Raw genomic sequence first — 72,089 nt, 5'->3', positions numbered from 1 at the left:
CAGAAGGAAGATTGTTGCTAGTTCAGAAGGAAGACTGTTGCTAGTTCAGAAGGAAGACTGTTGCTGGTTCAGGAGGAAGACTGCTGCTAGTTCAGAAGGAAGACTGTTGCTAGTTCAGAAGGAAGACTGTTGCTAGTTCAGAAGGAAGACTGTTGCTAGTTCAGAAGGAAGACTGTTGCTAGTTCAGAAGGAAGACTGTTGCTAGTTCAGAAGGAAGACTGGTGCTAGTTCAGAAGGAAGACTGGTGCTAGTTCAGAAGGAAGACTGTTGCTAGTTCAGAAGGAAGACTGTTGCTAGTTCAGAAGGAAGACTGGTGCTAGTTCAGAAGGAAGACTGTTGCTAGTTCAGAAGGAAGACTGGTGCTAGTTCAGAAGGAAGACTGTTGCTAGTTCAGAAGGAAGACTGTTGCTAGTTCAGAAGGAAGACTGTTGCTAGTTCAGAAGGAAGACTGTTGCTAGTTCAGAAGGAAGACTGTTGCTAGTTCAGAAGGAAGACTGTTGCTAGTTCAGAAGGAAGACTGGTGCTAGTTCAGAAGGATGTGGGAACCGACCTGTGAGATTTATATTTATTTAATTTATATACTTCGATAGCAATTTGTATAATGATAAGTGGACTGTATTTCTGCAATAATCTCATAATCTCACAAATCGATCCTCTACACATTAGGGGGGGGTTATTAAATTAATATATATGCAGCCAATCAAACTACAGAATTAACTACACATTATTAAACATTGAAGAGGTTCCTTATCTTATAGTACAGCAGGCTAGTCCACCAGGTATAACTAGGGTGTAGACACCAAATTATCCTCTTTGAGGTAGCTTCCATATCACCCAGTAACTGGTGCACAAATCTTGCTTCCTCGTCTTGACCTGTCAAAAGTGCGCTAGCTGTGAAGCCAGAAACCTATATATGACAAGTATTTCAGAGAAAACTGTACATGGAACATGAAGACCTGGCTTAATTACCTTTAGTTTGAGGCTTCCACGTGATCTAACCGGGTCACCCTATATCCTGACATTAATGGCCATAAATGAATGATAAATGGGTTTCGGATAGACACTTAACTTGAATTTGTAGACAGCGTGTTGACAATGGTACACCTTTGGTTTCCATAACACTACGTCCAAGTAAATTTAACAGGAGCCGAATTTGCTCCCGTGTGAGCCTCTGGTCTCAATATAAACAACAATGGCTGCCCTCCTTCCTCCACTCTGACGCCTGGCTTACATTGTCCAGATTTCAGAACGTGATAGAAGGGTCACATTTACTCTACTTTAATATTGATAATTAAGTTAATTTATATAAGATGTTTTTATGATGGTAAAGTCCAAAGACTAATGTATTTAAGAATAATTTCCAGCAGAATAGCTGGTCAATTTATAATGGTATGTGGTGATGATATCCCGTTTTCTTTAGACGGTAATTCCACTACAAGTTACGTTTTCTATGGGTAACTTGTTTATACAATACAGCTATTATCTGTATGATATTAAATAGTGTCGGATTTTCCGACATAATTCCCCAGGGGCTGCTCACGGGTCGAAGTCCTAATTAGAACAGACGAACACCGATACTCCTCCTTCGAATTATTAGATTAATTTGATGTTAGTAGTTAGTAATCACACATTTGTGTGTCTGTTCGTACAGGACGGATGTCCCGTACTAGAGTTGTAGGGGTTAGAAGTCTAATGCGATTTCATTTCCCTGTCAACTCTTGAAAGGCTAATATTCAAGCCTAATTACATATTATTTAACCCAGAAGACTGGATGTGATCAAGTACTACAGTCAAGTATGATTCAGGGACTGCAGTGAGATCAGTGACATAGATATAACTTGAAGTTTCTTCAGGTAACTGGTCACTGATATATAAACACTGAGGCCCATGGAATACATCTTGATTAAATAATAAATGTATCAAATCAGTCATCAGATTTATTGGGTTTTAATTTAGTTAATTGATTCAGAAGATTGAATAGCTCATCATTAAAGTAAAGTATGGTTCTGAGACTGCAGTGGATTCAGTGACATTGGTCGCAGTGACTTGTAGCTGTTTAAGCTACTGTTCACTGATTTGCCACTGAGGCCTCATGAACTCATCTCCAGCTTTAAATGATGATACTAACATCAACCTCTGTTACTATAGTCAGCTGTAATCTCCTTAGTATAATGCTACTGGAGAAATATAATCAGCTGACAAATTTAGATTTCTACTAGTATTGTTTATCTGCAGGCATAGGTCTCCTCAGGCTTGATACTGGGCCTGAGAGTAATTTACCTCCTGCAGAGTTTAACATGGTTATACCCTGATATTTAGTAGGGCTACCGATGAATCGATGACAATAGTCTGTCCCTACAAGGAGACCGAAGTCGGTGAGGTGATCAGACTTAATATTATCTGCCAATTTTATTCCTCTATTTCTCAGGAATTTGGCTGTTGCTCTCAGACCTTGAACTTGTAGGTCTACTGGTATTTTGTCCACCACAATGGCTTGTACTCGACAGATGTACCTGCCTAAACGTACTGATGGTTGTACCACCTGGTAGACTTGAGGTCCTGCATCTGTTACAAACCCCGAGATGTTGAATGACATCTGGGCTACAGGCCTTAATTGTAATTCATCTGCCAACTTTTTAGTGATATATGTTCTCTGGGATCCTTGGTCAAACAACCCACGGGTATGGACCTTGGCCCTCTTATTCAGGATGGTAATTTGGGCAGTAGGCAAAGTCGTATTACCTTTAGACTTTGCCGATTGGACACTCTTTGTTTGTTGCACCTTGCAGTACTGTACTGTGGTGGGAATGCTATCTTCCACCTTGGGGTTTGGAGACGTTGTTTTGGTGTCTCTGCACAATGCTGCATGGTGCTGACCTTTGTTACACCTATTACAGGTGTGTAATTGGGTATCACAATCCTTGATGTTATGTTTCCTGAGGCACCTCGTGCAATGTTGCAAATCTTTGAGTCGCTCAACACGGGCGTCACTATCAGGAAAATTAGGGCAGTGGTACATTGAATGTTTCTCATTGCAGAACAAACATGTTCCATAGCTTCCAGTACCCTTTGGTGTTACGTTCTTGGGTGACACAGTAACTATAGGCTTGGAGGGTCCCACTGCATATACGCCCACACTGCCACTGTTCCACTTTGGTGTTGAATTATATTGTCTAGATTGATTTGGAGTACCTTTGGTACTCTGTGGTTTACTATTATTGGTTTCTGAGGGTTTACTTGGTGGTTTTAATTTGTCATGTGTTCGTAATTGATGAACTACTGACTTTAAACCTTCAGATATTTCATTCATGGATAAGATACTTTTATTGTAATGAGCACTCATTTGTCTCAATATGTCCCTAGGTATTTTCTCCTGGACAATTATTTTCAAGACCCACTCAGCCCCGTTTGTATCTGCTGTCAGGCTGAGGGCATTGATCAATGATTCTACCTCCAGCTTGAAGACTTGGAGTGAATCTGCTGAAGCCTCCGGTGGGGGTAAATGCAACAGCTCATGAACTAAATGTGATGTTCTTACTTCTGGATCAGCATAATTATCCTTGAGGAGTTTTACTGCCAGATCATAGCCGTCATTAGTTAATCTCAGATGGGATACTACTGTTTTAGCCTCACCTGATAATTGGCCTTGCAAATAAGAGAATTTACTACTCTTTGGTAAAGATTGTTTTGAGTCTACAAGGTCAACGAATTTGTTCCAAAATTCATCCCAATCTTCCTCATTTTTTCCTGAGAAAGTGGGTAAATTAATTGGAGGGAGTCGAGCTTCTGCTTGACTCGTATTAGATGCAACTGTTGTTGTTGTTGCTGCCTTGTTCTGGGCAATTAATTTGACATAAGGCTGTAACGTGGCCTGAGTGTGATCTTCATAATTCGCAAGATCAACCATAATGTCGTCTATTTCTGTTTCTGATAAATTAGTGTTGGCAAGTTCAGCCACATATGTTGCTATTTGACATTTGATTTGCTCAAATTTACCTGCAGCTGCTTGATAATAGCTTTCCAGGTCAGCATAATCAACTTGAGATTGTTGTGACAAATCTTCACATTTCTTGATCTGTCTTGTTAAGTGGCCTTTAAGACCTGCAAGGGTTCTTTTCATTCTCCCTGCATTATCCATACTGGCTAGTTGGTGAAGCCTTGTGGGGCTTGTACTTGGGCTGCTCATAATACTGAACAAGCACTGATGGTAGCCTAGGGTAAAATGCACTCACTAGGCAATAATCCTACCTCTACTAGAGGTTAGCACTTAAAATTAATACACATTATATATATACAATCATACACACTAATGATTTGAGTGATAAACCAGTGTCACTGGAAGTACCTTTAGGTTAGCTCTTCTATATCACCCTAGGATGGTAGAGACACTAATTAATCACTCAAAGGTGTAATGATCATAAGTAAATTATTATATATACACAACTCAACTCGAGTTGATAAAAATTACACCCAAAATAGAGTCAGCACCATTCATTAATGGTGTTAGGTTGTTCAATATAGTACAACTGACTATGGTAATAATGGGACTAGGATGAACGATAATAGTTCAACTAGTCAATGGTTAATATCCTACCCTGTTGTGGGTTGGCAATTAGTAAATATTATACTGTGATCACTAGTGCAATATATATTAAATGATTCTCTATTTGGAGAAATAATATACACAATTATTGATAATAGCCTCTTAATTAGCCTCTATAAAACTTCTAATATTATCTAGAAGTATTAAATATTATTAGTGACCTCGCGAAATAAAGTCCACAAAATTCGTAGATAATCTCTCGCGAAATGTAACACCACGAAATCCGTGAACAATCACGCGACACCACAGCCACTACTTTGGCTGGCTTCAATATTAGCGCTGTCATTTCACGAAATAACACACCACCAAATATCTGTGGGTGTGCATGAAACCGCTGACGAAGCTGAACTCGGCTGAGGGAGGCTCCTGAGCTCCCACGAGGCTACGCTGCCGTCTTGACTGGCTTTGTTTAAATCACACTGCACTAGTATATTTAATGAATCCACTGGTTAACTGGTTCATCCGGTATTAAGATGACCAAATGTGGGTTCAAAGGATCAAATAATCCGTCATCCGGTTCGAAGGACCAAATAATGTGGGAACCGACCTGTGAGATTTATATTTATTTAATTTATATACTTCGATAGCAATTTGTATAATGATAAGTGGACTGTATTTCTGCAATAATCTCATAATCTCACAAATCGATCCTCTACACATTAGGGGGGGGTTATTAAATTAATATATATGCAGCCAATCAAACTACAGAATTAACTACACATTATTAAACATTGAAGAGGTTCCTTATCTTATAGTACAGCAGGCTAGTCCACCAGGTATAACTAGGGTGTAGACACCAAATTATCCTCTTTGAGGTAGCTTCCATATCACCCAGTAACTGGTGCACAAATCTTGCTTCCTCGTCTTGACCTGTCAAAAGTGCGCTAGCTGTGAAGCCAGAAACCTATATATGACAAGTATTTCAGAGAAAACTGTACATGGAACATGAAGACCTGGCTTAATTACCTTTAGTTTGAGGCTTCCACGTGATCTAACCGGGTCACCCTATATCCTGACATTAATGGCCATAAATGAATGATAAATGGGTTTCGGATAGACACTTAACTTGAATTTGTAGACAGCGTGTTGACAATGGTACACCTTTGGTTTCCATAACACTACGTCCAAGTAAATTTAACAGGAGCCGAATTTGCTCCCGTGTGAGCCTCTGGTCTCAATATAAACAACAATGGCTGCCCTCCTTCCTCCACTCTGACGCCTGGCTTACATTGTCCAGATTTCAGAACGTGATAGAAGGGTCACATTTACTCTACTTTAATATTGATAATTAAGTTAATTTATATAAGATGTTTTTATGATGGTAAAGTCCAAAGACTAATGTATTTAAGAATAATTCCCAGCAGAATAGCTGGTCAATTTATAATGGTATGTGGTGATGATATCCCGTTTTCTTTAGACGGTAATTCCACTACAAGTTACATTTTCTATGGGTAACTTGTTTATACAATACAGCTATTATCTGTATGATATTAAATAGTGTCGGATTTTCCGACAAAGGAAGACTGTTGCTAGTTCAGAAGGAAGACTGTTGCTAGTTCAGAAGGAAGACTGTTGCTAGTTCAGATGGAAGACTGGTGCTAGTTCAGAAGGAAGACTGTTGCTAGTTCAGAAGGAAGACTGGTGCTAGTTCAGAAGGAAGACTGGTGCTAGTTCAGAAGGAAGACTGTTGCTATTTCAGAAGGAAGACTGGTGCTAGTTCAGAAGGAAGACTGGTGCTAGTTCAGAAGGAAGACTGTTGCTAGTTCAGAAGGAAGACTGTTGCTAGTTCAGAAGGAAGACTGTTGCTAGTTCAGAAGGAAGACTGTTGCTAGTTCAGAAGGAAGACTGTTGCTAGTTCAGAAGGAAGACTGTTGCTAGTTCAGAAGGAAGACTGTTGCTAGTTCAGAAGGAAGACTGGTGCTAGTTCAGAAGGAAGACTGTTGCTAGTTCAGAAGGAAGACTGTTGCTAGTTCAGAAGGAAGACTGTTGCTAGTTCAGAAGGAAGACTGTTGCTAGTTCAGAAGGAAGACTGTTGCTAGTTCAGAAGGAAGACTGTTGCTAGTTCAGAAGGAAGACTGGTGCTAGTTCAGAAGGAAGACTGGTGCTAGTTCAGAAGGAAGACTGTTGCTAGTTCAGAAGGAAGACTGGTGCTAGTTCAGAAGGAAGACTGGTGCTAGTTCAGAAGGAAGACTGTTGCTAGTTCAGAAGGAAGACTGTTGCTAGTTCAGAAGGAAGACTGTTGCTAGTTCAGAAGGAAGACTGTTGCTAGTTCAGAAGGAAGACTGTTGCTAGTTCAGAAGGAAGACTGTTGCTAGTTCAGAAGGAAGACTTGCTAGTTCAGAAGGAAGACTGTTGCTAGTTCAGTAGGAAGACTGGTGCTAGTTCAGAAGGAAGACTGGTGCTAGTTCAGAAGGAAGACTGTTGCTAGTTCAGAAGGAAGACTGTTGCTAGTTCAGAAGGAAGACTGTTGCTAGTTCAGAAGGAAGACTGTTGCTAGTTCAGAAGGAAGACTGTTGCTAGTTCAGAAGGAAGACTGTTGCTAGTTCAGAAGGAAGACTGTTGCTAGTTCAGAAGGAAGACTGGTGCTAGTTCAGAAGGAAGACTGTTGCTAGTTCAGAAGGAAGACTGTTGCTAGTTCAGAAGGAAGACTGTTGCTAGTTCAGAAGGAAGACTGTTGCTAGTTCAGAAGGAAGACTGTTGCTAGTTCAGAAGGAAGACTGGTGCTAGTTCAGAAGGAAGACTGGTGCTAGTTCAGAAGGAAGACTGTTGCTAGTTCAGAAGGAAGACTGGTGCTAGTTCAGAAGGAAGACTGGTGCTAGTTCAGAAGGAAGACTGTTGCTAGTTCAGAAGGAAGACTGTTGCTAGTTCAGAAGGAAGACTGTTGCTAGTTCAGAAGGAAGACTGTTGCTAGTTCAGAAGGAAGACTGTTGCTAGTTCAGAAGGAAGACTGTTGCTAGTTCAGAAGGAAGACTGTTGCTAGTTCAGAAGGAAGACTGTTGCTAGTTCAGATGGAAGACTGGTGCTAGTTCAGAAGGAAGACTGTTGCTAGTTCAGAAGGAAGACTGGTGCTAGTTCAGAAGGAAGACTGGTGCTAGTTCAGAAGGAAGACTGTTGCTAGTTCAGAAGGAAGACTGGTGCTAGTTCAGAAGGAAGACTGTTGCTAGTTCAGAAGGAAGACTGTTGCTAGTTCAGAAGGAAGACTGTTGCTAGTTCAGAAGGAAGACTGTTGCTAGTTCAGAAGGAAGACTGTTGCTAGTTCAGAAGGAAGACTGTTGCTAGTTCAGAAGGAAGACTGTTGCTAGTTCAGATGGAAGACTGGTGCTAGTTCAGAAGGAAGACTGTTGCTAGTTCAGAAGGAAGACTGGTGCTAGTTCAGAAGGAAGACTGGTGCTAGTTCAGAAGGAAGACTGTTGCTAGTTCAGAAGGAAGACTGGTGCTAGTTCAGAAGGAAGACTGGTGCTAGTTCAGAAGGAAGACTGTTGCTAGTTCAGAAGGAAGACTGTTGCTAGTTCAGAAGGAAGACTGTTGCTAGTTCAGAAGGAAGACTGTTGCTAGTTCAGAAGGAAGACTGTTGCTAGTTCAGAAGGAAGACTGTTGCTAGTTCAGAAGGAAGACTGTTGCTAGTTCAGAAGGAAGACTGGTGCTAGTTCAGAAGGAAGACTGTTGCTAGTTCAGAAGGAAGACTGTTGCTAGTTCAGAAGGAAGACTGTTGCTAGTTCAGAAGGAAGACTGTTGCTAGTTCAGAAGGAAGACTGTTGCTAGTTCAGAAGGAAGACTGGTGCTAGTTCAGAAGGAAGACTGGTGCTAGTTCAGAAGGAAGACTGTTGCTAGTTCAGAAGGAAGACTGGTGCTAGTTCAGAAGGAAGACTGGTGCTAGTTCAGAAGGAAGACTGTTGCTAGTTCAGAAGGAAGACTGTTGCTAGTTCAGAAGGAAGACTGTTGCTAGTTCAGAAGGAAGACTGTTGCTAGTTCAGAAGGAAGACTGTTGCTAGTTCAGAAGGAAGACTGTTGCTAGTTCAGAAGGAAGACTGTTGCTAGTTCAGAAGGAAGACTGTTGCTAGTTCAGAAGGAAGACTGGTGCTAGTTCAGAAGGAAGACTGGTGCTAGTTCAGAAGGAAGACTGTTGCTAGTTCAGAAGGAAGACTGTTGCTAGTTCAGAAGGAAGACTGTTGCTAGTTCAGAAGGAAGACTGTTGCTAGTTCAGAAGGAAGACTGTTGCTAGTTCAGAAGGAAGACTGTTGCTAGTTCAGAAGGAAGACTGGTGCTAGTTCAGAAGGAAGACTGTTGCTAGTTCAGAAGGAAGACTGTTGCTAGTTCAGAAGGAAGACTGTTGCTAGTTCAGAAGGAAGACTGTTGCTAGTTCAGAAGGAAGACTGTTGCTAGTTCAGAAGGAAGACTGGTGCTAGTTCAGAAGGAAGACTGGTGCTAGTTCAGAAGGAAGACTGTTGCTAGTTCAGAAGGAAGACTGGTGCTAGTTCAGAAGGAAGACTGGTGCTAGTTCAGAAGGAAGACTGTTGCTAGTTCAGAAGGAAGACTGTTGCTAGTTCAGAAGGAAGACTGTTGCTAGTTCCGAAGGAAGACTGTTGCTAGTTCAGAAGGAAGACTGTTGCTAGTTCAGAAGGAAGACTGTTGCTAGTTCAGAAGGAAGACTGTTGCTAGTTCAGATGGAAGACTGGTGCTAGTTCAGAAGGAAGACTGTTGCTAGTTCAGAAGGAAGACTGGTGCTAGTTCAGAAGGAAGACTGGTGCTAGTTCAGAAGGAAGACTGTTGCTAGTTCAGAAGGAAGACTGGTGCTAGTTCAGAAGGAAGACTGTTGCTAGTTCAGAAGGAAGACTGTTGCTAGTTCAGAAGGAAGACTGTTGCTAGTTCAGAAGGAAGACTGTTGCTAGTTCAGAAGGAAGACTGTTGCTAGTTCAGAAGGAAGACTGTTGCTAGTTCAGAAGGAAAACTGTTGCTAGTTCAGATGGAAGACTGGTGCTAGTTCAGAAGGAAGACTGTTGCTAGTTCAGAAAGAAGACTGGTGCTAGTTCAGAAGGAAGACTGGTGCTAGTTCAGAAGGAAGACTGTTGCTAGTTCAGAAGGAAGACTGGTGCTAGTTCAGAAGGAAGACTGGTGCTAGTTCAGAAGGAAGACTGTTGCTAGTTCAGAAGGAAGACTGTTGCTAGTTCAGAAGGAAGACTGTTGCTAGTTCAGAAGGAAGACTGTTGCTAGTTCAGAAGGAAGACTGTTGCTAGTTCAGAAGGAGGACTGTTACTAGTTCAGAAGGAAGACTGTTGCTAGTTCAGAAGGAAGACTGGTGCTAGTTCAGAAGGAAGACTGTTGCTAGTTCAGAAGGAAGACTGTTGCTAGTTCAGAAGGAAGACTGTTGCTAGTTCAGAAGGAAGACTGTTGCTAGTTCAGAAGGAAGACTGTTGCTAGTTCAGAAGGAAGACTGGTGCTAGTTCAGAAGGAAGACTGGTGCTAGTTCAGAAGGAAGACTGTTGCTAGTTCAGAAGGAAGACTGGTGCTAGTTCAGAAGGAAGACTGGTGCTAGTTCAGAAGGAAGACTGTTGCTAGTTCAGAAGGAAGACTGTTGCTAGTTCAGAAGGAAGACTGTTGCTAGTTCAGAAGGAAGACTGTTGCTAGTTCAGAAGGAAGACTGTTGCTAGTTCAGAAGGAAGACTGTTGCTAGTTCAGAAGGAAGACTGTTGCTAGTTCAGAAGGAAGACTGTTGCTAGTTCAGAAGGAAGACTGGTGCTAGTTCAGAAGGAAGACTGGTGCTAGTTCAGAAGGAAGACTGTTGCTAGTTCAGAAGGAAGACTGTTGCTAGTTCAGAAGGAAGACTGTTGCTAGTTCAGAAGGAAGACTGTTGCTAGTTCAGAAGGAAGACTGTTGCTAGTTCAGAAGGAAGACTGTTGCTAATTCAGAAGGAAGACTGTTGCTAGTTCAGAAGGAAGACTGGTGCTAGTTCAGAAGGAAGACTGTTGCTAGTTCAGAAGGAAGACTGTTGCTAGTTCAGAAGGAAGACTGTTGCTAGTTCAGAAGGAAGACTGTTGCTAGTTCAGAAGGAAGACTGTTGCTAGTTCAGAAGGAAGACTGGTGCTAGTTCAGAAGGAAGACTGGTGCTAGTTCAGAAGGAAGACTGTTGCTAGTTCAGAAGGAAGACTGGTGCTAGTTCAGTAGGAAGACTGGTGCTAGTTCAGAAGGAAGACTGTTGCTAGTTCAGAAGGAAGACTGTTGCTAGTTCAGAAGGAAGACTGTTGCTAGTTCAGAAGGAAGACTGTTGCTAGTTCAGAAGGAAGACTGTTGCTAGTTCAGAAGGAAGACTGTTGCTAGTTCAGAAGGAAGACTGTTGCTAGTTCAGAAGGAAGACTGTTGCTAGTTCAGAAGGAAGAATGGTGCTAGTTCAGAAGGAAGACTGTTGCTAGTTCAGAAGGAAGACTGTTGCTAGTTCAGAAGGAAGACTGTTGCTAGTTCAGAAGGAAGACTGGTGCTAGTTCAGAAGGAAGACTGTTGCTAGTTCAGAAGGAAGACTGGTGCTAGTTCAGAAGGAAGACTGGTGCTAGTTCAGAAGGAAGACTGTTGCTAGTTCAGAAGGAAGACTGTTGCTAGTTCAGAAGGAAGACTGGTGCTAGTTCAGAAGGAAGACTGTTGCTAGTTCAGAAGGAAGACTGTTGCTAGTTCAGAAGGAAGACTGTTGCTAGTTCAGGAGGAAGACTGTTGCTAGTTCAGAAGGAAGACAGGTTATTCAAGTTACTTGAAAGACTGGAAGTTTCAGTTTAGTACATAAATATATTGAATAAAGGTAAGAGTATTCTGGGATATATTTCTAGATGTTGTAGCACCAATATATCTAATAGAATTGTTCACCTTGCTCCTGCCCTTGTTGAGCCCCAGTTGGATTATACTGTTCATTGTTGGTCTCTGTATTACAGAATGAACATAAGTTCACTTGATCTTGTTCAGAGAATAATAACAATCACTAACAGGAATTAGAAACCTCCTTTATGAAGAGAGATTAAGAAAAACTAAATTCACATTCTCTTATTCGTCCTTTATGTGCCTCTAGGCGGCCCTTTATGTGCCTCTAGGCGGCCCTTTATGTGCCTCTAGGCGGCCCCTTTATGTGCATCTAGGCGGCCCTTTATGTGCCTCTAGGCGGCCCTTTATGTGCATCTAGGCGGCCCTTTATGTGCCTCTAGGCGGCCTTTTTATGTGCCTCTAGGCGGCCCCTTTATGTGCCTCTAGGCGCCTCTTTATGTACCTTTAGGCGCCCCTTTATGTGCCTCTAGGCGCCCCTTTATGTGCTTCTAGGCTGCCCTTTGTGTGCCTCTAGGCGGCCCTTTATGTACCTCTAGGCGGCTCTTTATATAAGAACATAAGAACAAAGGCAACTGCAGAAGGCCTATTGGCCCATACGAGGCAGCTCCTATTTATAACCACCCAATCCCACTCATATACTTGTCCAACCCACGCTTGAAACAATCGAGGGACCCCACCTCCACCACGTTACGCGGTAATTGGTTCCACAAATCAACAACCCTGTTACTGAACCAGTATTTACCCAAGTCTTTCCTAAATCTAAACTTATCCAATTTATACCCAATGTTTCGTGTTCTGTCTTGTGTTGATACTTTTAATACCCTATTAATATCCCCTTTGTTATGACCATTCACCCACTTGTAAACCTCTGTCATGTCACCCCTAACTCTTCGCCTTTCCAGTGAATGCAACTTAAGCTTCGTTAATCTTTCTTCATATAAAAGATTTCTAATTTGGGGAATTAACTTAGTCATCCTACGCTGGACACGTTCAAGTGAATTTATATCCATTCTATAATATGGCGACCAAAACTGAACTGCATATTCTAAATGGGGCCTAACTAGAGCAAGATATAGCTTGAGAACCACACCAGGTGTCTTGTTACTAATGCTGCGATTAATAAATCCCAGTGTCCTATTTGCCTTATTACGAACATTTATGCATTGATCCTTTTGTTTTAAATTCTTACTAATCATAACTCCCAGATCCCTTTCGCAATTCGACTTCGCAATCTCAACACCATCTAGCTCGTATCTTGTAACCCTATCATCATTACCTAACCTCAGAACTTTACATTTATCAGCATTAAACTGCATCTGCCAATCCTTCGACCATTTCAAAACCCTATCTAGATCAACTTGAAGTGATAGTGAGTCCTCCTCCGAATTAATTTCCCTACCGATTTTCGTATCATCGGCAAATTTGCAAATGTTGCTACTCAAACCTGAACCTAAATCATTTGTATATATTATAAACAACAGAGGTCCCAGGACAGAGCCTTGAGGCACTCCACTTACAACATTTTCCCACTGTGACTTGATTCCATTTATACTAACTCTCTGTTTCCTTTGGTATAGCCATGCCCTAATCCAGCTTAATATAGCACCCCCAATACCATGAGCCTCTATCTTTTTAATTAGTCTTTCATGTGGCACTGTAGCAAAAGCTTTGCTAAAGTCAAGGTACACGACATCACAATCCTTACCACTATCAACTGCCTCAACTATGCTGGAATAAAAAGATAACAAATTTGTTAAACATGAACGGCCATTTATAAAACCATGTTGCGCCTCAATTATTAATTTATGTTTTTCAAGATGAAGACGAATTTTATTTGTTATTATAGATTCGAGTAACTTTCCCACAATAGACGTTAGGCTAATTGGTCGATAGTTAGACGCAAGTGATCTATCTCCTTTCTTAAAAACTGGTATCACATTAGCAACTTTCCAAAACTCTGGCACTCTGCCTGACTCTATTGATTTATTAATTATGGTTGACAGTGGGTCACAAAGCTCCTCTTTGCATTCTTTAAGCACCCTGGCAAACACTTCATCCGGCCCTGGGGATTTGTTTGGTTTGAGTTTACTATTTGTTTAAGAACATCCTCCCTGGTAACTGCTAAACTCGTCAACCTGTCCTCGTCCCCACCCACATAGACTTGTTCGGCTGAAGGCATATTGTTAAGTTCCTCTTTAGTAAATACAGATACAAAATATTTATTAAAAATACTACTCATCTCTTCATCACTATCTGTTATTTGACCTGTCTCAGTTTTTATTGGACCTATCCTTTCCCTAGTCTTAGTACGATATAACTGAAAAAACCCTTTAGGATTTGTCTTTGATTGCTCTGCTATGCGAACTTCATAGTTTCTTTTTGCTTTCCTTGTCTCTTTTTTAACATTTCTAACCAATTGTACGAATTCCTGTTCTAAAGTGACCTCCCCATTTTTAATCCTTTTGTACCAAGTTCTCTTTTTACCTATAAGGTTCTTCAAATTCTTTGTTATCCACTTAGGGTCATTAGTATTCGATCTATTCAATTTGTATGGTATACTACGTTCCTGTGCTTTGTTTAGAATATTCTTAAATAAATTATATATTGAATCCACATCGAAATCCCCATTTAAGTCACCTATTGCTGGGTTCATGTCTCGCTCCAAGACCGGCCCCCACCCCATACCCAAGACTTTCCAATCAATTTGACCCAAAAAAATTCTTAGGCTATTAAAATCAGCTTTTCGAAAATCTGGCATTTTAACAGAATTTTCTCCTACTGGTCTATTCCATTCTATGCTAAATCTGATTTCTTTGTGATCACTGTTCCCTAGCTCACTCCCTATTTCGATGTCATTAATTTGTGTTTCCCTGTTAGTTAACACTAAATCTAAAATATTATTTTCCCGTGTTGGTTCCTTAATGTGTTGCGTAAGAAAGCAATCGTCAATTAATTCTAGAAAATCTTCTGCTTCACTATTCCCTGTTTTGTTCACCCAGTTTATTCCGCTAAAATTAAAGTCACCAATGACATAAGAACATAAGAACAAAGGTAACTGCAGAAGGCCTATTGGCCCATACGAGGCAGCTCCTATCTATAACCACCCAATCCCACTCATATACTTGTCCAACCCGCGCTTGAAACAATCGAGGGACACCACCTCCACCACGTTACGCGGCAATTGGTTCCACAAATCAACAATCCTGTTACTGAACCAGTATTTACCCAAGTCTTTCCTAAATCTAAACTTATCCAATTTATACCCATTGTTTCGTGTTCTGTCTTGTGTTGATATTTTTAATACCCTATTAATATCCCCCCTATTATGTCCATTCATCCACTTGTAAACCTCTATCATGTCACCCCTAACTCTTCGCCTTTCCAGTGAATGCAACTTAAGCTTTGTTAATCTTTCTTCATATGAAAGATTTCTAATTTGGGGAATTAACTTAGTCATCCTACGTTGGACACGTTCAAGTGAATTTATATCCATTCTATAATACGCGACCAAAACTGAACTGCATAATCTAAATGGGGCCTAACCAGAGCAAGATATAGCTTAAGAACCACACCAGGTGTCTTGTTACTAACGCTTCGATTAATAAATCCCAGTGTCCTATTCGCCTTATTACGAACATTTATGCATTGATCATTTTGTTTTAAATTCTTACTAATCATAACTCCCAGATCCCTTTCGCAATCCGACTTCGCAATCTCAACGCCATCTAGCTCGTATCTTGTAACTCTATCATCATTACCTAGCCTCAGAACTTTACATTTATCAGCATTAAACTGCATTTGCCAATCATTTGACCATTTCAAAACCCTATCTAGATCAACTTGAAGTGATAGTGAGTCCTCCTCCGAATTAATTTCCCTACCGATTTTCGTATCATCGGCAAATTTGCAAATGTTGCTACTCAAACCTGAATCTAAATCATTTATATATATTATAAACAACAGAGGTCCCAGGACAGAGCCCTGAGGTACTCCACTAACAACATTATCCCACTCTGACTTAACCCCATTTATACTAATTCTCTGTTTCCTTTGGAATAGCCATGCCCTAATCCAAGTTAATATAGCACCACCAATACCATGAGCTTCTATTTTTTTAATTAGTCCTTCATGTGGCACTGTATCAAAAGCTTTGCTAAAGTCAAGGTACACAACATCACAATCCTTACTACTATCAACTGCCTCAACTATGCTGGAATAAAATGTTAGCAAATTTGTTAAACATGAACGGCCATTTGTAAAACCATGTTGCGACTCATTTATTAATTTATGTTTTTCAAGATGGAGACGAATTGTATTTGCAATTATTGATTCAAGTAACTTTCCCACAATAGACGTTAGGCTAATTGGCCGATAGTTTGACGCAAGTGATCTATCTCCTTTCTTAAAAATTGGTACCACATTAGCTACCTTCCATGACTCTGGCACTCTGCCTGACTCTATTGATTTATTAAATATGGTAGACAGTGGCTCGGAAAGCTCCTCTTAGCATTCTTTAAGCACCCTGGCAAACACTTCATCCGGCCCAGGGGATTTGTTAAGTTCTTCTTTAGTAAATACAGATATAAAATATTTGTTAAAAATACTACTCATCTCCTTGTCATTATCCGTTATTTGACCTGTCTTAGATTTTAATGGACCTATCCTTTCCCTAGTCTTAGTTCGATGTAACTGAAAAAACCCTTTAGGATTTGACTTTGCTTGCTCTGCTATGCGAACTTCATAGTTTCTTTTTGCTTTCCTAATCTCTTTTTTAACATTTCTAACCAGTTGTATAAATTCCTGTTCTAACCTGACTTCCCCATTCTTAATCCTTTTGTACCAAGCTCTCTTTTTACCTATAAGGTTCTTTAAATTATTTGTTATCCACTTTGGGTCATTAGTATTCGACCTATTCAATTTGTATGGTATACTACGTTCCTGTGCTTTGTTTAGAATATTCTTAAATAAGTTATACATCAAATCCACATCGATACTGTTAGATCTAGATGCTCTAGATATTTCATCCCATAGGTGCTTTGCTTCCATTCTGTCTAAATTTGGTGGCCTATATATAACTCCTATTATAATATTATTAGCTTTTTCGTTTAATTCTATCCAAATAGTTTCTGTGTGTGGCTCAGTTTTGATTCCCTCTTTGAGACTACATTTCAAATTGTCCCTAACATATATGGCTACTCCCCCTCCTCGTCTAATATATCTATCTGTGTGAAATAGTTTAAATCCATTTATTTGATATTCAGCTAATAGTTCTCTATTTTCTACATTCATCCACGTTTCGGTAAGTGCAATAATATTTATTTTTTCTGTGCAGACAAGAGCATTTAATTCGTTAATTTTATTTCTTAGACTTCTACTGTTAGTATAATATACCCTAAGTGAATTGTTATTTTGAGGCCCTTCTCTTTCCCTGATCATTTTCCCAATTCCTTTCTCCCACAAACACATACTTTTATTACCTCCTTCCTCCAAATCAATTCCCATACCTCTATCTACTAACAGTTTAAACCCAAACAAACACCTCTAACCACTTCTTCCAACGAGTTCGCAACAGCAACAACCCCAGCTCTCGATAGATGCACCCCATCACGAGCATACATATCATTTCTTTCATAGAAGTGTTCCCAGTTGTCTATGAAAGATATTGCATTTGATTTGCAATATCTTTCCAGCCGGCAATTGACACCAAGTGCCCTCGCTATCCATTCATTTCCCACTCCCTTTCTTGGAAGAATGCCACATATGATCGGGATTCCTCCCTTGCTCCTAACTAATTCTATGGCTGTTTTATACCTCTGAATCAGTTCCTCACTCCTAACTCGACCAAAATCATTTCCTCCCACGCTAATGCAAATAATGGGATTGTTCCCATTTTCAGCTATAATATCATTCATGTTGTTTATAATATCACCAATGCCAGCTCCGGGATAGCAAACCCTTAACCTGTTCCCCCTATCTCTAGCACAAAACGTTCTATCCAAATACCTTATCTGGGAATCTCCCACAACTAAGGTTTGCTTAGGTACTTCCTTTACTCTCTGAGAGGCCTGCGCTTCCTTGCTCTTCGTTGCTTTCCCTTTTGCGCGATCCGCAGGCATATAAATCCACGCGATTTATATGCCTCTAGGCGGCCCTTTATGTGCCTCTAGGCGGCCCTTTATGTGCCTCTAGGCGGCCCTTTATGTCCCTCTAGGCAACTCTGTATGTACCTCTAGGTGGCCCTTTATGTACCTCTAGGTGGCCCTTTATGTACCTCTAGGCGGCCCTTTATGTGCCTCAAGGCGGCCCTTTATGTACCTCTAGGCAACTCTGTATGTGCCTCTAGGTGGCCCTTTATGTACCTCTAGGCGGCCCTCTATGCGCCTCTAGGCAGCCCTTTATGTGCCTCTAGGCGGCCCTTTATGTGCCTCTAGGCGGCTCTTTATGTGCCTGTAGGCGGCCCTTTATGTGCCTCTAGGCGCCCTTTATGTGCCTCTAGGCGTCTCTTTATGTACCTCTAGGCGGCTCTGTATGTGCCTATAGGCGGCCCTTTATGTACCTCTAGGCGGCCCTTTATGTACCTCTAGGCGGCCCTCTATGTATCTCTAGGCGGCCCTTTATGGGCCTCTAGGCGGCCCTTTATGTACCTCTAGGCGGCCCTTTATGTACCGCTAGGCGGCCCTTTATGCTACTCTATGCTACTCTGTATGTGCCTGTATAACAGGAATTCATACAACTGGTTAGAAATGTTAAAAAAGAGATTAGGAAAGCAAAAAGAAACTATGAAGTTCGCATAGCAGTGCAAGCAAAGTCAAATCCTAAAAGGGTTTTTTCAGTTATATCGAACTAAGACTAGGGAAAGGATAGGTCCATTAAAATCTGAGACAGGTCAAATAATAGATAATGACAAGGAGATGAGTAGTATTTTTAACAAATATTTTATATCTGTATTTACTAAAGAAGAACTTAACAATATGCCTTCAGCCGAACAAGTCTGTGGGTGGGGATGAGGACAGGTTGACTAGTTTAGCAGTTACCAGGGAGGATGTAATTAAACAATTAGAAAAACTAAAACCAAACAAATCTCCAGGGCCGGATGAAGTGTTTGCCAGGGTGCTTAAAGAATGCAAAGAGGAGCTCTCCGAGCCACTGTCTACTATATTTAATAAATCAATAGAGTCAGGCAGAGTGCCAGAGTCATGGAAGGTAGCTAATGTGGTACCAATTTTTAAGAAAGGAGATAGATCACTTGCGTCAAACTATCGGCCAATTAGCCTAACGTCTAGTGTGGGAAAGTTACTTGAATCAATAATTGCAAATACAATTCGTCTCCATCTTGAAAAACATAAATTAATAAATGAGTCGCAACATGGTTTTACAAATGGCCGTTCATGTTTAACAAATTTGCTAACTTTTTATTCCAGCATAGTTGTGGCAGTTGATAGTGGTAAGGATTGTGATGTTGTGTACCTTGACTTTAGCAAAGCTTTTGATACAGTGCCACATGAAAGACTAATTAAAAAAATAGAAGCTCATGGTATTGGGGGTGCTATATTAAGTTGGATTAGGGCATGGCTATTCCAAAGGAAACAGAGAGTTAGTATAAATGGGGTTAAGTCAGAGTGGGATAATGTTGTTAGTGGAGTACCTCAGGGCTCTGTCCTGGGACCTCTGTTGTTTATAATATATATAAATGATTTAGATTCAGGTTTGAGTAGCAAAATTTGCCGATGATACGAAAATCGGTAGGGAAATTAATTCGGAGGAGGACTCACTATCACTTCAAGTTGATCTAGATAGGGTTTTGAAACAGTCAAAGGATAGGCAAATGCAGTTTAACGCTGATAAATGTAAAGTTCTGAGGCTAGGTAATGATGTTAGAGTTACAAGATACGAACTAGATGGTGTTGAGATTGCGAAGTCGGATTGCGAAAGGGATCTGGGAGTTATGATTAAGAACATAAGAACATAAGAACAAAGGTAACTGCAGAAGGCCTATTGGCCCATACGAGGCAGCTCCTATTCTATAACCACCCAATCCCACTCATATACTTGTCCAACCCGCGCTTGAAACAATCAAGGGACCCCACCTCCACCACGTTACATAAGAACATAAGAACATAAGAACAAAGGTAACTGCAGAAGGCCTATTGGCCCATACGAGGCAGCTCCTATTCTATAACCACCCAATCCCACTCATATACTTGTCCAACCCGTGCTTGAAACAATCGAGGGACCCCACCTCCACAATGTTACGCGGCAATTGGTTCCACAAATCAACAACCCTGTTACTGAACCAGTATTTACCCAAGTCTTTCCTAAATCTAAACTTATCCAATTTATATCCATTGTTTCGTGTTCTGTCCTGTGTTGATACTTTTAATACCCTATTAATATCCCCCCGGTTATGTCCATTCATCCACTTGTAAACCTCTATCATGTCACCCCTAACTCTTCGCCTTTCCAGTGAATGCAACTTAAGCTTTGTTAATCTTTCTTCATATGAAAGATTTCTAATTTGGGGAATTAACTTAGTCATCCTACGCTGGACACGTTCAAGTGAATTTATATCCATTCTATAATATGGCGACCAAAACTGAACTGCATAATCTAAATGGGGCCTAACTAGAGCAAGATATAGCTTGAGAACCACACCAGGTGTCTTGTTACTAACGCTGCGATTAATAAATCCAAGTGTCCGATTTGCCTTATTACGAACAATTAGTAAGAATTTAAAACAAAAGGATCAATGCATAAATGTTCATAATAAGGCGAATAGGACACTGGGATTTATTAATCGAAGCGTTAGTAACAAGACACCTGGTGTGGTTCTCAAGCTATATCTTGCTCTAGTTAGGCCCCATTTAGATTATGCAGTTCAGTTTTGGTCGCCATATTATAGAATGGATATAAATTCACTTGAACGTGTCCAGCGTAGGATGACTAAGTTAATTCCCCAAATTAGAAATCTTTCATATGAAGAAAGATTAACAAAGCTTAAGTTGCATTCACTGGAAAGGCGAAGAGTTAGGGGTGACATGATAGAGGTTTACAAGTGGATGAATGGACATAACCGGGGGGATATTAATAGGGTATTAAAAATATGAACACAAGACAGAACACGAAACAATGTGTATAAATTGGATAAGTTTAGATTTAGGAAAGACTTGGGTAAATACTGGTTCAGTAACAGGGTTGTTGATTTGTGGAACCAACTGCCGCGTAACGTGGTGGAGGTGGGGTCCCTCGATTGTTTCAAGCGCGGGTTGAACAAGTATATGAGTGGGATTGGGTGGTTATAGATAGGAGCTGCCTCGTATGGGCCAATAGGCCTTCTGCAGTTACCTTTGTTCTTATGCCTCTAGGCGGCCCTTTATGTACCTATAGGCGGCCCTTTATGTGCCTCTAGGCGGCCCTTTATGTACCTCTAGGAGGCTCTTTATGTGCCTCTAGGCGGCCCTTTATGTGCCTATAGGCGGCCTTTATGTACCGCTAGGCGGCCCTTTATGTACCTCTAGGCTGCCCTTTATGTACCTCTAGGAGGCTCTTTATGTGCCTCTAGGCGGCCCTTTATGTGCCTCTAGGCGGCCCTTTATGTGCCTCTAGGCGGCCCTTTATGTATCTCTAGGCAACTCTGTATGTGCCTCTAGGCGGCCTTTATGTGCCTCTACGCGGCCACTTTATGTACCTCTAGGCGGCCCTTTATGTACCTCTAGGCGGCCCTTTATGTACCTCTAGGCGGCCCCTTTATGTACCTCTAGGCAGCCCTTTATGTACCTCTAGGCGGCCCTTTATGTACCTCCAGGCGGCCCTTTATGTACCTCTAGGCGGCCCTTTATGTGCCTCTAGGCGGCCCTTTATGTACCTCTAGGCGGCCCTTTATGTACCTCTAGGCGGCCCCTTTATGTACCTCTAGGCAGCCCTTTATGTACCTCCAGGCGGCCCTTTATGTACCTCCAGGCGGCCCTTTATGTACCTCTAGGCGGCCCTTTATGTACCTCTAGGCAGCCCTTTATGTACCTCTCAGCGACCCCTTCATGTACCTCTAGGCGGCCCTTTATGTACCTCTAAGCGGCCCTTTATGTGCCTCTAGGCGGCCTCTTTATGTACCTCTAGGCGGCCCTTTATGTACCTCTAAGCGGCCCCTTTATGTACCTCCAGGCAGCCCTTTATGTGCATTTAGGAGGCCTCTTTATGTACCTCTAGGCGGCCTTTTTATGTGCCTCTAGGCAGCCCTTTATGTGCATTTAGGAGGTCCCTTTATGTACCTCTAGGCGGCCCTTTATGTACCTCTAGGCGGCCCCTTTATGCACCTCTAGGCGGCCCATTATGTATCTCCATGTGGCCCTTTAAGTGCCTCTAGGCGGCCCTTTATATACCTCCAGGCGGCCTTTTATGTTCCTATAGGCGGCCTTTTATGTGTCTCTAGGCGGCCCTTTATATACCTCCTGGCGGCCCTTTATGTACCTCCACGCGGCCCTTTATGTACCTCCAAGCGGCCCTTTATGTACCTCCACGCGGCCCTTTATGTACCTCCTAGCGGCCCTTTATGTACCTCCAAGCGGCCCTTTATGTACCTCCAAGCGGCCCTTTATGTACCTCCTAGCGGCCCTTTATGTACCTCCTAGCGGCCCTTTATGTACCTCTAGGCGGCCTCTTTATGTACCTCTAAGCGGCCCCTTTATGTGTCTCTAGTCGGGCCCTTTATGTACCTCTAAGCGGCCCATTTATGTGCCTCTAAACGGCCCCTTTATGTGCCTCTACGCGGCCCCTTTATGTGTCTCTAGTCGGGCCCTTTATGTACCTCTAAGCGGCCCCTTTATATGCCTCTAGACGGCCCTTTGTGTGCCTCTAGGCGGCCCTTTATGTGCCTCTAGGCGGCCATTTATGTGCCTCTAGGCGGCCCTTTATATACCTCTAGGCGGCCCTTTATGTGCCTCTAGGAGGCCCTTTATGTACCTCTAGGCGGCCTTTTATGTACCTCTAGGTGGCCCTTTATATACCTCTAGGCGGCCCTTTATGTGCCTCTAGGCGGCCTTTTATGTGCCTCTAGGCGGCCCTTTATATACCTCTAGGCGGCCCTTTATGTGCCTCTAGGCGGCGCTTTATGCACCTCTAGGCGGCCTTTTATGTACCTCTAGGTGGCCCTTTATATACCTCTAGGCTGCCCTTTATGTGCCTGTAGGCGGCCTTTTATGTGCCTCTAGGCGGCCCTTTATATACCCATAGGCGACCTTTTATGCACCTCTAGGTGGCCCCTTTATGTACCTCTAGGCGGGCCCTTTATGTGCCTTTTGGCGCCCCTAATGTGCCTCTAGGAGGCCCTTTATGTACCTCTAGGCGGCCCTTTATGCACCTCTAGGCGGCCATTTATGTGCCTCTAGGCGCCCCTTTATGTGCCTCTATACAGCCATTTATGTACCTCAAGGTGGCCCCTTTATGTACTTCTAGGCGGCCCTTTATGTACCTCAAGGCTCCCCTTTATATGCCTCTAGGCGGCCCTTTATGTACCTATAGGCGGCCATTTATGTACCTCAAGGTGGCCCCTTTATCTACCTCTAGGCGGCCCCTTTATGTGCCTCTAGGCGGCCCCTTTATGTGCCTCTAGGCGGCTCCTTTATGTACCTCTAGGCGGCCCTTTTATGTACCTCTAGGCGGCCCCTTTATGTTGCTCTAGGCGGCCCCTTCATGTACCTCTAGGCGGCCCCTTTATGTGCCTCTCAGCGGCTCCTTTATGTACCTCTAGGCGGCCCTTTATGTACCTCTAGGCGGCCCATTTACGTACCTCTAGGCGGCCCTTTATGTGCCTCTAGGCGGCCCTTTTATGTACCTCTAGGCGGCCCCTTTATGCGCCTCTAGGCGGCCCCTTTATGCACCTCTAGGTGGCTCTTTATGTACCTCTAGGTGGCCGCATTATTCACCTCTAGGTTGGCCTTTATGTTCCTCTAGGCGGCCCTTTATGTGCCTCTAGGCGGCCCATTTATGCGCCTCTAGGCGGCCCCCTTTATGCACCTCTAGGCGGCCCCTATATGTGCCTGTAGGTGACCTCATTATGTACCTCTAGGCGGCCTTTTTATGTACTTCTAGGCGGCCCTTTATGTACTTCTAGGAGACCTATTTATGTGCCTCTAGGTTGTCCCTTTATGTAACTCTAGGCGGCTCTTTATGTGCCTCTAGGCGGCTATTTATGTGCCTCTAGGCGGCTCTTTATATACCTTTAGGCGGCCCCTTTATGTGCCTCTAGGCGGCCCCTTTATGTGCCTCTAGACGGCCCCTTTATGTACCTCTTTATGTGCCTCTAGGCGGCCCTTTATGTACCTCTTTATGTGCCTCTAGGCGGCCCCTTTATGTGCCTCTAGACGACCCTTTATGCACCTCTTTATGTGCCTCTAGGCGGCCCCCTTTATGTACCTCTAGGCGGCCCTTTATGTACCTCTAGGCGGCCACTTTATGTACCTCTAGGCGGCCACTTTATGTACCTCTAGGCGGCCCCTTTATGTGCCTCTAGTCGGCCACTTTATGTACCTCTAGGCGGCCACTTTATGTACCTCTAGGCGGCCACTTTATGTACCTCTAGTCGGCCACTTTATGTGCCTCTAGGCGGCCCTTTATGTGCCTCTAGTCGGCCCTTAATGTGCCTCTAGGCGGCCCCATTAAGTGCCTCTAGGCGGCCCCTTTAAGTGCCTCTAGGCGGCCCCTTTAAGTGCCTCTAGGCGGCCCCTTTAAGTGCCTCTAGGCGGCCCCTTTAAGTGCCTCTAGGCGGCCCCTTTAAGTGCCTCTAGGCGGCCCCTTTAAGTGCCTCTAGGCGGCCCCTTTAAGTGCCTCTAGGCGGCCCCTTTAAGTGCCTCTAGGCGGCCCCTTTAAGTGCCTCTAGGCGGCCCCTTTAAGTGCCTCTAGGCGGCCCCTTTATGTACCTCTAGGCGGCCTCTTTATGCACCTCTAGGCGGCCTCTTTATGTGCCTCTAGGCGGCCCTTTATGCACCTCTAGGCGGCCCTTTATGTACTTCTAGGCGGCCCCTTTATGCACCTCTAGGCGGCCCCTTTATGCACCTCTAGGCGGCCCCTTTATGTACCTCTAGGCGGCCCCTTTATGTACCACTAGGCGGCCCTTTATGTACCACTAGGCGGCCCCTTTATGTGCCTCTAGGCGGCCCCTTTATGCACCTCTAGGCGGCCCTTTTATGTGCCTCTAGGCGGCACCTTTATGCACCTCTAGGCGGCCCCTTTATGTACCACTAGGCGGCCCCTTTATGTACCTCTAGGCGGCCCCTTTATGCACCTCTAGGCGGCACCTTTATGCACCTCTAGGCGGCCCCTTTAAGTGCCTCTAGGCGGCCCTTTATGTACCACTAGGCGGCCCCTTTATGTGCCTCTAGGCGGCACCTTTATGCACCTCAAGGCGGCCCCTTTATGTACCACTAGGCGGCCACTTTATGTACCTCTAGGCGGCCCCTTTATGCACCTCTAGGCGGCACCTTTATGCACCTCTAGGCGGCCCCTTTATGTACCACTAGGCGGCCCCTTTATGTACCACTAGGCGGCCCCTTTATGTGCCTCTAGGCGGCACCTTTATGCACCTCTAGGCGGCCCCTTTATGTACCTCTAGGCGGCCCCTTTATGTACCTCTAGGCGGCCCCTTTATGTACCTCTAGGCGGCCCCTTTATGTACCTCTAGGCGGCCCTTTATGTACCTCTTGGCGGCCCCTTTATGTGCCTCTAGGCGGACCCTTTATGTGCCTCTAGGCGGCCCTTTTTTGTGTCTCTATGCGGCTTTTTTGGGCCTCCAGGTGGCCATTTTATGTGCCTCAAGGCGGACTTTTTTTGGCCTCATGGTGGCCATTTTATGTCCCTCTAGGAGGCCCTTTTTGTGCCTGTAGGCGACCCGTTTATGGGCTTTTATCGGGCCAATTTTAAGAGCCTCTAGGCGGCCATTTTTTTTTGCCTCAAGGCGGCCGTTTTATTTGCCTCTAGGCGGCCATTTTATTTGCCTTTAGGCGACCCATTATGTTCCTCTAGGCGGCCCTTTATGTGCCTCCTGGCGGCCATTTTATGTGCCTCTAGGCGGCCCTTTATGCACCTCTAGGCTGCCATTTTATATGATGAGCCTCTACGCGGCCCGCCATCACTGCTCCTATAAGAGACTCTCAGGGGACGGAAGTTTACTTGTAGTAAACTCCATGTAAGTTGTTAACATTATACTGTGAATATTGTCCACAAGAGAGCGGAGGGGGAGAGGGCGATCTACACAGAAGCTCAGATGGGAACCCTTGCAAGAAAATAAATAAATAATTCAAAGTCTAATTAATATGATATAGCAAAGTTCGTGGTAGGGGGGTAGCTTTGGTACTCTTTAAAGTTGTACTCCCTACATATATGCCATTCCCTGTTGGGCACATACCCAGCAGGAATTACTGTTAGAAATTAGGTGAGGCTAGCTCCCTGAGTAGGGTCTTCTAGCTCGCATAGACAGAGAAGCAGACATTATTTCTTATTGATACAGATTTATCATTTCTTGTTCTATTTTGTGTTGATATAGTTAACAACTTATTATTACTACCTTCAATATAACTTTTCATCCTTTTGACAACATCAATAATATCAACTATACTTTCCGAAGAATGTGTAAACATAGCTTCCTTAATCTCTCTTAATTAGGGAGATTTCTAATTCCTGAGATCAACTTTGTCATTCTTCTCTTTACGGGTTCAAGATAAATTATGTCCAGTATATTGTATGTTGACCAAACTGAACTGCATAATCTAAATAGGTCCTTACAAGAGCAAGATAAAGGCAGAGAATAACATTACTAAATGCTACACCGTATATTTCTGTGTGAGAAAATGAGCACCATTACTCTACCTAAACCAGAAGCCAACACCACAATGATCACAGGAGTTAGGTCAAAATATTGACAAGTTTTAAGTTATAAAATATAACAAAATGCAGGAGGCAGACTTTGGAATTTTATTTGTTTTAGTGATCTCAAAAATGTATTTCTGGCCCAATGTTTAACACTAACATCTTGTTTTAATAACGTTAAATTGTTCTTCCAGATGACAGAAATCTGAAGAGTATAAAGACAGAAGAAATTAACTAGTTAAAGAACAAATTGAAAATAACAAATAAAGCTGGAACCGAATATTGCATTAACATGTGAACACATTTTGTAAAATTTGGTTTATTTGGAAATCACTTATATTTTTGGTCAATTAAGTGACTGTATTGTGGTTAATGCAGTCGGATCATCACCGATTAGATCCGAGTTTGATTCCCTGGCAGTGTGAGATGCTCAGCCTCCTGATACCTCTGTTCACCTAGCAGTAAATATTAACCTGGAAATTAGTCAACTGTTGAGGGATGCATCCTGAGGAAGGTCTGTCGTTGGCTTAGGAAGGCCTACACAAGCCTAACAAGCTGCCCGTCTCCGACAGTGAGAAACAATGTTATGTTTTTAAACATAATATAATAACAAAACCAGCGTGGGACATTTACTGCTTGTGTGAAACTTGACAACAGTTGTGTGAGGTGAGAATCATACGGCCCAATATGGCGGCCTCGAGTCCTGTTATCCAACCGGAAGATGTGAACAGACTGCGGTATGGACTGGCTGTGACTAAGGCAGGACGAGACGCGCTAGCAAGTGTGTTTATGTGGTCGTACCGGGGCACCTTCCCAGTAGTGACTTACCTCACTCAGGACTTGGGGTACACCAATGCTCAGTACAGGCGTGTCTTCGATGATCACCAGAGGTATAAACTCGAAGCTTCCTCTGACGCGGCAACTTTTGACATCACCCTGTTGTATAAACTCCTGCAACGTGTGTGTGGTGTGGCTGGGATGAAGGACACCACTCCAGGGCCTCAGGGACCATCACTTGAACACCTCATTTACAGCCTCAAGCAACACCGAAACACGTTGGCCCATGATAATGTGGGAATGTCAGAGCAAGATCTTACGTCAACACTGACGGAGCTCAGTGACTTATTGGCTAAGATGCTGACTGAGGCCGGCGTCCGGTGTAGGACAAACAGCCAGGATGTGGACCACGTGACCAGAGATGTCACCAAGTATATTGGTGGTCTGCTAGCGAAGGTCAGAGAGCAGCTGGATCCCTCAGATGTGGCGTACTTGCCACAGCTCCGCCAGGAGATTAAGATGTTCAGAAGCCACATCACAGAAGAGGTTAAGCAGATGAGCAAGCAGGAGCTAACTGACGGGTATAAACTGCTGTACCAGATTGTTCCCGCACCCTGGCTCCTCCTCAACATTAACTACAACCCAAGTCTTGCTTTTACACGACTGCGACTCCTTGAAGATCCCGTCATAGGGGCAAGACCCTCCCATGCGGCCAAGGGTCAGGATATAAACTATGAAGACATCTTGAGTATGAGACGAGAGGACGGAAGAGTTCCTCAGTGTGTCCTCCTGACGGGGGAAGGTGGTATGGGCAAGACAACTTTACTCAAGCTCATCCTCGAGAAGTGGGTAGAGGACCCTGCTGCCATACGTCACCTGGGCACTGTGGACCTCGTTTTCTATGTACAGTGCAGGGACTCACATCTTAATACCTTCGATGATCTCCTCCGCCAGTTGCTGCCTCAAACACTTCGTGATTCTGGTGCCGACTTCCAGCTGTTTAAGGAGATAATCTTGAGCTTAAATATATTAGTCCTGATTGACGGCTACGACGAGGTCAACGACCAATCAGGAAGGCTGGTGAAGGAGCTGTTGCACCTGCCTGGCAAGGATGTGAGGTTGGTGATAACCACACGGCCGGGGTGGGACCAACAACTGTCACAGCTCGTCCCACACACCAGACCTCGCTGCAACATCCTCGTCTTGGGCATCACTCCAGAACGTCGCGTGGAGTTTGCCGAGAGAACCATCAAGGTGCTGGTGGAGGAAGAGAGCCAACGGAGTGTCATCACAGGGAGGTTTACCCAGCGGCTGGAGGAGATGAGTCAGTTCCTGGGTGAGTACCTCAACACTCCACTCACCTTGACCTTGTTGGCGCTGCTGTGTGTCGAGGCTCCAGAAGAATTTAACAACCTCACCACAAACACTCAAGTCTACGAGAAGATTCATGACTTCATAACCAGTAAACTGGTGTCCAGACTCACAGACAAACATGTGGTGGACCCCAAAGGAAAATGTGACCAGTTTCTGTTGTTCTTTGAAGAGATTAGTTTAAGAGGGATCCAGAGGCAGGAGTACGACCTTCGGCCGGAGACGGAAGCGGAGATTAGGGAGAAGTGTAAAACTCTGGGACTGCCGCAGGAGGAGGTCTTGTCCAACTATTTCACAAGAACCAGCTACCGTCGGGGCCTCAATGTGGTGTGGGTGTTTGGCTATTTTCACGCCAGGTACCAGGAGTATTGTGCCAGCAGGGGGCTGGTCGATCTCTTGTTGAGGGCTGAGCAAGACCGAGGTGATCCAGCATCACACTGTGTGTCAGGGGAAAGGTCTATAATCGTTGACCTCTTGGTGGATGTTGTACGAAAGGAAAAACGCTCCTTGGAAGATCACCTGAGAGGGTCAAAGTTTGATATTAGCGACGTGCACCAAGAGTTTAATAAGCGCCCCAGATGGCAGAACATTTTACTCAGCACTACCGGGGTGCTGTGTGCCCGGGGAGTAGAGCACAGGTTCATTACTCACATAATTGACCTGTTCGAGATGGTTACATATGGGACTGACGAGCTGTTGAAGCATGTAGCAGAGTCCCGCGGGAGTGAGCACGTCATCCAAGCCGTGTGTGAGAAGCTGCGTACAGAACAAGAGTGGAGAATAGTGGGTGTTGACTCGTGGGTTGTCCTGCCGCTTGTTCTTAAGAAGGTGACACCTAAGAACATTTGCCTAGTCAAAAACGATCCATCCCAACTAAAGCAGTGTCTGTCTACACTGTCAGTGCTGGCAACAATGAAGGTAACCATATCCTTAGATCTTGACTATAGTTTAGACCGCAAAGAGAGAAGTTTTATATCAAATCAATATTTGGAGAGGCTGACAGCCCCCGGCAGTAAGTGTATCTTAGAGGAGTTTGATGGTGAATTGTCTGAGGCAGCCATACCCCTCCTGCCTCCCACCCTCGAGAGCCTCAACCTGCGCCTCACACTACAGCAACTGCCCGTCCTTATCCGTCACCTGCCTCACCTTCCTCACCTGCAGCATCTTGGTAAATATTCATATTTTCCACCATAATTTTTAGGGTTATTTATTAATACCAAAATTACGCAAAGGGCTTCATTCGTCATGTTTAATATAGTAATTCAGATTTACATTGTTTACATATATGTTTACAACCTTATGGACGAAAGACTCCTTATATTGTTTACAAACATATTCACCTTAAAGGAGACAAACACCTGATATTGTTTACAAATATAGTAACCTTAAGAGCGACAAACACCTTATATTGTTTACAAATATAGTCACCCTAAGGGTGACAAACACCTTACATTGTTTACAAATATAGTCACCTTAAGGGTGACAAACCTTCTACTTTGATTACAAATATAGACTTATTAAGGGCGACTACTCCATGAATAATAAATTTTCGAAACATTCCGCTGCTGTATATATTCTTGTGCATAAATAATTTCATGAAGTATTTAGCGACGCCATACTTTTGGTTCAGATGACTTACCACTTTGACTTTGACTCGTGGTACAGATCTCCTTTCACTGTGACCTAATTCCTGTTCAAGATGACCTTTCACTGTGACCTAATTCCTGTTCAAGATGACCTTTCACTGTGACCTAATTCCTGTTCAAGATGACCTTTCACTGTGACCTAATTCCTGTTCAAGATGACCTTTCACTGTGACCTAATTCCTGTTCAGGATGACCTTTCACTGTGACCTAATTCCTGTTCAGGATGACCTTTCACTGTGACCTAATTCCTGTTCCAGATGACCTTTCACTGTGACCTAATTCCTGTTCAGGATGACCTTTCACTGTGACCTAATTCCTGTTCCAGATGACCTTTCTCTGTGACCTAATTCCTGTTCAGGATGACCTTTCACTGTGACCTAATTCCTGTTCAAGATGACCTTTCTCTGTGACCTAATTCCTGTTCAGGATGACCTTTCACTGTGACCTAATTCCTGTCCAAGATGACCTTTCACTGTGACCTAATTCCTGTTTAAGATGACCTTTCACTGTGACCTTGATCCCTTGGTTAATTTGACCTTCCGTAACATTGATCCTTAATTCAGGTGACCCATCTATCCCTGTGACCTTGACCATTGATAAAGATGACCTTGACTGTGACCTTGACCATTGATACAGATGACCTTGACAATTGATACAGATGACCTTGACCATTGATACAGATGACCTTGACTGTGACCTTGACAATTGATACAGATGACCTTGACCATTGATACAGATGACCTTGACTGTGACCTTGACAATTGATACAGATGACCTTGACCATTGATACAGATGACCTTGACCATTGATACAGATGACCTTGACTGTGGCTTTTAAAAACAATTAATACATAGTTTAGATGCTATTAATACTGTCCAAAATACGGACTTGTCATCAGGTAATAAACCCAGCAGTAAGGTGATTGGATTGCTCAGTATGTCTTCTTGTTATATCTTAGAACATACCAGTAACGACCGTGACTGTATCTCAGTGTATGTCTTCAGTCATTAACCTGGACGACACGGGCTACGTGGACCCGGACACCCTGGACGCCACGAGCTACGTGGACCCGGACACCCTGGACGCCACGGGCTACGTGGACCCGGACACCCTGGACGCCACGGGCTACGTGGACCCGGACACCCTGGACGCCACGGGCTACGTGGACCCGGACACCCTGGACGCCACGGGCTACGTGGACCCGGACACCCTGGACGCCACGGGCTACGTGGACCCGGACACCATGGACACCACGGGCTACGTGGACCCGGACACCCTGGACGCCACGGTCTACGTGGACCCGGACACACTGGGCAGTCTGCCGTACCAGGGAAGGGCGCTCACCCTGACCATCTACTGGGAAGTCACTGATGACGACCCCGCCATAGACTGGTGCTGCCACCTGGCGGCTCAGCTGTGTCCTCCCTCAAGAGGAGGGTATAGTCGCCTGGTCTTCGCTGACACGCGTCTCACCAGTACGTATTGACTACATTTTAACACGTGAATATCTGTAACTCAGTTGTTTAATTCACAGTGCTTCCAGTGGTTTCAAAAATATTTTTACATTAAAAGTCATGAATTAGAGAACTTATAAGGCTTCTTGAGTAACTTTGAGCACCGTTTAGCGACCAAGAATATTCATTAAGCAAGCTTCACTGCTTATAAGATAACACTGATCAATATTTAGCCCAACATTGTCTTGCTTAATACAAGCTAGATTTACTTGATATAAGTTTTCTTTGGCATGAGTGTGTGACATAGACAGGTGTGGGTGGGGAGAGTAGCCAGGTGAGGGCTTTAGTGTTCCCTCTCATGTGCAGGTGTGGGTGGGGAGAGTAGCCAGGTGTGGGCTTCCGTGTTCCCTCTCATCTACAGGTGTGGGGAGGGAGAGTAGCCAGGTGTGGGCTTTAGTGTTCCCTCTCATGTACAGGTGTGGGTGGGGAGAGTAGCCAGGTATGGGCTTTATTGTTACCTCTCATGTGCAGGTATGGGTCGGGTGAGTAGCCAGGTGTGGGCTTCCGTGTTCCTTCCCATCTGCAGGTGTGGGGAGGGAGAGTAGCAGGTGTGGGCATCAGTGTTCCCTCTCATGTGCAGGTGTGGGGGTGGAGAGTTACCAGGTGTATACTTCAGTTTTCTCTCTCATCTGCAGGTGTGGGTGGGGAAAGTAATCAGGTGTGAAGGAGACAGGTGTTGGTTTACTGTTCCGTCTCATCTACAAGTGGGGGCTGGCAGTGGTCCCAGCTGTAGAATTCAGTATTTACTCTGATATGCAGGTTTGGATGAGGAAAATAGGCTGGTGTGGGGCTCCTTCTGTAGGTGTGGGTGGGGAGAGTAGCCAGGTGTGGGCTTCCGTGCTCCCTCTCATCTACAGGTGTGGGTCGGGAGAGTAGCCAGGTGTGACAACGTTTGTTTTCATGTATTAGCTACGTTATTGTGTGGTTGTAAATAAGTTTCCACAACTTACTGCACAACTTTGGCTAAACAATTTTGAGACCGTGTCGCAACCTTAAATGTTGCATAAAAATCGTTTTCCTGATTGATAGAATATATATAAAAAATGTAGAAATATATTAAAAATATATTTTTACAAATACTAGAAATAAAATTAAAGCATAATAAAAGGAAAGTTAAAAATATTTTATTCATTACTTTCACTTAATGGAGAATCCATGGTAGTGGTGGTGGAATTGTTGCTGGGTTGTGGTTGGTGGCTGTGGTGGTAGGTTGTGATTGGTGGCAGTGGTGGGTGATGTTTATTGTTGGTGGTAGTGGTTGGTTCTAGTGGTGGTTAATAGTTGTGGTTGGTGGTGGTGGTTAATAGTTGTGGTTGGTGGTGCTGGTAGTTGGTTGTTGTGGTTGGTAATTGTGGTGGCTGATGGTTGTGATTAGTGTTAGTGGTCGTTAATGTTAGTAGTGGTCGTGGTTGTCGTGGTTTATGGAATCTGGCTCTGCACCATTACCCTCCTCCTCCTCTGCACCACTACCGCCCCCCTCTGCAACACTACCCTCCTCCTCCTCTGCACCACTACCGTCCCCCTCTGCACCACTACCTTCTTCCTCCTCTGCACCACAACCCTCCTCCTCCTCCGCACCACTTCTCTTCTCCTACTCTGAACCACTACCCTCCTCCTCTGCACCACTACACTCATCCTCCTCTGCACACTACCCTCCTCCTCCTCTGCACCACTACCCTCATCCTCCTCAGCACCACTACCCTCCTCCCCCTTTGCACCACTACCCTCCTACTCCTCTGCACCACTACCCTCCTCCTCCTCTGCATCACTACCCTCCCCCTCTGCACCATTACCCTCCTCCTCCTCTGCACCACTACCGCCCCCCTCTGCAACACTACCCTCCTCCTCCTCTGCACCACTACCGTCCCCCTCTGCACCACTACCTTCTTCCTCCTCTGCACCACAACCCTCCTCCTCCTCCGCACCACTTCTCTTCTCCTCCTCTGAACCACTACCCTCCTCCTCTGCACCACTACACTCATCCTCCTCTGCACACTACCCTCCTCCTCCTCTGCACCACTACCCTCATCCTCCTCAGCACCACTACCCTCCTCCCCCTTTGCACCACTACCCTCCTACTCCTCTGCACCACTACCCTCCTCCTCCTCTGCATCACTACCCTCCCCCTCTGCACCACTACCCTCCTCCTCCTCTGCACCACTAACCTCCTCCTTCTCTGCACCACTACCCTCCTCCTCTGCACCACTACCCTCCTCCTCTTCACCACTACCCTACTACTCCTCTGCACCACTACCCTCCTCCTCCTCTGCACCACTACCCTCCCCCCTCTGCACCATTACCCTCCTCCTGCTCTGCACCACTAACCTCCTACTCCTCTGCACCACTACACTCCTCCTCCTCCGCACCACTAACCTCCTACTCCTCTGCACCAATACCCTCCTCCTCCTCTGCACCACAACCCTCCTCCTCCTCTGCACCACTAACCTCCTCCTCCTCTGCACCACTACCCTCCTCCTCCTCTGCACCACTACCCTCTTACTCCTCTGCACCACTACCCTGATACTCCTCTGCACCACTACCCTCCTCCTCCTCTGCACCACTACCCTGCTAGTCCTCTGCACCACTACCCTGCTACTCCTCTGCACCACTACCCTCCCCCCCTCTGCACCAATACCCTCCTCCTGCTCTGCACCACTAACCTCCTACTCCTCTGCACCACTACACTCCTCCTCCTCCGCACCACTACCCTCCTACTCCTCTGCACCACTAACCTCCTCCCCCTCTGCACCACTACCCTCCTCCTTCTCTGCACCACTACCCTCTTACTCCTCTGCACCACTACCCTGATACTCCTCTGCACCACTACCCTCCCCCCCTCTGCACCAATACCCTCCTCCTGCTCTGCACCACTAACCTCCTACTCCTCTGCACCACTACCCTCCCCCCCTCTGCACCAATACCCTCCTCCTGCTCTGCACCACTACCCTCTTACTCCTCTGCACCACTACCCTGATACTCCTCTGCACCACTACCCTCCCCCCCTCTGCACCAATACCCTCCTCCTGCTCTGCACCACTAACCTCCTACTACTCTGCACCACTACACTCCTCCTCCTCCGCACCACTACCCTCCTACTCCTCTGCACCACTACCCTGCTACTCCTCTGCACCACAACCCTCCTCCTCCTCTGCACCACAACCCTCCTCCTCCTCTGCAGCACTAACCTCCTCCTCCTCTGCATCACTACCCTCCTCCTCCTCTGCACCACTACCCTCTTACTCCTCTGCACCACTACCCTCCTCCTCCTCTGCACCACTAACCTCCTCCTGCTCTGCACCACTAACCTCCTACTCCTCTGCACCACTACACTCCTCCTCCTCCGCACCACTACCCTCCTACTCCTCTGCACAACTACACTGCTACTCCTCTGCACCACTACCCTCCTCCTCCTCTGCACCACAACCCTCCTCCTCCTCTGCACCACTAACCTCCTCCTCCTCTGCACCACTACCCTCCTCCTCCTCTGCACCACTACCCTCTTACTCCTCTGCACCACTACCCTGATACTCCTCTGCACCACTACCCTCCTCCTCCTCTGCACCACTACCCTGCTAGTCCTCTGCACCACTACCCTGCTACTCCTCTGCACCACTACCCTCCTCCTCCTCTGCACCACTAACCTCCTCCTCCTCTGCACCACTACCCTCCTCCTCCTCTGCACCACTACCCTCTTACTCCTCTGCACCACTACCCTGATACTCCTCTGCACCACTACCCTCCTCCTCCTCTGCGCCACTAACCTCCTCCTCCTCTGCACCACTACCCTCCTCCTCCTCTCCACCACTACCCTCTTACTCCTCTGCACCACTACCCTGATACTCCTCTGCACCACTACCCTCCTCCTCCTCTGCACCACTACCCTGCTAGTCCTCTGCACCACTACCCTGCTACTCCTCTGCACCACAACCCTCCTCCTCCTCTGCACCACTAACCTCCTCCCCCTCTGCACCACTACCCTCCTCCTCCTCCGCACCACTACCCTCTTACTCCTCTGCACCACTACCCTGATACTCCTCTGCACCACTACCCTCCCCCCTCTGCACCAATACCCTCCTCCTGCTCTGCACCACTAACCTCCTACTCCTCTGCACCACTACACTCCTCCTCCTCCGCACCACTACCCTCCTACTCCTTTGCACCACTACCCTGCTACTCCTCTGCACCACTACCCTCCTCCTCCTCTGCACCACAACCCTCCTCCTCCTCTGCAGCACTAACCTCCTCCTCCTCTGCACCACAACCCTCCTCCTCCTCTGCACCACTACCCTCTTACTCCTCTGCACCACTACCCTCCTCCTCCTCTGCACCACTAACCTCCTCCTCCTCTGCACCACAACCCTCCTCCTCCTCTGCACCACTACCCTCCTCCTCTGCACCACTACCCTCCTCCTCTTCTGCACCACTACCCTCCTACTCCTCTGAACCACTAACCTCCTCCTCCTTTGCACCACTACCCTCCTCCTTCTCTGCACCACTACCCTCCTCCTCTGCACCACTACCCTCCTCCTCCTCTGCACCACTACCCTCCTCCTCTGCATCACTACCCTCCTCCTCCTCTGCACCACTTCCCTCCTCCTCCTCTGCACCACTACCTTCCTCCTCCTCTGCACCACTACCCTGCTCCTCCTCGGCACCACTACCCTCCTCCTCCTCTGCACCACTACCCTCCTCCTCCTCTGCACCACTACCCTCCTCCTCTGCACCACTACTCTCCTCCTCCTCTGCACCACTACCCTCCTCCTCCTCTGCACCACTACCCTCCTCCTCTTCACAACTACCCTCCCCTCTCTGCACCACTACCCTCCTCCTCCTCTGCACCACTACCCTCCTCCTTCTCTGCACCACTACCCTCCTCCTCTGCACCACTACCCTCCTCCTCCTCTGCACCACTACCCTCCTCCTCCTCTGCATCACTACCCTCCTCCTCTGCACCACAACCCTCCTTCTCCACTGCATCACTACGCTCCTCCTCTGCACCACTACCCTCCTCCTCCACTGCACCACTACCCTCCTCCTCCTCTGCACCACTACCCTCCTCCTCCTCTGCACCACAACCCTCCTCCTCCTCCGCACCACTACCCTCCTACTCCTCTGCACCACTACCCTCCTCCTCCGATCCAGTATCCTCCTCCTCCTCTGCACCACAACCCTCCTCCTCCGCACCACTACCCTCCTCCTCCTCTGCACCACAACCCTCCTCCTTATCCGCACCACTTCCCTCCTCCTCCTCTGCACCACTACCCTCCTCCTCCGAACCAGTATCCTCCTCCTCCTCTGCACCACAACCCTCCTCCTCCTCCGCACCACTACCCTCCTCCTCCTTTGCACCACAACCCTCCTCCTCCTCTGCACCACAACCCTCCTCCTCTGCACCACTACCCTGCTTCTCCTCTGCACCACTACCCCTGCTACTCCTCTGCACCACTACCCTCCTCACCTGCACCACTACCCTCCTCCTCCTCTGCACCACTACCCTCCTCCTCCTCTGCACTACTACCCTCCTACTCCTCTGCACCACAACCCTCCTCCTCCTCTGCATCACTACCCTCCTCCTCCTCTGCACCACTACCCTCCTTCTCCTCTGCACCACTACCCTCCTCTTCCACTGCACCACAACCCTCCTCCTCCTCTGCACCACTAACCTCCTCCTCCTCTGCACCACTACCCTCCTCCTCCTCTGCACCACTACCCTCTTACTCCTCTGCACCACTACCCTGATACTCCTCTGCACCACTACCCTCCTCCTCCTCTGCACCACTACCCTGCTAGTCCTCTGCACCACTACCCTGCTACTCCTCTGCACCACTACCCTCCTCCTCCTCTGCACCACTAACCTCCTCCTCCTCTGCACCACTACCCTCCTCCTCCTCTGCACCACTACCCTCTTACTCCTCTGCACCACTACCCTGATACTCCTCTGCACCACTACCCTCCTCCTCCTCTGCACCACTAACCTCCTCCTCCTCTGCACCACTACCCTCCTCCTCCTCTGCACCACTACCCTCTTACTCCTCTGCACCACTACCCTGATACTCCTCTGCACCACTACCCTCCTCCTCCTCTGCACCACTACCCTGCTAGTCCTCTGCACCACTACCCTGCTACTCCTCTGCACCACAACCCTCCTCCTCCTCTGCACCAATAACCTCCTCCCCCACTGCACCACTACCCTCCTCCCCCTCTGCACCACTAACCTCCTCCTCCTCTGCACCACTACCCTCCTCCTCCTCAGCACCACTACCCTCTTACTCCTCTGCTCCACTACCCTGATACTCCTCTGCACCACTACCCTCCCCCCTCTGCACCAATACCCTCCTCCTGCTCTGCACCACTAACCTCCTACTCCTCTGCACCACTACACTCCTCCTCCTCCGCACCACTACCCTCCTACTCCTTTGCACCACTACCCTGCTACTCCTCTGCACCACTACCCTCCTCCTCCTCTGCACCACAACCCTCCTCCTCCTCTGCAGCACTAACCTCCTCCTCCTCTGCACCACAACCCTCCTCCTCCTCTGAACCACTACCCTCTTACTCCTCTGCACCACTAACCTCCTCCTCCTCTGCACCACTAACCTCCTCCTCCTCTGCACTACAACCCTCCTCCTCCTCTGCACCACTACCCTCCTCCTCTGCACCACTACCCTCCTCCTCTTCTGCACCACTACCCTCCTACTCCTCTGAACCACTAACCTCCTCCTCCTTTGCACCACTACCCTCCTCCTTCTCTGCACCACTACCCTCCTCCTCTGCACCACTACCCTCCTCCTCCTCTGCACCACTACCCTCCTCCTCCTCTGCATCACTACCTTCCTCCTCCTCTGCACCACTTCCCTCCTCCTCCTCTGCACCACTACCTTCCTCCTCCTCTGCACCACTACCCTGCTCCTCCTCGGCACCATTACCCTCCTCCTCCTCTGCACCACTACCCTCCTCCTCCTCTGCACCACTACCCTCCTCCTCTGCACCACTACTCTCCTCCTCCTCTGCACCACTACCCTCCTCCTCCACTGCACCACTACCCTCCATCTCCTCCTCTGCACCACTACCCTCCTCCTCTGTACCACTACCCTCCTCCTCTGCACCACTACTCTCCTCCTCCTCTGCACCACTACCCTCCTCCTCCACTGCACAACTACCCTCCTCCTCCTCCTCTGCACCACTACCCTCCTCCTCTGTACCACTACCCTCCTCCCTCTGCACAACTACCCTCCTCCTCCTCTGCACCACTACCCTCCTCCTTCTCTGCACCACTACCCTCCTCCTCTGCACCACTACCCTCCTCCTCCTCTGCACCACTACCCTCCTCCTCCTCTGCATCATTACCCTCCTCCTCTGCACCACAACCCTCCTTCTCCACTGCATCACTACGCTCCTCCTCTGCACCACTACCCTCCTCCTCCACTGCACCACTACCCTCCTCCTCCTCTGCACCACTACCCTCCTCCTCCTCTGCACCACAACCCTCCTCCTCCTCCGCACCACTACCCTCCTACTCCTCTGCACCACTACCCTCCTCCTCCGATCCAGTATCCTCCTCCTCCTCTGCACCACAACCCTCCTCCTCCGCACCACTACCCTCCTCCTCCTCTGCACCACAACCCTCCTCCTTATCCGCACCACTACCCTCCTCCTCCTCTGCACCACTACCCTCCTCCTCCTCTGCACCACTACCCTCCTCCTCCGAACCAGTATCCTCCTCCTCCTCTGCACCACAACCCTCCTCCTCCTCCGCACCACTACCCTCCTCCTCCTTTGCACCACAACCCTCCTCCTCCTCTGCACCACAACCCTCCTCCTCTGCACCACTACCCTGCTTCTCCTCTGCACCACTGCCCCTGCTACTCCTCTGCACCACTACCCTCCTCCTCTGCACCACTACCCTCCTCCTCCTCTGCACCACTACCCTCCTCCTCCTCTGCACTACTACCCTCCTACTCCTCTGCACCACAACCCTCCTCCTCCTCTGCATCACTACCCTCCTCCTTCTCTGCACCACTACCCTCCTTCTCCTCTGCACCACTACCCTCCTCTTCCTCTGCACCACAACCCTCCTCCTCCTCTGCACCACTAGCCTCCTCCTCCTCTGCACCACTACCCTCCTCCTCCTCTGCACCACTACCCTCTTACTCCTCTGCACCCATACCCTGATACTCCTCTGCACCACTACCCTCCTCCTCCTCTGCACCACTACCCTGCTAGTCGTCTGCACCACTACCCTGCTACTCCTCTGCACCACTACCCTCCTCCTCCTCTGCACCACTAACCTCCTCCTCCTCTGCACCACTACCCTCCTCCTCCTCTGCACCACTACCCTCTTACTCCTCTGCACCACTACCCTGATACTCCTCTGCACCACTACCCTCCTCCTCCTCTGCACCACTAACCTCCTCCTCCTCTGCACCACTACCCTCCTCCTCCTCTGCACCACTACCCTCTTACTCCTCTGCACCACTACCCTGATACTCCTCTGCACCACTACCCTCCTCCTCCTCTGCACCACTACCCTGCTAGTCCTCTGCACCACTACCCTGCTACTCCTCTGCACCACAACCCTCCTCCTCCTCTGCACCACTAACCTCCTCCCCCTCTGCACCACTACCCTCCTCCTCCTCTGCACCACTACCCTCTTACTCCTCTGCACCACTACCCTGCTACTCCTCTGCACCACTACCCTTCTCCTCCTCTGCACCACAACCCTCCTCCTCCTCTGCAGCACTAACCTCCTCCTCCTCTGCACCACAACCCTCCTCCTCCTCTGCACCACTACCCTCTTACTCCTCTGCACCACTACCCTCCTCCTCCTCTGCACCACTAACCTCCTCCTCCTCTGCACCACAACCCTCCTCCTCCTCTGCACCACTACCCTCCTCCTCTGCACCACTACCCTCCTCCTCTTCTGCACCACTACCCTCCTACTCCTCTGCATCATTACCCTCCTCCTCTGCACCACAACCCTCCTTCTCCACTGCATCACTACGCTCCTCCTCTGCACCACTACCCTCCTCCTCCACTGCACCACTACCCTCCTCCTCCTCTGCACCACTACCCTCCTCCTCCTCTGCACCACAACCCTCCTCCTCTGCACCACTACCCTCCTCCTCCACTGCACCACTACCCTCCATCTCCTCCTCTGCACCACTACCCTCCTCCTCTGTACCACTACCCTCCTCCTCTGCACCACTACTCTCCTCCTCCTCTGCACCACTACCCTCCTCCTCCACTGCACCACTACCCTCCTCCTCCTCCTCTGCACCACTACTCTCCTCCTCCTCTGCACCACTACCCTCCTCCTCCACTGCACCACTACCCTCCATCTCCTCCTCTGCACCACTACCCTCCTCCTCTGTACCACTACCCTCCTCCTCTGCACCACTACCCTCCTCCTCCTCTGCACCACTACCCTCCTCCTCCTCTGCACCACAACCCTCCTCCTTATCCGCACCACTACCCTCCTCCTCCTCTGCACCACTACCCTCCTCCTCCTCTGCACCACAACCCTCCTCCTCCGCACCACTACCCTCCTCCTCCTCTGCACCACAACCCTCCTCCTTATCCGCACCACTACCCTCCTCCTCCTCTGCACCACTACCCTCCTCCTCCTCTGCACCACAACCCTCCTCCTCCTCCGCACCACTACCCTCCTCCTCCTTTGCACCACAACCCTCCTCCTCCTCTGCACCACAACCCTCCTCCTCTGCACCACTACCCTGCTTCTCCTCTGCACCACTGCCCCTGCTACTCCTCTGCACCACTACCCTCCTCCTCTGCACCACTACCCTCCTCCTCCTCTGCACCACTACCCTCCTCCTCCTCTGCACTACTACCCTCCTACTCCTCTGCACCACAACCCTCCTCCTCCTCTGCATCACTACCCTCCTCCTTCTCTGCACCACTACCCTCCTTCTCCTCTGCACCACTACCCTCCTCTTCCTCTGCACCACAACCCTCCTCCTCCTCTGCACCACTAACCTCCTCCTCCTCTGCACCACTACCCTCCTCCTCCTCTGCACCACTACCCTCTTACTCCTCTGCACCCATACCCTGATACTCCTCTGCACCACTACCCTCCTCCTCCTCTGCACCACTACCCTGCTAGTCCTCTGCACCACTACCCTGCTACTCCTCTGCACCACTACCCTCCTCCTCCTCTGCACCACTAACCTCCTCCTCCTCTGCACCACTACCCTCCTCCTCCTCTGCACCACTACCCTCTTACTCCTCTGCACCACTACCCTGATACTCCTCTGCACCACTACCCTCCTCCTCCTCTGCACCACTAACCTCCTCCTCCTCTGCACCACTACCCTCCTCCTCCTCTGCACCACTACCCTCTTACTCCTCTGCACCACTACCCTGATACTCCTCTGCACCACTACCCTCCTCCTCCTCTGCACCACTACCCTGCTAGTCCTCTGCACCACTACCCTGCTACTCCTCTGCACCACAACCCTCCTCCTCCTCTGCACCACTAACCTCCTCCCCCTCTGCACCACTACCCTCCTCCTCCTCTGCACCACTACCCTCTTACTCCTCTGCACCACTACCCTGATACTCCTCTGCACCACTACCCTCCCCCCTCTGCACCAATACCCTCCTCCTGCTCTGCACCACTAACCTCCTACTCCTCTGCACCACTACACTCCTCCTCCTCCGCACCACTACCCTCCTACTCCTTTGCACCACTACCCTGCTACTCCTCTGCACCACTACCCTCCTCCTCCTCTGCACCACAACCCTCCTCCTCCTCTGCAGCACTAACCTCCTCCTCCTCTGCACCACAACCCTCCTCCTCCTCTGCACCACTACCCTCTTACTCCTCTGCACCACTACCCTCCTCCTCCTCTGCACCACTAACCTCCTCCTCCTCTGCACCACAACCCTCCTCCTCCTCTGCACCACTACCCTCCTCCTCTGCACCACTACCCTCCTCCTCTTCTGCACCACTACCCTCCTACTCCTCTGAACCACTAACCTCCTCCTCCTTTGCACCACTACCCTCCTCCTTCTCTGCACCACTACCCTCCTCCTCTGCACCACTACCCTCCTCCTCCTCTGCACCACTACCCTCTTACTCCTCTGCACCACTACCCTGCTACTCCTCTGCACCACTACCCTCCTCCTCCTCTGCACCACTAACCTCCTCCTCCTCTGCACCACTACCCTCCTCCTCCTCTGCACCACTACCCTCTTACTCCTCTGCACCACTACCCTGATACTCCTCTGCACCACTACCCTCCTCCTCCTCTGCACCACTACCCTGCTAGTCCTCTGCACCACTACCCTGCTACTCCTCTGCACCACAACCCTCCTCCTCCTCTGCACCAATAACCTCCTCCCCCTCTGCACCACTACCCTCCTCCTCCTCTGCACCACTAACCTCCTCCTCCTCTGCACCACTACCCTCCTCCTCCTCTGCACCACTACCCTCTTACTCCTCTGCTCCACTACCCTGATACTCCTCTGCACCACTACCCTCCCCCCTCTGCACCAATACCCTCCTCCTGCTCTGCACCACTAACCTCCTACTCCTCTGCACCACTACACTCCTCCTCCTCCGCACCACTACCCTCCTACTCCTTTGCACCACTACCCTGCTACTCCTCTGCACCACTACCCTCCTCCTCCTCTGCACCACAACCCTCCTCCTCCTCTGCAGCACTAACCTCCTCCTCCTCTGCACCACAACCCTCCTCCTCCTCTGAACCACTACCCTCTTACTCCTCTGCACCACTAACCTCCTCCTCCTCTGCACCACTAACCTCCTCCTCCTCTGCACCACAACCCTCCTCCTCCTCTGCACCACTACCCTCCTCCTCTGCACCACTACCCTCCTCCTCTTCTGCACCACTACCCTCCTACTCCTCTGAACCACTAACCTCCTCCTCCTTTGCACCACTACCCTCCTCCTTCTCTGCACCACTACCCTCCTCCTCTGCACCACTACCCTCCTCCTCCTCTGCACCACTACCCTCCTCCTCCTCTGCATCACTACCTTCCTCCTCCTCTGCACCACTTCCCTCCTCCTCCTCTGCACCACTACCTTCCTCCTCCTCTGCACCACTACCCTGCTCCTCCTCGGCACCATTACCCTCCTCCTCCTCTGCACCACTACCCTCCTCCTCCTCTGCACCACTACCCTCCTCCTCTGCACCACTACTCTCCTCCTCCTCTGCACCACTACCCTCCTCCTCCACTGCACCACTACCCTCCATCTCCTCCTCTGCACCACTACCCTCCTCCTCTGTACCACTACCCTCCTCCTCTGCACCACTACTCTCCTCCTCCTCTGCACCACTACCCTCCTCCTCCACTGCACCACTACCCTCCTCCTCCTCCTCTGCACCACTACCCTCCTCCTCTGTACCACTACCCTCCTCCCTCTGCACAACTACCCTCCTCCTCCTCTGCACCACTACCCTCCTCCTTCTCTGCACCACTACCCTCCTCCTCTGCACCACTACCCTCCTCCTCCTCTGCACCACTACCCTCCTCCTCCTCTGCATCATTACCCTCCTCCTCTGCACCACAACCCTCCTTCTCCACTGCATCACTACGCTCCTCCTCTGCACCACTACCCTCCTCCTCCACTGCACCACTACCCTCCTCCTCCTCTGCACCACTACCCTCCTCCTCCTCTGCACCACAACCCTCCTCCTCCTCCGCACCACTACCCTCCTACTCCTCTGCACCACTACCCTCCTCCTCCGATCCAGTATCCTCCTCCTCCTCTGCACCACAACCCTCCTCCTCCGCACCACTACCCTCCTCCTCCTCTGCACCACAACCCTCCTCCTTATCCGCACCACTACCCTCCTCCTCCTCTGCACCACTACCCTCCTCCTCCTCTGCACCACTACCCTCCTCCTCCGAACCAGTATCCTCCTCCTCCTCTGCACCACAACCCTCCTCCTCCTCCGCACCACTACCCTCCTCCTCCTTTGCACCACAACCCTCCTCCTCCTCTGCACCACAACCCTCCTCCTCTGCACCACTACCCTGCTTCTCCTCTGCACCACTGCCCCTGCTACTCCTCTGCACCACTACCCTCCTCCTCTGCACCACTACCCTCCTCCTCCTCTGCACCACTACCCTCCTCCTCCTCTGCACTACTACCCTCCTACTCCTCTGCACCACAACCCTCCTCCTCCTCTGCATCACTACCCTCCTCCTTCTCTGCACCACTACCCTCCTTCTCCTCTGCACCACTACCCTCCTCTTCCTCTGCACCACAACCCTCCTCCTCCTCTGCACCACTAGCCTCCTCCTCCTCTGCACCACTACCCTCCTCCTCCTCTGCACCACTACCCTCTTACTCCTCTGCACCCATACCCTGATACTCCTCTGCACCACTACCCTCCTCCTCCTCTGCACCACTACCCTGCTAGTCGTCTGCACCACTACCCTGCTACTCCTCTGCACCACTACCCTCCTCCTCCTCTGCACCACTAACCTCCTCCTCCTCTGCACCACTACCCTCCTCCTCCTCTGCACCACTACCCTCTTACTCCTCTGCACCACTACCCTGATACTCCTCTGCACCACTACCCTCCTCCTCCTCTGCACCACTAACCTCCTCCTCCTCTGCACCGCTACCCTCCTCCTCCTCTGCACCACTACCCTCTTACTCCTCTGCACCACTACCCTGATACTCCTCTGCACCACTACCCTCCTCCTCCTCTGCACCACTACCCTGCTAGTCCTCTGCACCACTACCCTGCTACTCCTCTGCACCACAACCCTCCTCCTCCTCTGCACCACTAACCTCCTCCCCCTCTGCACCACTACCCTCCTCCTCCTCTGCACCACTTCCCTCTTACTCCTCTGCACCACTACCCTGCTACTCCTCTGCACCACTACCCTTCTCCTCCTCTGCACCACAACCCTCCTCCTCCTCTGCAGCACTAACCTCCTCCTCCTCTGCACCACAACCCTCCTCCTCCTCTGCTCCACTACCCTCTTACTCCTCTGCACCACTACCCTCCTCCTCCTCTGCACCACTAACCTCCTCCTCCTCTGCACCACAACCCTCCTCCTCCTCTGCACCACTACCCTCCTCCTCTGCACCACTACCCTCCTCCTCTTCTGCACCACTACCCTCCTACTCCTCTGCATCATTACCCTCCTCCTCTGCACCACAACCCTCCTTCTCCACTGCATCACTACGCTCCTCCTCTGCACCACTACCCTCCTCCTCCACTGCACCACTACCCTCCTCCTCCTCTGCACCACTACCCTCCTCCTCCTCTGCACCACAACCCTCCTCCTCCTCCGCACCACTACCCTCCTACTCCTCTGCACCACTACCCTCCTCCTCCGATCCAGTATCCTCCTCCTCCTCTGCACCACAACCCTCCTCCTCCGCACCTCTACCCTCCTCCTCCTCTGCACCACAACCCTCCTCCTTATCCGCACCACTACCCTCCTCCTCCTCTGCACCACTACCCTCCTCCTCCTCTGCACCACTACCCTCCTCCTCCGAACCAGTATCCTCCTCCTCCTCTGCACCACAACCCTCCTCCTCCTCCGCACCACTACCCTCCTCCTCCTTTGCACCACAACCCTCCTCCTCCTCTGCACCACAACCCTCCTCCTCTGCACCACTACCCTGCTTCTCCTCTGCACCACTGCCCCTGCTACTCCTCTGCACCACTACCCTCCTCCTCTGCACCACTACCCTCCTCCTCCTCTGCACCACTACCCTCCTCCTCCTCTGCACTACTACCCTCCTACTCCTCTGCACCACAACCCTCCTCCTCCTCTGCATCACTACCCTCCTCCTTCTCTGCACCACTACCCTCCTTCTCCTCTGCACCACTACCCTCCTCTTCCTCTGCACCACAACCCTCCTCCTCCTCTGCACCACTAACCTCCTCCTCCTCTGCACCACTACCCTCCTCCTCCTCTGCACCACTACCCTCTTACTCCTCTGCACCCATACCCTGATACTCCTCTGCACCACTACCCTCCTCCTCCTCTGCACCACTACCCTGCTAGTCCTCTGCACCACTACCCTGCTACTCCTCTGCACCACTACCCTCCTCCTCCTCTGCACCACTAACCTCCTCCTCCTCTGCACCACTACCCTCCTCCTCCTCTGCACCACTACCCTCTTACTCCTCTGCACCACTACCCTGATACTCCTCTGCACCACTACCCTCCTCCTCCTCTGCACCACTAACCTCCTCCTCCTCTGCACCACTACCCTCCTCCTCCTCTGCACCACTACCCTCTTACTCCTCTGCACCACTACCCTGATACTCCTCTGCACCACTACCCTCCTCCTCCTCTGCACCACTACCCTGCTAGTCCTCTGCTCCACTACCCTGCTACTCCTCTGCACCACAACCCTCCTCCTCCTCTGCACCACTAACCTCCTCCCCCTCTGCACCACTACCCTCCTCCTCCTCTGCACCACTACCCTCTTACTCCTCTGCACCACTACCCTGATACTCCTCTGCACCACTACCCTCCCCCCTCTGCACCAATACCCTCCTCCTGCTCTGCACCACTAACCTCCTACTCCTCTGCACCACTACACTCCTCCTCCTCCGCACCACTACCCTCCTACTCCTTTGCACCACTACCCTGCTACTCCTCTGCACCACTACCCTCCTCCTCCTCTGCACCACAACCCTCCTCCTCCTCTGCAGCACTAACCTCCTCCTCCTCTGCACCACAACCCTCCTCCTCCTCTGCACCACTACCCTCTTACTCCTCTGCACCACTACCCTCCTCCTCCTCTGCACCACTAACCTCCTCCTCCTCTGCACCACAACCCTCCTCCTCCTCTGCACCACTACCCTCCTCCTCTGCACCACTACCCTCCTCCTCTTCTGCACCACTACCCTCCTACTCCTCTGAACCACTAACCTCCTCCTCCTTTGCACCACTACCCTCCTCCTTCTCTGCACCACTACCCTCCTCCTCTGCACCACTACCCTCCTCCTCCTCTGCACCACTACCCTCCTCCTCCTCTGCATCACTACCCTCCTCCTCCTCTGCACCACTTCCCTCCTCCACCTCTGCACCACTACCTTCCTCCTCCTCTGCACTACTACCCTGCTTCTCCTCGGCACCACTACCCTCCTCCTCCTCTGCACCACTACCCTCCTCCTCCTCTGCACCACTACCCTCCTCCTCTGCACCACTACTCTCCTCCTCCTCTGCACCACTACCCTCCTCCTCCACTGCACCACTACCCTCCTCCTCCTCCTCTGCACCACTACCCTCCTCCTCTGTACCACTACCCTCCTCCCTCTGCACAACTACCCTCCTCCTCCTCTGCACCACTACCCTTCTCCTCTTCACCACTACCCTCCCCTCTCTGCACCACTACCCTCCTCCTCCTCTGCACCACTACCCTCCTCCTTCTCTGCACCACTACCCTCCTCCTCTGCACCACTACCCTCCTCCTCCTCTGCACCACTACCCTCCTCCTCCTCTGCATCACTACCCTCCTCCTCTGCACCACAACCCTCCTCCTCCACTGCATCACTACGCTCCTCCTCTGCACCACTACCCTCCTCCTCCACTGCACCACTACCCTCCTCCTAATCTGCACCACTACCCTCCTCCTCCTCTGCACCACAACCCTCCTCCTCCTCCGCACCACTACCCTCCTACTCCTCTGCACCACTACCCTCCTCCTCCGATCCAGTATCCTCCTCCTCCTCTGCACCACAACCCTCCTCCTCCGCACCACTACCCTCCTCCTCCTCTGCACCACAACCCTCCTCCTTATCCGCACCACTACCCTCCTCCTCCTCTGCACCACTACCCTCCTCCTCCGAACCAGTATCCTCCTCCTCCTCTGCACCACAACCCTCCTCCTCCTCCGCACCACTACCCTCCTACTCCTTTGCACCACTACCCTGCTACTCCTCTGCACCACTACCCTCCTCCTCCTCTGCACCACAACCCTCCTCCTCCTCTGCAGCACTAACCTCCTCCTCCTCTGCACCACAACCCTCCTCCTCCTCTGCACCACTACCCTCTTACTCCTCTGCACCACTACCCTCCTCCTCCTCTGCACCACTAACCTCCTCCTCCTCTGCACCACAACCCTCCTCCTCCTCTGCACCACTACCCTCCTCCTCTGCACCACTACCCTCCTCCTCTTCTGCACCACTACCCTCCTACTCCTCTGAACCACTAACCTCCTCCTCCTTTGCACCACTACCCTCCTCCTTCTCTGCACCACTACCCTCCTCCTCTGCACCACTACCCTCCTCCTCCTCTGCACCACTACCCTCCTCCTCCTCTGCATCACTACCCTCCTCCTCCTCTGCACCACTTCCCTCCTCCTCCTCTGCACCACTACCTTCCTCCTCCTCTGCACCACTACCCTGCTCCTCCTCGGCACCACTACCCTCCTCCTCCTCTGCACCACTAACCTCCTCCTCCTCTGCACCACAACCCTCCTCCTCCTCTGCACCACTACCCTCCTCCTCTGCACCACTACCCTCCTCCTCTTCTGCACCACTACCCTCCTACTCCTCTGAACCACTAACCTCCTCCTCCTTTGCACCACTACCCTCCTCCTTCTCTGCACCACTACCCTCCTCCTCTGCACCACTACCCTCCTCCTCCTCTGCACCACTACCCTCCTCCTCCTCTGCACCACTACCCTCCTCCTCCTCTGCATCACTACCCTCCTCCTCCTCTGCACCACTTCCCTCCTCCACCTCTGCACCACTACCTTCCTCCTCCTCTGCACCACTACCCTGCTCCTCCTCGGCACCACTACCCTCCTCCTCCTCTGCACCACTACCCTCCTCCTCCTCTGCACCACTACCCTCCTCCTCTGCACCACTACTCTCCTCCTCCTCTGCACCACTACCCTCCTCCTCCACTGCACCACTACCCTCCTCCTCCTCTGCACCACTACCCTCCTCCTCCTCTGCACCACAACCCTCCTCCTCCTCCGCACCACTACCCTCCTACTCCTCTGCACCACTACCCTCCTCCTCCGATCCAGTATCCTCCTCCTCCTCTGCACCACAACCCTCCTCCTCCGCACCACTACCCTCCTCCTCCTCTGCACCACAACCCTCCTCCTTATCCGCACCACTACCCTCCTCCTCCTCTGCACCACTACCCTCCTCCTCCGAACCAGTATCCTCCTCCTCCTCTGCACCACAACCCTCCTCCTCCTCCGCACCACTACCCTCCTCCTCCTTTGCACCACAACCCTCCTCCTTCTCTGCACCACAACCCTCCTCCTCTGCACCACTACCCTGCTTCTCCTCTGCACCACTACCCCTGCTACTCCTCTGCACCACTACCCTCCTCCTCTGCACCACTACCCTCCTCCTCCTCTGCACCACTACCCTCCTTCTCCTCTGCACTACTACCCTCCTACTCCTCTGCACCACAACCCTCCTCCTCCTCTGCATCACTACCCTCCTCCTCCTCTGCACCACTACCCTCCTTCTCCTCTGCACCACTACCCTCCTCTTCCTCTGCACCACTACCCTCCTCCTTCTCTGCACCACTAACCTCCTCTTCCTCTGTACCACTACCCTCCTCCTCCTCTGCACCACTACCCTCCCCCCTCTGCACAACTACCCTCCTCCTCCTCTGCACCACTACCCTCCTCCTCCTCTGCACCACTACCCTCCTCCTCCTCTGCACTACTACCCTCCTACTCCTCTGCACCACATCCCTCCTCCTCCTCTGCACCACTACCCTCCTCCTCCTCTGGACTACTACCCTCCTATTCCTCTGCACCACAACCCTCCTCCTCCTCTGCACCACTACCCTCCTGCTCCTCTGCATCACTACCCTCCTCCTCCTCTGCACCACTACCCTCCTCCTCCTCTGCACCACTACCCTCCTCCTCTGCACTACTACCCTCCTACTCCTCTGCACCACAACCCTCCTCCTCCTCTGCACCACTACCCTCCTCCTCCTCTGCACTACTACCCTCTTCCTCCTCTGCACCACTACCCTCCTCCTCCTCTGCACCACTACCCTCCTCCTCCTCTGCACTACTACCCTCCTCCTCCTCTGCACCACTACCCTCCTCCTCCTGTAACACCACTATAAAGGATACTAAACTAATAATGTAAACACTACTTATCCTGAGTAACACTTCCCCATCGGAGCACTTGGTAACACTGTTATGAGCTGACATATGATGGTTACACCGGAACCAAAGGTACACTACCAACAAGGAAATACTAACACAGGATTAAATACGCTGCCACCACCTGCCTTTGACCATTGAGACTATATCAAGCAACGTGGCAAGAAACATTGCTTGACTTGGAGAGTACTTTTTATGACTGTCATTAATTATGAAAACGGTTGTCAGCCACTATATCCAAAAGGCTAAGAGGATTCAACAATTGACACAGACGGGAAATTTAACATGAGTTTATTAAGACCAAAATTATGTCAATCACCACTTATAAATCCTACTCTAACACTGGCAAAAAGTTAAGAAATTTGGACATGGAACAAAACCTCAGAGATCACACACATTAACTTAAAACCTCTGTTTCTCCCTGGCTGAGATGTTCTTCACAGACCCGCTCTCGATCCCGGTGTACCGCACTCTGTCCTTGAATCTCTACAGGACCAATATATATACCCCAAAAGGGGGGTGGGGAGATTTACTGTTGCTACCTAGATCAGAATTGCTAGGGGGAGGGGGGTCGGGCCACACGTGCACAAACACTTAAAAAATATTTCAATAAGCTTGTTTGACATTCACCATACACTCTTCAAGAGAGGGGTTATTAATTACGTGTGTGACTGACCTCTGACCTGGCCAAAAAGGGGAGATCCAAGGATGTTTACACATAACAATCTGGGGTCTAATTCCCTGGCAATGTTTGACAAGAGTATCATTAAATATTACATACTTGAAACTATGCTGACTAAAACTAACCCAGGAGTTTTTTTAATCAACATACAAGATAATCCGGAGGTCATCTGGGCTGACCTCTTGGAGAAGGCTTCCCTGGGACAGAACTCTAAGGGGGGGGGAGAGGTCATGGGTGTTACACTCCTCTGCACCACTACCCGCCTCCTCCTCTGTGCCACTACCCTCCTCTTCCACTGTACCACTACCCTCCTCCTCCTCTGCATCACTACCCTCCTCCTCTGCACCACTTCCCTCCTCCTCCACACCATTACCATCCTCCTCCTCCTCTGCACTACTACCCTCCTTCTCCTCTACACCACTACCCTCCTCCTCTGCACCACTACCCGCCTCCTCCTCTGTGCCACTACCCTCCTCTTCCTCTGTACCACTACCCTCCTCCTCCTCTGCACCACTACCCTCCTCCTCTGCACAACTACCCTCATCCTCCTCTGCACCACTACCCTCCTCCTCCTCTGCACCACTACCCTCCTCCTCCTCTGCACCACTACCCTCCTCCTCCTCTGCACCACTACCCTCCTCTGCACCACTTCCCTCCTCCTCTGCACCACTACCCTCCTCCTCTTCTGCACTATTACCCTCCTCCTCTGCACCACTACCCTCCTCCTCTGCACCACTACCCTCCTCCTCCTCTGCACCACTACCCTCCTCCTCCTCTGCACCACTACCCTCCTCCTCCTCCTCTGCACCACTACCCTTCTCCTCCGCACCACTACCCTCCTCCTCCTCTGCACCACTACCCTCCTCCTCCTCCGCACCACTCCCCTCCTCCTCCTCTGCACCACTACCCTCCTCTTCCTCTGAACTACTACCCTCCTCCTCCTCTGCACCACTACCCTCCTCCTCTACACCACTACCCTCTCCCTCTGCACCACTACCCTCCTCCTCCTTTTCACCACCACCCTCCTCCTCCTCCGAACACCTTCCCTACTCCTCCTCTGCACCACTACCCTCGTCCTCTTCACAACTACTCTCCTCCTCCTCCGCACCACTACCCTCCTCCTCCTCCGCACCACTACCCTCCTTCTCCTCCGCACCACTTCCCCCCTCCTCCTCCTCTGCACCACTACCCTCCTCCTCCTCTGCACCATTACCCTCCTCCTCCACTGCACCACTACCCTCCTCCTCCTCTGCACCACTACTCTCCTCCTCCTCTGCACCACTACTCTCCTCCTCCTCTGCACCACTACCCTCCTACTCCTCTGCACCACTACCCTCCTCCTTCTCTGCACCACTACCCTCCTCCTCCTCTGCACCACTACCCTCCTCCTCTGCACCACTACCCTCCTCCTCCTTTGCACCACTACCCTCCTCCTCCTCCGCACCACTACCCTCCTCCTCTTCTGCACCACTACCCTCCTCCTCGTCTGCACCACTACCTCCTCCTCTGCACCACTACTCTCCTCCTCCTCTGCACCACTACCATCCTCCTCCTCTGCTCCACTACCCTCCACCTGTGCACTACTACCCTCCTCCTCCTCTGCACCACTACCCTCCTCCCCCTTTGCACCACTACCTTCCTCCTCTGCACCACTACCCGCCTCCTCCTCCGCACTACTACCCTCCTCCTCCTCTGCACCACTACCCTCCTCCTCCTCTACACCACTACCCTCCTCCTCTGCACCACTACCCTTCTCCTCTGCACCAATACCCTCCTCCTCCTCTGCACAACTACCCACCTCCTCTGCAGCACTACCCTCCTCCTTTGCACCACTACCCTCCTCCTCCTCTTCATCACTACCCTCCTCCTCCTCTTCATCACTACCCTCCTTCTCCTCCTCTGCATTACTACCCTCCTCCTCTGCACTACTACCCTCCTCCTCCCCCTCTGCACCACTATCCTCCTCCTCTGCACCACTACCCTCCTCCTCCTCTGCACCACTACCCTCCTCCTTCTCTGCACCACTACCCTCCTCCTCCTCTGCACCACTACCCTCCTCCTCTGCACCACTACCCTCCTCCTCCTCCTCTGCACCACTTTCCTCCTCCTCTGCACCACTACCCTCCTCCTCCTCCTCTGCACCACTTTCCTCCTCCTCTGCACCACTACCCTCCTCCTCCTCTGCATCACTTCCCGCCTCCTCCTCTGCACCACTACCCTCCTCCTCCTCTGCACCACTACCCTCCTCCTCCTCCATAAGAGATGGGTGTTAGGATTAACCAGTAATCTGCAGGCGTCTGCGTGGAGAGTTGCCAGGTGTGGGCTTCAATGTTCCCTCTCATCTACAGGTGTGGGTGGGGAGAGTTGCCAGGTGTGGGCTTCAATGTTCCCTCTCATCTACAGGTGTGGGTGGGGAGAGTTGCCAGGTGTGGGCTTCAATGTTCCCTCTCATCTACAGGTGTGGGTGTGGAGAGTTGCCAGGTGTGGGCTTCAATGTTCCCTCTCATCTACAGGTGTGGGTGGGGAGAGTAGCCAGGTGTGGGCTTCAATGTTCCCTCTCATCTACAGGTGTGGGTGTGGAGAGTTGCCAGGTGTGGGCTTCAATGTTCCCTCTCATCTACAGGTGTGGGTGGGGAGAGTAGCCAGGTGTGGGCTTCAATGTTCCCTCTCATCTACAGGTGTGGGTGTGGAGAGTAGCCAGGTGTGGGCTTCAATGTTCCCTCTCATCTACAGGTGTGGGTGGGGAGAGTAGCCAGGTGTGGGCTTCAATGTTCCCTCTCATCTACAGGTGTGGGTGGGGAGAGTAGCCAGGTGTGGGCTTCAATGTTCCCTCTCATCTACAGGTGTGGGTGGGGAGAGTAGCCAGGTGTGGGCTTCAGTGTTCCCTCTCGTCTACAGGTGTGGGTTTGGAGAGTTGCCAGGTGTGGGCTTCAATGTTCCCTCTCATCTACAGGTGTGGGTGTGGAGAGTTGCCAGGTGTGGGCTTCAATGTTCCCTCTCATCTACAGGTGTGGGTTTGGAGAGTTGCCAGGTGTGGACTTCAATGTTCCCTCTCATCTACTGGTGTGGGTGTGGAGAGTTGTCAGGTGTGGGCTTCAATGTTCCCTCTCATCTACAGGTGTGGGTGTGGAGAGTTGCCAGGTGTGGGGTTCAATGTTCCCTCTCATCTACAGGTGTGGGTGTGGAGAGTAGCCAGGTGTGGGCTTCAGTGTTCCCTCTCGTCTACAGGTGTGGGAGGGGAGAGATTCCTGCGAGGACTTCACCGGAGGGGCGTCACTGGTGATTACCTTGTGATTGGGATCCGGGACAGTGAGGAGAACAAGAAGTACCTCCAACGGCTCAGTGCGTCGCTTAACAATTTTAATATTGTTGATATATTGTAGATTGTTGAGACCTGCCTCACGAGACCAATAATGTACAAGGACACATCTACGAGGAGCTGGTTGTTGAGACCAGCCTCACGAGACCAATAATGTACAAGGACACATCTACGAGGAGCTCGTTGTTGAGACCAGCCTCACGAGACCAATAATGTACAAGGACACATCTACGAGGAGCTGGTTGTTGAGACCTGCCTCACGAGACCAATAATGTACAAGGACACATCTACGAGGAGCTGGTTGTTGAGACCAGCCTCACGAGACCAATAATGTACAAGGACACATCTACGAGGAGCTGGTTGTTGAGACCAGCCTCACGAGACCAATAATGTACAAGGACACATCTACGAGGAGCTGGTTGTTGAGACCAGCCTCACGAGACCAATAATGTACAAGGACACATCTACGAGGAGCTGGTTGTTGAGACCTGCCTCACGAGACCAATAATGTACAAGAACACATCTACGAGGAGCTGGTTGTTGAGACCTGCCTCACGAGACCAATAATGTACAAGGACACATCTACGAGGAGCTGGTTGTTGAGACCAGCCTCACGAGACCAATAATGTACAAGGACACATCTACGAGGAGCTCGTTGTTGAGACCAGCCTCACGAGACCAATAATGTACAAGGACACATCTACGAGGAGCTCGTTGTTGAGACCTGCCTCACGAGACCAATGTAGATGTACATTATATAACAATGATTATGATGTACATCTCTCAATGAGATGATTACATCTCATCAACGATTAGATGTACATGTGTAGATGTACAGTAATCTACAGATGTACATGTGTAGATGTACAGTAAACTACAGATGTACATGTGTAGATGTACAGTAATCTACAGATGTACATGTGTAGATGTACAGTAATCTACAGATGTACATGTGTAGATGTACAGTAATCTATAGATGTACACGTGTAGATGTACAGTAATCTACAGATGTACATGTGTAGATGTACAGTAAGATGTACATGATGTACTCCAGATGTTCTCCTTTCATCAAAATATGTGGTTCGTATTTGGTGTAATTCTTGTGCCAACCCGCAGATCTTGATGTTGCAACTGCTGTGTACTGGTCACTATATATCTTCTGCATTGCTCTATTGCTAATTACTTTCTTAATCTGTGATAGACTCTGTGGTATGTAAATGTCTACATTTCTTCTCTTAGTTGCAAGTTTTGCAGCATCGTCTGCAATGTCATTTCCAGTTATTCCCATGTGACTTGGCACCCAGTTGCCAGTACCCAACGGCCTTGATGTTCCAGTGTTTGCATTTTAGTATTCTGGTGGAATGAATGAGTTTTTGTATGCTGGTGGAATGAATGAGTTTTTGTATGCTGGTGGAATGAATGAGTTTTTGTATGCTGGTGGAATGAATGAGTTTTTGTATGCTGGTGGAATGAATGAGTTTTTGTTTTGATGATAGTGAGAATGAGTTTTGGTATACGTTGTTTGTATGAGTTTTGGCATGTTGGAGGTATGAATGTATTTTATTGTGCTGGTGGTACCTTCCTTGAGGTTACCTTGAGGCCGTTTAGGGCTTTACCGTCCCCGCGGCCCGGTCCTCGACCAGGCCTCCTCGTTGCTGGACAGGTTAACCAGGTTGTTGGACGCGGCTGCTAGCAGACTGTCGTATGAATCACAGCCTGGTTGATCAGAGCTTATCAAGTTCTCTCTTGAACACTGTGAGAGATCGGGTAGTTATACCCTTTATGTGTAGTAGAAGGTATAGATAAGCAGCCTTCCAGTCTGTAGTGGAAGGTATAGATAAGCAGTCTTCCAGTCTGTATTGGAAGGTATAGATAAGCAGCCTTCCAGTCTGTATTGGAAGGTATAGATAAGCAGCCTTCCAGTCTGTAGTGGTAGGTATAGATAAGCTGCCTTCCAGTCTGTATTGGAAGGTATAGATAAGCAGCCTTCCAGTCTGTATTGGAAGGTATAGATAAGCAGCCTTCCAGTCTGTATTGGAAGGTATAGATAAGCAGCCTTCCAGTCTGTAGTGGAAGGTCTAGATAAGCAGCCTTCCAGTCTGTAGTGGAAGGTATAGATAAGCAGCCTTCCAGTCTGTAGTGGAAGGTATAGATAAGCAGCCTTCCAGTCTGTAGTGGAAGGTATAGATAAGCAGCCTTCCAGTCTGTAGTGGAAGGTATAGATAAGCAGCCTTCCAGTCTGTAGTGGAAGGTCTAGATAAGCAGCCTTCCAGTCTGTAGTGGAAGGTATAGATAAGCATTTGTCTCCTGATTTTATGAATAAGTTTTGGTATGTAATTGATATATTAGCATTTTCTACACTTTATTATTATTAATATGACTTTCTTTACTATTGCTTGGGATTACTATTATTAGTTTTGGGTCTTTATTTGTTACGAGATCTTAGTTATTGTAACATTTTAGGGATTTTAGGCATTGGGAATTTTTGTCTGACTTTAGTCTGTCTTAACCTTATTACCCTCAAGATCAAGCAGGAGCATATATACACCTGTGTTATTGTAAGTTGCTTAATGTACAACTAAATACAGTAAGTTGCCGACTGTAACTTACATTATGCATTAAGCAGCTTACCGTATATGTACTTTCATATTATCAGTATCCTATTGTAAACTTGCTCTAATACAGTAGGAAGCCTTTTGGGCACTTACTTTATTACAGTAAGTAACGTACTGTACAAGATCTTTTGTACAGTAAGCAGCTTACTGTTCAAGTAGTTTAATACAGTAAGTGTCCTTCTACACACTTAAATGAACAATTTCTTTAGTAAAGAAACTACCATATGTACGCCTGCTTTGATACTGTAAGTAGTACTGTACTATATTTTATATAGTAAAGTACTACAACTATTAAAGTAAATACATGCATTATTTGAAATAAAGTAACATACAACTTTTTACAATTTAAACACTTATTTTCACTCATTCTCTGAGGCCTATTGTTTGGAGGTATTAACTTGCTAGTGGTATATGATATGACTTTTTCAACAGAAACAGAGTAAGACAAATCCGAGTGGTAAACGTTGCCAATGGTCCTCAGGACTCTGGCCTGAGACCTGTCTTGTTTACCGTATATATAAACCATGTTGATACAACACTCAAGTGCAACATTACCATAGTTGTCAATGGTCCTCAGGACTCTGGCCTGAGACCTGTCTTGTTTACCGTATATATAAACCATGTTGATACAACACTCAAGTGCAACATTACCATAGTTGTCAATGGTCCTCAGGACTCTGGCCTGAGACCTGTCTTGTTTACCGTATATATAAACCATGTTGATACAACACTCAAGTGCAACATTACCATAGTTGTCAATGGTCCTCAGGACTCTGGCCTGAGACCTGTCTTGTTTACCGTATATATAAACCATGTAGAAACAATGCTCAAGTGCAACATTACCTAGTTTCCGATGATACAAAAATCTACATTGAAATAAATTAAGAAAAACTTAAAATCGTTACAAGAAGACTTAGGGTTTTAAAATTTAACAAAAGATTTGCATATGCTGGTCAATATTGGCTATGCTCAATTTAATATTACTTTGGCTTTCCATTAAATGACTGGAGAGGAAGGTCCCATTTTGATAATTTTCTCACTGATGATGATCTAACTGGTTACATCTGAGGGTATAAGACTCAGTGATTGTGACAACCTTTCCTGACATTTTCCTGTCACAGACACCTTCACTATACCTCACTATCAAACTGTTGCTCCTGACAGTGAGAACAGTAACCAACCTTAATACATTTAACCTGGGAGAAAGCCACTATTGCTGACCTGTATAAGTTTGGAGTGCCTACTTCACGGAAAACTTTATAATATTCCATATATCAACTAATGCAACTTTCTGCACTATTCATCAGTGTAATTTCCATCAAAACAGTTTTAATGACAATTTTTGGCCATCTGTCATGTCAGTGCTAGTTAAGGAAGAGGGAAGAGAATCCTTCTAAAAAACAAATTTAAATTGGTTGGAATTGCCACGTTAAAGAATTCCAAATTACATCTGTATTCACCTAGTTGTGCCTGCGGGGGGTTGAGCTTTGGCTCATTGATCCCGCCTCTGTATTCACCTAGTTGTGCCTGCGGGGGGTTGAGCTTTGGCTCATTGATCCCGCCTCTGTACTCACCTAGTTGTGCTTGCGGGGGGTTGAGCTTTGGCTCATTGATCCCGCCTCTCTACTGTCAATCAACTGGTGTACAGATTCCGGAGCCTGCTGGGCTCTATCATATCTACATTTGAAACTGTTTATGGAGTCAGCCTCCACCACAACACTGCCTAATGCATTCCATCTGTTAAATACTCTGACACTGAAAAAGTTCTTTCTAACGTCCCTGTGGCTCATGTGGGTACTCAGTTTCCACCTGTGTCCCCTTGTTCGCGTACCACCAGTGTTGAATAGTTTATCCTTGTCTACCCGGTCGATTACCCTGAGGATTTTGTAGGTTGTGATCATGTCTCCCCTTACTCTTCTGTCTTCCAGTGTCGTAAGGTGCATTTCCCGCAGCCTTTCCTCGTAACTCACGCCTCTTAGTTCTGGGACTGGTCTAGTGGCATACGTCTGAACTTTTTCCAGCTTCGTCTTGTGCTTGACAAGATACGGGCTCCATGCTGGGGCCGCATACTCCAGGATTGGTCTTACATATGTGGTATGCAAGATTTTGAATGATTCCATACACAGGTTCCTGAAGGCTGTTCTGATGTTAGCCAGCCTCGCATATGCCCCAGACGTTATTTTTTTATGTGGGCTTCAGGAGACAGGTTTGGTGTGATATCAACTCCTAGATCTTTCTCTCTGTCCATTTCATTAAGTACTTCATCTCCTATTCTCTATCCTGTGTCTGGCCTCCTGTTTCCACCGCCTAGTTTCATTACTTTGCAGTTACTCGGGTTGAACTTCAACAGCCATTTGTTGGACCATTCACTCAAGCTGTCTAGGCCTCCTACTATCATCCTCTGTTTAAATCCTCCTCATAATTTTTGCATCATCAGCAAACAATGAAAGAAAGGAGTCTATACTCTCTGGGAGATCATTTACATATATCAGAAACAGTATAGGTCCAAGGACTGATCCCTGCGGGACTCCACTTGTAACGTCTCGCCAATCCGAGACCTCACCCCTCACATTGACTCGTTGTCTCCTGTTACTTAGGTACTCCTTTATCCAATGGAGTACCTTCCCTTTCACTCCAGCTTCTTCACTAGCCTCTTGTGTGGCACTGTATCAAAGACTTTCTGGCAATCCAAAAATATGCAATCTGCCCACCCTTCCCTTTCTTGCCTGATTTTTGTTGCCTGGTCGAAGAATTCAAGTAATCCTGTGAGGCAGGACTTGCCATCCCTGAACCCATGTTGATGCTGGGTTACAAAGTTCTTTCGCTCCAGATGTTCCACTAGCTTTCTTCGCACAATCTTCTCCATCAGCTTGCATGGTATGTAGGTTACGGACACTGGTCTGTAGTTCAGTGCCTCCTGTCTATCCCCTTTCTTGTACAGTATATCGGGAATACGTTAGCTGCTTTCCAAATTTCTGGCAGTTCCCCTGTTGCCAGTGATTTCTTATACACTATGGAGAGTGGCAAGCACAGTTCTTCTGCCCCTTCCTTTAGTATCCAAGAGGACATTGGATACTAAAGGGGACAAGGGGACAAGTATCTGTCATTGGGATACCCCGTGGCAAGATGCTGGGTGTCCCAGAGATGGCTGGGATACTCTGTGGCAAGATGCTGGGCGCCCCAGAGATGGCTGGGATACCCTGTGGCAAGATGCTGGGTGTCCCAGAGATGGCTGGGATACTCTGTGGCAAGATGCTGGGCGCCCCAGAGATGGCTGGGATACACTGTGGCAAGATGCTGGGTGCCCCAGAGATGGCTGGGATACCCTGTGGCAAGATGCTGGGTGCCCCAGAGATGGCTGGGATACCCTGTGGCAAGATGCTGGGTGCCCCAGAGATGGCTGGGATACTCTGTGGCAAGATGCTGGGTGTCCCAGAGATGGCTGGGATACCCTGTGGCAAGATGCTGGGTGCTCCAGAGATGGCTGGGATACCCTGTGGCAAGATGCTGGGTGCCCCAGAGATGGCTGGGATACCCTGTGGCAAGATGCTGGGTGCCCCAGAGATGGCTGGGATACCCTGTGGCAAGATGCTGGGTGCCCCAGAGATGGCTGGGATACTCTGTGGCAAGATGCTGGGTGTCCCAGAGATGGCTGGGATACCCTGTGGCAAGATGCTGGGTGCCCCAGAGATGGCTGGGATACCCTGTGGCAAGATGCTGGGTGTCCCAGAGATGGCTGGGATACTCTGTGGCAAGATGCTGGGTGTCCCAGAGATGGCTGGGATACCCTGTGGCAAGATGCTGGGTGCCCCAGAGATGGCTGGGATACCCTGTGGCAAGATGCTGGGTGTCCCAGAGATGGCTGGGATACCCCGTGGCAAGATGCTGGGTGTCCCAGAGATGCCTGGGATACCCTGTGGCAAGATGCTGGGTGCCCCAGAGATGGCTGGGATACCCTGTGGCAAGATGCTGGGTGTCCCAGAGATGGCTGGGATACCCCGTGGCAAGATGCTGGGTGTCCCAGAGATGGCTGGGATACCCTGTAGCAAGATGCTGGGTGCCCCAGAGATGGCTGGGATACCCTGTGGCAAGATGCTGGGTGTCCCAGAGATGGCTGGGATACTCTGTGGCAAGATGCTGGGTGCCCCAGAGATGGCTGGGATACTCTGTGGCAAGATGCTGGGTGCCCCAGAGATGGCTGGGATACCCTGTGGCAAGATGCTGGGTGTCCCAGAGATGGCTGGGATACCCTGTGGCAAGATGCTGGGTGCCCCAGAGATGGCTGGGATACCCTGTGGCAAGATGCTGGGTGTCCCAGAGATGGCTGGGATACCCTGTGGCAAGATGCTGGGTGTCCCAGAGATGGCTGGGATACCCTGTGGCAAGATGCTGGGGGCCCCAGAGATGGCTGGGATACCCTGCGGCAAGATGCTGGGTGCCCCAGAGATGGCTGGGATACTCTGTTGCAAGATGACGGGTGCCCCAGAGATGGCTGGGATACCCCGTGGCAAGATGCTGGGTGCCCCAGAGATGGCTGGGATACTCTGTGGCAAGATGCTGGGTGCCCCAGAGATGGCTGGGATACTCTGTGGCAAGATGCTGGGTGTCCCAGAGATGGCTGGGATACGCTGTGGCAAGATGCTGGGTGTCCCAGAGATGGCTGGGATACTCTGTGGCAAGATGCTAGGTGCCCCAGAGATGGCTGGGATACTCTGTGGCAAGATGCTAGGTGCCCCAGAGATGGCTGGGATACCTTCTGGCAATATGCTGGGTGTCCCAGAGTTGGCTGGGATACTCTGTGGCAAGATGCTAGGTGCCCCAGAGATGGCTGGGATACCCTGTGGCAAGATGCTGGGTGTCCCAGAGATGGCTGGGATACTCTGTGGCAAGATGCTGGGTGTCCCAGAGATGGCTGGGATACTCTGTGGCAAGATGCTGGGTGCCCCAGAGATGGCTGGGATACTCTGTGGCAAGATGCTGGGTGTCCCAGAGATGGCTGGGATACTCTGTGGCAAGATGCTGGGTGTCCCAGAGATGGCTGGGATACTCTGTGGCAAGATGCTGGGTGCCCCAGAGATGGCTGGGATACTCTGTGGCAAGATGCTGGGTGTCCCAGAGATGGCTGGGATACTCTGTGGCAAGATGCTGGGTGTCCCAGAGATGGCTGGGATACTCTGTGGCAAGATGCTGGGTGCCCCAGAGATGGCTGGGATACTCTGTGGCAAGATGCTGGGTGCCACAGAGATGGCTGGGATACCATGTGGCAAGATGCTGGGTGTCCCAGAGATGGCTGGGATACCCTGTGGCAAGATGCTGGGTGTCCCAGAGATGGCTGCCTGTCCCAGACCAGACCAAGAACTAGTGCTCTAACCATCATATTATCAACAGGATTTAAGACATAACAAATATTTTACAATCAAGTGATTTCTGATTGTCTTAAAAGACAAAACGGTTTATGAATTTCGGGATGAAATTATAAAATTATGAGAGAGAAAGGAAGGTCTTTCAAGGATTCCTCTGGGCCTGTATTACATGTAATACTCTCAGAGATAAGTATTCAACACTATACAGCAGTGTTGTATACAGGACACAAGACTTAACCTGACCTTACTACAGTTCTCTGTCAGATCTGTTTATATTTGGTAACTAATGTTTTAATATTGAAATAAATTTATTTCAAAATGTATTTCATGTTTTGAAATTAAAATAAATTTATTGAGATATAAATTACACACGTAGAGTTGAAGCAGCTCAAGGTATTCTCACGCCGTCCAGTCCAACGTGTTCATATTTACCTGAATTTGCCTTAGGGCCACTATCTCTCGAGTGGCCTCGACGAGGACAGAACGATCAACAAATTCTTCAACATTTTAAGTTTCGATGAGTTCAGCCGTGTCATGTCTGGTTTGCAGTGTTGTTAACCCTGTAAACTCTCAACTATTCCTCGTATGGGAGCCCACTTAGAGCATAAAGGCATAAACACACAAGGGCATAAAGCCCAGGAGCTCCCGCCATCTACAGGGACGTCCGCGCCTTGGCCCCGCCCACCTCTCTCAGGATTGGTGCGCCAGCCAGCCAATCACAGCCGGCCGGCCGCTCAGCAGCCAGACTTGCTCTCAGTCAGCTACAAGTTCTCTCGTCGCCAAGTCGCGCCGTTGAGGCCTTGGCAATTGAACTGTGACCCAACCCAGCTCTACAGACGCTTACAGCAGAATGATGTCCAAATAAACCCATCCCCATCCTCATCCTTACCCCCCTCCTTCTCCTTCTCTCCCTGCCTGTACAACAACACTCCACACACACACTCACACAATACACAATGCACAACCTACTAATCATAGAATTAAGATGTGAATAAGGCTGTCTTTCTAAACTGTTTCTACCTCTTGTTTTTCGCCATTCTAAACGATCATTCCCGAGCGGTAGCCAAAATTGGGTTCTTGAAATTCTCGCGAAGGTTTGATTGGGCAACTAACAGCCTTGTAGCAGGCTTAGGCTATCGATAGGTTCAATTACCAACTGTTCAAGTAGCTCTAGTTGCCTAACAACCAGAAGTTAGCGGCCTCGGCCGAACTAACACCCACCAGCCACTTAGTCTACCAAGACACAACACAAACATCTACCTTAGTATAGATTAGACTAGGCTTCCTGGCCCAACAAGGTTATGTCGACCAAAGTCAGCTTCACTGACGAATCTGGCCAGATTCGTTCTTCAGCCCAACTACTTGAAGTAATTCATGAGATCACCCAGATTACCTACAAAAAATGTGTTCAGAATAACAACTGGAGCAATCTTGTTGGTACACAATGCAGACCTTCCAGAACTCCTTTCGACCGACAGTCTGAACAAACTATTGGAGAAGGGGATCACAGTCTATACCCCGGCCAACTTCCAAGCCAAACGCACTATCTTTGTACATAGGATTCATGACATCATCATGGATCACTCAGTTGACGAGATATCTGCAGAAATCTGGAGAAAAAACAGGGATATTAAATTAATTCATGCCCACTGGTTTACAACTCAATCCCACAACAACCAAGTACTGAAGCTAACTCTGGCTTCACCGGAGCAAGCAGCACAAGTCTGCTACCTTGGCTTTTCTGCATTTGGCATCAAGTCTGGCCCTGACCAAATCACCCTACAGAGGTTTCACAAGCTCAAACAATGCTTCCAGTATGACCACTATTCCAGTGCATGCAACATTGAAATCCCCAAGTGCAGCAGGTGGGCAGGGGAACACAACTACAGGGAATGCACAAGCCCAACACCCAAGTGTGCACTATGCAATGGTGCACACATTGCTATCTCTTATTTGTGTCCTCATAGACAGGATGCAATCAAGCAAGCAAGGGAAACGGTGACAACAGCCCGTCAACAAGCAGCAATCACCATTCCTGCCCCTCCTCCACCAGTAGACGCCTGGGGTAACCCCAACCAACAACAGGCCCAATTCCCAGGGTTGCAGGCCCAGTCGGTCGCCCAAGGGAAACACCAAAGCAACCAACACCTCAATAACTACACAGTTATACCAGGGCAAACCCAGAACCATCCACAACAGGCCTCAACATCTAACCTTCTCGCAACAAACCCCGATCCTAATCCCAGCTTAGGATCTAAACCCCTAAAATTTGCCCAAATCACATTTCCAAACAACCCAGTGAAGCTCCTGGATTTCTGGAACTTACTCAGGATGGACAATGGCCTGTCCCCTGTCCACATGTCCGAGGACTCGCTGGCCTACCTGTCTCCTAACAACATAACAGCCGCCGGCCAGGCCTAAGCACAACCCAACAACTCCAACCCAAATACTCTCCACCCCCAGGCCTCATCCAACGCTCAAGAGACACCAAACTCCCAGAATCACCCCGGCCCCTCCACCCTGACAAACTAGCAAACACCCAGGTCCACCATTCCTACAGTAGTCCCAGACAGGATTGTACTCAAAGCCCTCACAAGCACCCTTGCCATAAGAAACCCTAGACGCAATCAGCGCCTCACACACCACAGTTCCACACCCAGCAGCTCCACACACCACTGTTCTAAGAGGCTCAGGGCCAACACTAACAGCCGAAGCTCATCCCCTGAGGACAGGGTGAGGGCAAGCAACCCCCCATAATACTCCATCTGTGAGTGACTCTAGCACTACAGACGTGGACATAGAGAACAGTAGCGACAACAAAGACCCCTCAATTGCACAGCAACGTGTGGAAAACCTTATCCAACCTCCTGCCGGAACCAAGAACATGATAGCTGGCCCAAAAGACCTATCCTCCACCTACACACACATCAGAAGCCAAACCGAAGTTAATAACACTGGCACTCGACCCAAACAAACACATACGACTCACAACCAACAACGGGGATCACCATTCTTCAAGTGAATATCAGACACTACTTCAACAACAGATACCTCCTCACCCTGGAGGTAGCCAGACTTAACCCAGATATTATCTTAATGAAACAGCGGGTAGACAGGATGTAGACAGACATCTCTCTTTGGGGATATTCTACTATGGAGGTCAACAGGGGGATGCACAGCGGGGTGGCAATCCTAATAAAGAGAAGGCTTTTCTACCGCCCCATCCTCATAGAAGATGACCACTTCCTTGCAATAGAATTCACCACCTCACACGGCCCCCTAATCGTCTGCATCGCATACCTACCCCCAAGACTCGCTTACCTCCCCTCTATCCCACTCAACAGGCTGCTCGACAGGACACTCCCAACTATAATTGCAGGAGACCTGAATGCCCACCACCACCAGGCCCTATTTAACGCTCCTACCAGAGCAGACCTAAAGGGCAGACAGCTCTTCAGTTTAATGCAAAACAGAGACCTCTCCTTCGAAGGCCCCCACTTCAAGACATTCTTTACTGGCACTGTGAGGGGACTCCCCTGACATAGTACTGACCAACAGACTGTGACCTGTTCCACAGCAGAGTGACCCCCAGGCAAGAACGTGGGGTCGGATCACATACATGTGGTCACCACCCTCTAACCTACCCCCTTCCAGTTTGTGACACCTCCCAGGTGACTATGACACCTTCCTCACTGACGACCCCATCATCGAGTTTGACAACCTACCCACCCAAACAATAGACCAAGCAGTAAACACCATCCACAACCACATCCAGCTTGCAACTAAGGCCATCTGTGAAAGATCCACCACCAATATAAACCGACCCAAGAAATCAGAGGTAAAATGAAGGAGTACCAACGAGCCTGTCAAAGCCACTACCAAACTGGCCAGCCACCAGTGTTGTCCCTACAAACACTCAGAAGGGGAACCATAGACCTAATGCTAACTCATAAGAGCCACATATGGGAACCCTTGTGAGACAGGCCAACCAGTACAAAAAGGAGCCAAGAGCCTTCTGGTGTAAGATCAGACAGCTCTTGGGATCGGCTAACCCCAGCCTCACCTGCCTCATACACACATTCCTGGATGAAGATGACGAGGAACAACAGGGAAAAATAGAAGACCCACAAGAACAGGCTGACCTCATCGGTGCAGTATGGAAAAAAAGACACTCACGGCTTCAAACAGCAGAGCTTTCAACAACATTCACTTCATCCGTGTCAACCAATGGACAACAGAAAATGCCGCCTCCCTTCTCAGCACCCCCTTGATAGACCTGACAACCCTCTTTTATTTTTTTATTTTTGCCACATATTTCTTATTTGATAGTTGTGATGTGCAATGTTATGCCGCATATGCATGGTATTTGCATTTTTCGAAATTAAAGAGCATTTGTCAATCGTCCGATACTTGTGGAGTTCATGTAGATCGCTGTGTTAGGCCTCAATATTATGTTCACTCCATACTTTACCATAAATCTTAGCATCATCTTCAATTTTGATGATATGGTTTGTGATATTCTATTCTATGTCATTGATGTATATGACAAAAAGGGTTAGCCCCAAAATGGAACCTTGCGGTACTCCACTCACCACATTTCTCCACTCAGAGATATTTCCGTTTAGGACGACACTTTGCTTTCTTCGTTTTAATCATTGTTTGATCCATTCTAGTATTCTACAATATATTCCATGTGCTTGTACTTTTCATGTCAGTCTTTCATGTGGTACATTATCAAAAGCTTTAGCAAAGTTTATGTATACTACATGTACTGGAAGTCCTTGTCTGAATTGCTGGTTACCATTTCCTAAACCTGGAGCAGTTTGTTAGCCATGATTTATTTTTAAGAAGGCTATTGTTGTTACCCAAAGTGAAGGAGTGAATAAATTCGAAAATCTCTCTCAGAGTATTGGGCAAGGGAAGTGTGTACTCACCTAGTTGTGTTTGCGGGAGTTGAGCTCTGGCTCTTTGGTCCCGCCTCTCAACCGTCAATCAACAGGTGTACAGATTCCTGAGCCTATTGGGCTCTATCACATCTACACTTGAAACTGTGTATGGAGTCAGCCTCCATCACATCACTTCCTAATGCATTCTATTTGTCAACCACTCTGACACTAAAAACGTTCTTTCTAATATCTCTGCGGCTCATCTGGGCACACAGTTTCCACCTGTGTCCCCTTGTGCGTGTGCCCCTTGTGTTAAATAGCCTGTCTTTATCTACTGTTGTAGCGTGGGTTGGTGGTGTTGTCGTCGTTGATCCTTCTTTCTGGACAACCCAACCCACAACTCGGTAGAGTGCTTATACTTTACCAGGAGATCACCCTGGGCGCTTCTGGCTCTTGGAGAGGGGCTCAACGTCACACGTTTAGGGGATGCGGCTCCAATACTTAGCCTCGTTGTCACGTGCACACACCCACTCGAGCCGCTGTGCCTCCCCACTCTCTCCTTATGTGATATGATCTCAATCCCCTTTGACTTATTAGTTTTCCGTCCTACCCTGTCCACAGCAGTGGTTCTTGGTTCTTTCTCTCTCTCTCTCTCTCTCTCCTTCTTTACTACTTCCTGGGAAGCCTCACTAGGACAAGGGCAAACACCAGCAAATTTGATTACATTTACTGGACAAAGCACATACACAATACCTACACACATATAATAATAATGAATCCTACACTCCATACTATTTCAGTGAGGTTGCACTCCAACACTATCAGAGCTCTATCATCTGCTTATCAAGTGGTATCCTATCTCCGGATTCACCACCTAATACTACCAACCTCCTCAAGTAGATCAAGTCTTATAATACAATGTTGCACTGTCAGCAAGAGAATATATATTTATAAACATGTGCAAGGAAAATTGGTGTATGAATGCAATAACACATATATATCAGTATAAATGTTCCTTGATATATAACAATGATCAATCGATCACCCTATCAGTCCTAGAACACTTACATCTGTAGGTAATCCAGCCTACGACTGTAACTCTAAACTTCAGTATAAAAACTCCTCGGCACAAGAATGGCAAACAATCACTCACCTTTCACTGCGTCTTGCACGCTAATGACAACCAAACACTCTATCACCTCCCTACACGTAATCATTTAGAACTTTCCTTCCACATCTGGAAGTTCACTACCCTGATCTCTTCAGGTTCTTCCGGGTTTAACCACCAGGATCCTCTGCAGCTCCTCCAGGCTGCTACACCATGAAGTTTTCCTTGGGCAACTATGGTGCTTCGCCACTTCTACTAGGGTCCTCCACAGCTCTCCTGGCTGCTACACCATTAAGTTTCCTCGAACAACTATGGTGCTTCACCACCTCTACAGAAGCACGTGACACTCCTCTTCACTGCTTCTCCTCACAGCTCGAGGTCCTCTCCTCCACTACCTTGGAGTCTCATCAACTACTCCCTCTGTGCTGGCTTCGAAGTTCTCAGCAATTTCTTCCCCAAAGACAAACCTGCAACCCATTGACACTCCAATAAAAATGTTTCCCCTTAAACACATAAACAAAAATAACCACACAATATGTTTGCCTCCAACATTTATCTGCTCTCTACATACTGTGAGAGTGGACTCCCCCGTTTTGGGCTGGTCCATGCTCCGCCTCGCCCAGCGGTCCTCACTCTGGGAGGAATCCTCCGCTGTCAGGAGCTGGGCTCCTTCAGTCACCTGCCAGCGCTCAGAGGAGACGGACGTCGCTCCGTCCTCCAGGATGTTCCTCCCTCTTCACTCTCTTATTTTAGGCCTTCTGCCTTATCAAAACATGTCTAACTTATCAATAAACATTGCTACTGTCGCTGGGCACACGACCAACTACAAGTAATCACTATGAACTGGCTTAAATCGTGCTTACCACAGATTGTCTGGTCGAGGGCGCTCCTCCCTCTGACAGAGCCTGGTCAGGGCGCTCCCACGGCCCACGATAACGTCTCTGGGCGGATTAATAAACACTCCTCGCCGTCCAGGACTTGAGACCACAACGCTCCCAGCTCGATTCCACAGCTGGAACATCTGCACACTTCTACTCTCTTGGAGATATATCACTAGGGGTTCCTTTCTGACGGGAGCTCAAACGGAGCACGGCTTCCCCCTGCGATGTCTGGCACTCAAGTGAACTCAAAGCCCTCCAGAAGCGAGCCTCACGCCTCCAGCAAATTATCCACATCTCCTAACCAGTCATTTATCTATTTTCTTATTCACTGCCCATAATCTCAAATTGTTCATCATATCCAACCAACTATTTTACATCTGTATCTTCACCTCTATATTTCCTGGACCTTCTAGTCAGGTCAGGCTTGATAGAATAATTCTCAAAGGGGAGACTCGTTTTTCGGCTACCTGGGATCATAACACTACCCTATCACATATCTACCTTATGTGTATGAATGGGTATGTGTGTGTGTGTGTGGAAGCAAGCTAGTGGAGACATCTGGGACGCCAGAATGTCGGTACCGTCTAAGAATCATCCGCCAGTTATGGCTGCAATAAGGAAGGCGGTACTTCAAGGACACTGGGTGGCCGGAAGCGCACAAGGGCTGGTTGTGTGGAAGGCCAGAGGACATATGTGACAGATGTGGATTTGGGAGTTGACATTTGGCTGGAGCAAGTGACGGAAGGTAGTTCTGTCCTGCACGTCAGACTGGGCGGTGATCCAATGGAAGCCGAGGGTACATCAACAGAGTAAGTGAGGACATCAGTTGGTGGACATGTCCCAGTCTGGTTGCCTCCACACCTCAGTGTAGCAGTGTAGACCTCTTTGTGGTTTACGTGAGTATGCATCTTAAGTAGCATATTATGATGCTACTGATGTAAGCATCATACTGATGAGATGTTAGGGGGGTGGATGATAGAGCTCCTAGTTAGAGTTCCAATTTCCCGGGTGTTAAGGGCACGACACAAATATTAAGTGGCAGACTAAAGCATAACTAACGAACCTGTGACACAGCAACACAATATCAGAAATCAACCTGCTCTCGCACAAGACAGCACCTATATGACTTATTGCTTATAGTCACTATTTCGCTTATAAATAAATACATATGTGATATATTCCAAGCCATATTTTTTCCTTTCAAGGGACTAACTTTTTCTCAGTTTTATTAAACAATAGAGATTCTATAAAAAAAAATTGACTATATCCTAGGTTACTTTAAAATTTATTTAAATATTTTAATTTTGTTTTATTATTTTTATAAAACTGTAATATCAGTATAGGTATAGGTTCAGTACTAATTGTATATCTTAACATACTAAGAAGGTTATCTTAGGTTGTGGTTTTCTATTCAGCTTTTCAAGGTAAACTCAATTATTCACAATAAATTAGTATGTCACATATGCACTTATTCATAAGCAAGATATTGACTATAAGCAAGTGCGAGAACGGGTTGCAGAAGTGATATACGAGTGGTAGAAACAGGCCTACGTTTTGGAATTAAAGTGTGGTGCTAACCATAGCTGGCGGCTAGCTTGAAGTTAACTTGAGATGGTTTCGGGGCTTAGCGTCATCCCGGCCCGGTCCTCGACCAAGCCTCCTTTATGTTATACTCCCTTAGGAAGCAACCCACAGCAGCTGTCTAACTCCCAGACACCTATTTACTGCTAGGTAACAGGGGCATCAGGGTGTAGGAAACTCTGCCCATTTGTTACCGCCTCCACCTGGGATCGAACCCCGAACCTTAAGACTACGAATCCGAAGCACTGCCCACCCAGCTGTTAGGCCCTATTCAGGGGCATTCAAAGAGTTAAAGGAGGAATAGAAGGCTATACTACAGGCTCAAGGCCTTTCCCAGTATTTATAGCTAAGTGGATTAGTGTGCTGGGCAACATGAATATTATCGTGTACTAATATTATTAATCAACAAACAATAAAGAAAATATATATATAAACAGAGAAGTAAGATATATTCTTTTGGGTGAGTATCCTCCCAGAGCGCCAGCTATGTAGCAGAGATGGCAGGAAGTTATGATAAATGTGACCAGTGTAATTGTGCTGTGGGGCCCAGGTCCAAACATCCAACCACATGCGAGGGTTGCAAGTTTGTATATGACGGCTTGTGTCTCATGATCTCGGTCCCCTTGTGTGAGACATACACCAACGGTCCCCTTGTGTGAGACATACACCAACGGTCACCTTGTGTGAGACATACACCAAAGAGGACACCGAGGGAAAGGGCTTCCTGTCAGTTCAGGTAAGCACTGTCAGGTAAGCACTGTCAGGTAAGCACTGTCAGGTAAGCACTGTCAGGCAAGCACTGTCAGGCAAGCACCGTCAGGCAAGCACTATCAGGCAAGCACTGACACATAACACCCACAGTGTAACACCCATACACACACTCCACCCCCACTCACCAATACTCCATCTCCCCACCACCTCCTCCTCCTCCCCCCAAACACACACACACATACACACAGACGGCCTACAGTCTGG

At 48.9% G+C, this 72,089-nt stretch overlaps 1 protein-coding gene across 2 annotated transcripts; it reads left to right on the top strand.

The window, feature by feature from the left end:
• The first annotated feature begins 26,453 nt into the window (after positions 1 to 26,453).
• LOC138350619 (uncharacterized) lies at positions 26,454 to 57,633 on the top strand. 2 transcript variants are annotated; one of them, XM_069301654.1, is made up of 3 exons: positions 26,454 to 29,576; positions 31,059 to 31,529; positions 54,590 to 57,633. In XM_069301654.1, exons 1-3 carry the CDS (start codon positions 26,948 to 26,950, stop codon positions 54,742 to 54,744), a joined length of 3,255 nt encoding a protein of 1,084 aa, XP_069157755.1. In that variant the 5' UTR covers positions 26,454 to 26,947; the 3' UTR covers positions 54,745 to 57,633. The 2 variants fall into 2 exon arrangements, with proteins under 2 accessions (XP_069157755.1, XP_069157756.1); XM_069301655.1 differs by having other exon boundaries at positions 54,535 to 57,633.
• The last annotated feature ends 14,456 nt before the right edge of the window (positions 57,634 to 72,089 follow it).

This window comes from Procambarus clarkii, chromosome 46 (assembly GCF_040958095.1).
Source record: "Procambarus clarkii isolate CNS0578487 chromosome 46, FALCON_Pclarkii_2.0, whole genome shotgun sequence".
In the NCBI taxonomy this organism is placed as follows: domain Eukaryota; kingdom Metazoa; phylum Arthropoda; class Malacostraca; order Decapoda; family Cambaridae; genus Procambarus; species Procambarus clarkii.
This window is presented reverse-complemented; position numbering and strand designations above follow the sequence as displayed.

Coding starts and splice junctions, on each gene's coding strand:
- LOC138350619 (XM_069301654.1), top strand. CDS start 26,948: ATGGCGGCCTCGAGTCCTGTTATCCAACCGGAAGATGTGAACAGACTG. Junction 29,577..31,058: donor TCCTCACCTGCAGCATCTTG/GTAAATATTCAT, acceptor GTATGTCTTCAG/TCATTAACCTGGACGACACG. Junction 31,530..54,589: donor CGCTGACACGCGTCTCACCA/GTACGTATTGAC, acceptor TCTCGTCTACAG/GTGTGGGAGGGGAGAGATTC.